A 72089-nucleotide genomic window follows, 5' to 3' on the forward strand; every position below is an offset into this window, starting at 1 on the left:
TTGGCTGAATGGAGCTCGGTTTGAAGCTGATTGACTGAGAGATTAGACAGCAGTGAAGAAGAAAGGTGTTGATGCCTTGGATTTCAGTGAGAATATGGGTGCAACGAGATGGATAATTGAAAGGTAAAAGGGAGAAGTTGGTTGTTGTTGGTGTTAACTTAATGATCTATACAAGAGAATTGAGCCGTAATGTTGGAGGTGCAACCAGCTATGGCCGAGATAATGAAGGCTGGGGGGTCTATGGGGTTAGAATGGAACTGGTGCTGGTGGCTAGAGATTCATAGAAGTGCAAGGAAGGAGGTGGAGTTGTAGCTGTTACCGGACTCAATACTGGCCTGGATTTGGAGACTGAAGTTGGTGTCACATTGGGTCTTGGTACCTGTTTCTATGGTCCAGATTAGATTTCTTCGCAGCACATATATAAATATCAGACTAAAATGCAAAGAGAGATAGGCCGTAATCAGGGAAGCAATTAGGTTTAGCTCCATTTCATTTGATTGATTTTCTATATGTTGAGTTTATTCTCTATGGATTTGAGCAAAACCATGTCTAGCTAAATCTATTATTAGGGTGAAGGATGAACTTGTAGGTTTTATTTACTCATGTTCTAAAACAAAGGTTTCGACCAACTTTGAGCTTAATGTTATTTGTTTGAGTTTTTCTACAATGATTTATCTTCTATTCAATTTATCATATTCTATACTATGTATAGTCTATTGTTAGGTTGATAGAAATACTCACTGAACCATGTTATCCATTGTTTTATGAATATCCGAAGACTATGTATGCCATGTATAGTTAGTACTAGGGATTTCTACTTTAAGTTGAGAACAAACAATCTTTTATGATAACTCTTGTCTACAAGTCCTTAACGAAATATCTTCCGTGTGCTAGTAGCTAGGTTTGCCACTATGCACGAGTAAACTCGAGACCTTGTGATAGAATATAAGTAAAACTAGCTTGCAACGGATTCCGAAGCCTAACATTTCCACATCCCTGATTTACAATCTTTATAAATTTGTTATGTTCGACTTGTTAGATTATTTTCTTGGTACAACAATCTCTGAATATTGAGTTGGTTGGTTAGTTTTTGATATTGATTAATAGTAGTTTTCACACTCCTTGAGGGAACGAACCGTGCTTGCTATTGTGTGCTATTTTTGATACCGTGCACTTGCGGTAAAACAAAGTCGGGTTTCCGACGCATCAAGTTTTTGGCACCGCTTCTGGGGAGTGGTTGTAAAGTACTCTTTGATTGATATCATTGATTTTCTAGTCGTAGTTAGTTTTTAATTTCTGTACTTAGTTTATTTTTATTATTTTTTCTTTTAGATTTCTTTTATTTCCTTTTTACGTAGCTTGTTTGATATTTTTTAGGTACCTTAGCTTGAAGAGCGCAACTGGAATCTCTCCAAAATTGGCAGAAAAGTAAGTATTTCGCCGAGCTTTTGCAAGGTGAGCTCGAACTAAATTCTGCATTTTGTTAGATTTTGCAAGATCTACTTAGTGGTTGGGTAGAGAATTGTTTAAATCGTCTTGTTAGAGTTAACTCTTTATACATGACGGGAACATATGGTGAGGGTATGAACCCTCCAATTAAAAGTTTGAGAGACTATATGTACCCAACTAGAGTCTCTCAACTTTCTTGTATTGTTTTACCTACCACCACAACAACCTATGAGATTAGAGCAAGCACCATTCGAGCACTTCCTAAATTCTATAGTGAGGAGAATGAAAATCCTTACTACCACATTAGAGATTTTGAAGAATTTTGTGGAACAATGAAATTCAAAGACTTAGCTGATGAGTATCTTAAACTTAGGTTGTTCCCTTTTTCCTTAAAGGATAAAGCAAAATCTTGGCTAAATGTGTTAGCTCGTTCATCAATTAGTACATGGAATGGCATGATTAATATATTCTTGCATAAATTCTTTCCTAGGCATAAAACTACTGCCATTCGTCAAAAACTGTATAGTTTTTCGCAACAAGAAGGAGAATCTCTTTATGATTATTTAGAGAGGTTTCATGATATCTTGTTACAATGTCCACACCATGGGTTTGATACTCCTAAGCTCACGTTGATCCTCTACGAGGGATTAGATTACAAAACATTGACTATGGTAGAATCACTTTGTGGTGGTAATTTTCCCGATAAAAGTGCTGAAGAAGGTTATAAATTTTTGCATGAAGTAGCTGAAAAAACCAAGAGTGGGAGGCTAGAGAAACCATAAGATCAGTAACTAGTAGCAATGGGGTTCACAGAGTTGACAATGACTTCGAGGCCAAGTTCGCTAGCTTGACACGGAGACTTGAGTCGTTAGAAAGAAAGGCTAAAATTAAGCCTGTTCAGTTTATTACACATCCATCTTCTATTCCTAGTGATTTTTCTAACCAAAGTATTCCTAGTTTGGAAGAAATCATGAGCTTGTTTATGCAGGTTACTCAAAGATCTATGGCGAACTTAGAGCATCAACTAGACCAGCTTGCTAGCCAACTGAATGAGCGAGAGAAGGATCAGATCTCAAGTCAAATCCAGCCTAACTCCAAGGGTCCTTTTGAGGTAAGCACATCTGGTGCTAAGCCGGCTCATCATGTCCAGGCCTACTCTACTCTAAGAAGTGGACTGATCATTGATAACCATGTTAGTGATCCTGAGGATAACAAGCAAGTTAGGAACCCGCCTACCATTACACAGGTAACTCCTTCAATACCAAAGGAAACGAATGAAACCGAGAAAGGTAAATCTGAGAATCCTTATGTTCCCCGCGCTCCTTTTCCTCAAGCATTATTATCACGTAAGAAAGGAGTTAGATCTAATGACATCTTAGAAGTGTTTAAACAGGTTAAAGTTAACATTCCTCTCTTAGATGCCATTAAACAAATTCCTTCTTATGCCAAGTTTCTAAGAGATATGTGCACCGTGAAACGAAAATTGAATGTACATAAGAAAGCTTTCCTTACTGAACAGGTAAGCTCGATTATTACACAAAAAACTCCACCCAAATTCAAAGATCCAGGTTGTCCTACGATTGCTTGCACTGTAGGAAAACGTAGAATTGAACATGCATTGTTATATTTAGGGCCATTGTGAATCTCTTGCCATATTCTGTGTATGTGCAATTAGAACTTGGTAATTTGAAACCCACTAATGTTACCCTGCAATTGGTTGATAGGTCCAGAAAAATTCCTAGAGGAGTGGTAGAGGATGTTCTTATACAGGTTGAAAGTTTTATTTATCCCGTTGACTTTATTGTTTTGGATACTCAGCCTATCTCTAATCCTAGTGGGCAGATTCCTGTCATCTTAGGTAGACCTTTCTTGGCTACCTCAAATGCGGTTATCAATTGTCGGAATGGAATCATGGAGCTTAATTTTGGGAATATGAAAATGGAGATAAATGTGTTTCACCTTTCGAATTCATCTTCAGTTTCTGAAACTTGTGAACATGTATGCATGATTGATAGTGTGAAGGATTCTACTTACTGTTACAATGAGAATCTCGAAAATAAATCTGAAAAGTTTGCAGATTGTAAGGAGTGCACTAAATCTGAATTATCAGATATTTGCTTATCTTATTCTGCCGATTCTGACAATCATCTTTTTCATGAAATTGTTGCGTTGAATATCTCTTTCCATGATCTATCTCCTAGTTTTCAGAGTACTTATATGAGTGTTGAGGATACGGATTCTGTTCAGGTCATTCACATAAACAAGTTGGAATTGAAATATGTTTGTTTAGCTCCTTCCATCAACTCTAATGTCCTCATGCTGATGCCTCTTTTTCCTAGTGAACATAATGTGTCTAGCAATATCAGTTCGGTAGATTTAGAACTGGATTTAGGGTATACGACATATGTTGAATTGTCTGAACAATGTGTACTTATTATCCGTGAGTCTGATTTACTTCGTATTACCACACATGACTGGGCAGGTCCGGATTATGTTCCGAGTAGGATTGAATTCAGTTTGCTTAGCTTTCTGGGTACTAATCATTTTTGCCGCAGGTTCATATTTTCAGCTTTTTTGATTTGTTGGGTTGATCCCCAACTTTTCAGACTTTATATATATGCTTGCAGGTTGCTGTTGTGTAACATCTTCGGTTTGTTTGAGATTACTTGCTGCGCGCAAGCAGGGAAACAGATATCTTTTGCTTCATGGGAGTCAACCCATCAGATTTGTTCCCTTTACTCTATCTTTTATTTTTATTTTCCTATTGCATGTCAGGAATTTTCCACCTTGGATTTTACTTTGAATGACTCAATTTACATTGAGGACAATGTAAAGTTCGAGTGTGGGGGTGGTTTTGCATAATTTTTGTAGGTATTTACTTTCTTTAGAAAAAAATGCATGACATGACCAGCTGTTGAGCGGGTCTTTAAATTTTTCTTTTGCACGACATGACCAGCTGTTGAGCGGGTCATTCTGATCACCTATCTCTCTATTTAGCAGACATGTCTACCCACTGTTTAGTGGTTGATCTAGCTGTTTAGCGGACTTCTCTAAACCACTGTTTAGTGGTTCGTCTCGCTGTTTAGCAGACGTCTCTCCATATCCAGATGTGTAGCGGATATAATATTTTCTTGTTTTGCTCGGGACTAGCAAAATGTAAGTTTGGGGGAATTTGATAAGCACGAAAGTGTGACACTTTTATACCTGCATTTACACTAGCTAGGTCTCGTTAGCTTGCTAATAATATTGTTTTAAGCCTTTTGCAGGAATTATAAGACATTCTTTTCACCCAGAAGATAAATGGCTTAGAGACCAAATTGACGTTTGCAACTTTCCATGCCAAAGGAGTCATAGCTTAGGCAAGCCAGCAACTCATGGGCCGCACCATCTTACCATCTCAAGGCCTGGGAGTAGTCATATAATTTCACAAAGATTTATCTTTGTAAAGCCCAGCATGTGGGTTACACAAGGGAGTAGAGATGGTCAAACGTGGCTTCATTACAGCCACACTTTGTGAGTAGAATGTAAAGGGACTGTATTTCCCTTCTCTATCAAAACCAGATCCATTTTCTCGTTCATTTTTGTGGAATGTTCAAGCAGATAGTTTCTTCCCCCATTTCAAGATGCAAGGTCAGTTCTCACAGAGAAATGTTTGAAATTGAAGACCAACGACGACAACAGGAAATTAGGGTTTGTTGGTGACGGAAATTGATACAGCTCTTGAAGATTTAAGGTGGTTGAAGGAGACATGGCACTGCTGATTAGAAAGATGGAAATCAAATTTATGTTTCCGAAATCAGAAGCATCAGCCTGTGGAGTTTCAAAGAAGGGGATTTGAGGAAGGAATACAGGAATGGGATCTGTGTTATAGGCGGTGGTAGTTGTAGCTACAGAAATTTGGGGATTTTCGTAGTACAAAGGCATGGGTGGTGATTCAATTGACTTGATTTAGCGCCTGCAGAATGAGTTCGATTGTGAACTGGTGATGCTCAAGGTGTCTCTGATGTATGGGGTTCTCGATTTGCTAGTGGTGAATGGATGACGGGATGAGCTCGAGATAGTCCTTCTGTTAGCTGAAGTTGATTTCATATTAAGGTTTGATACATGAACAGATTTGGGAATTTTGAAGTTAAATTAAATGGGCGTTGTTCTTGGTTTTGATCTGGGTTCAGTCATTGGTCGTAGTTGAATTTGTTGGAGTCGAAGAATAGTGAATACAAGGTACAGATTTGGGGGGGTTCGTGATTTCGTATGAACTGAATTTGAAGATGACACTCAAAGCATTCTTAAATTGTGTTGTACAACGACAACAACAGATGGAAGTGGGTTGTTTTTGTGGCCGGAGTTGGGAAGTGATTCAGTTAAAGAAGGTGCTGGTAGATGGGAGATTTTACGAGGTAGCAGCGGAACAGAGATATCAACAGTGTCAACATATTTGGAGCTTGGCATTTCGTTGGCTATTGGCTGAATGGAGCTCGGTTTGAAGCTGATTGACTGAGAGATTAGACAGCAGTGAAGAAGAAAGGTGTTGATGCCTTGGATTTCAGTGAGAATATGGGTGCAACGAGATGGATAATTGAAAGGTAAAAGGGAGAAGTTGGTTGTTGTTGGTGTTAACTTAATGATCTATACAAGAGAATTGAGCCGTAATGTTGGAGGTGCAACCAGCTATGGCCGAGATAATGAAGGCTGGGGGGTCTATGGGGTTAGAATGGAACTGGTGCTGGTGGCTAAAGATTCAGAGAAGTGCAAGGAAGGAGGTGGAGTTGTAGCTGTTACCGGACTCAATACTGGCCTGGATTTGGAGACTGAAGTTGGTGTCACATTGGGTCTTGGTACCTGTTTCTATGGTCCAGATTAGATTTCTTCGCAGCACATATATAAATATCAGACTAAAATGCAAAGAGAGATAGGCCGTAATCAGGGAAGCAATTAGGTTTAGCTCCATTTCATTTGATTGATTTTCTATATGTTGAGTTTATTCTCTATATCATTTGTTATGGATTTGAGCAAAACCATGTCTAGCTAAATCTATTGTTAGGGTGAAGGATGAACTTGTAGGTTTTATATACTCATGTTCTAAAACAAGGGTTTCGACCAACTTTGAGCTTAATGTTATTTGTTTGAGTTTCTCTACAATGATTTATCTTCTATTCAATTTCAAATATTCTATGCCATGTATATTCTATTGTTAGGTTGATAGAAATACTCACTGAACCATGTTATCCATTGTTTTATGAATATCCGAAGACTATGTATGCCATGCATACTTAGTACTAGGGATTTCTACTTTAGATTGAGAACAAACAATCTTTTATGATAACTCTTGTCTACAAGTCCTTAACGAAATATCTTCCGTGTGTTAGTAGCTAGGTTTGCCACTATGCACGAGTAAACTCGAGACCTTGTGATAGAATATAAGTAAAACTAGCTTGCAACGGATTCCGAAGCCTAACATTTCCACATCCCTGATTTACAATCTTTATAAGTTTGCTATGTTCGACTTGTTAGCTTATTTTCTTGGTACAACAATCTCTGAATATTGAATTGGTTGGTTAGTTGATATTGATTAATAGCAGTTTTCACACTCCTTGAGGGAACGAACCGTGCTTGCTCTTGTGTGCTATTTTTGACACCGTGCACTTGCGGTAAAACAAAGTCGGGTTTCCGACGCATCACTAGTATGGTGGCTTCTTCCCCGTTTTGTTATTATATATACTATTTTATTTTTGGGAAATCACTCGTGTGCATATTATACTTGTTTGAATAACTTTCTGATCTTGATGGTAATAATCAGAATCATGGTTTGTCTGGGCACTCTGTGTGGACGATGTTATTATTAATGATTAGAGTTGCTCTTGTGTCGTCTTCTCCAATGAGTTTGGCGAGGTTAGAGTGACACCTGCTTCATGATGCGTAATTAGTTGAATGATTTGTTTCTTCTTGTTTCTTTTAACTTATATTCTTTTATAACAGTGAAGCATGTTAGTGATTACTTGAGAGTTACATGTTTTCGTTGAGCCCCCTTTTTGGGATGATATGATCACTCATTCCCACTTCAGTTTCAGTATTCAGAAGAAAAGGTGCGCGTGAAGATATCAGTACTCAAAGCCTAGAGTTTATTAAATGTTAGTGATATCGTGTATCTCGTATTATGTGTCTTTGTTAATTTATTTTAATCAACACATTATTATATTTATATCACTCAAGAGATTTTCATTTATATAATATCAGAGTGTTTGGGTTTGTATCGGGATTGGTTTATGTAATTATGATTCTAAAAATGGGTAATCTAGATCTGATTCTTCTATTAGGTTGTAATCCTATTAGCTAAGCAGGTTTAGTATTTGGGGCGTCACAAGTTCTCACATATATAGTCTTCAAGTCGGGGTTTGATAGCTTAGAAACAGAGCAATCAATATTCATCGTTAGATGAAAACCTGATTTAAGATTCAAGTTAAGTTTGCTTAAAATCGAAGCAATATCTCTCCACCGTTAGATGGTCTTAGCTTGTTACACACAAATGAATATACCTTCATTTGGATATGGGTAACCGTACCTAAACGTGTATATTGAGTTCACTCAACAATAGTTAACCGAAGTTAGCCATATGAACACTTTTGTATTAACCATATTCATCTAACACTTCTAGATCAAATATGATGATCAATCAAACATGAAAGATAATCAAATGAATCTAATTGTGTTACTCATATAGTTGTTCAATTGTTTATATATCATAGAAGTATACGAGAAACAATTGAAGCAAAATCGGATTTGATTCATGATTGTACAAAGTACTTATACAAGAATCAATTCAAGAACATTAAGCTGCGGTTTGCAAAGATTGCATTCCTTAATTTATAAATGTATTTGTTCATGAGTATGAAATCATATTTAACCGATTTTAGAACTTTAACCACTTAGTTTGCAAACGGGTACGCAAACTTAAGTTCCGGACTTTGGTCTTGTCTAGAAGTTTGCAAACCCGTATGCATACTACCGTCCCGGACTGTAACTCAGGTAGAACCGTTCGCATACTGGTATGCATACTGTGCTATATCCAGACAAAGGTTAATTGTTCTAAACTCCCATTTCAATCGTTGAAACATCCTTAGAAGACGACAATAGCTGTCTCACACAAACTATTAGCTTATAAGTAATTTTTCAAGTGATCAAATGATCAATACGAAACATTCTGAGTCGGCATCAAATGGTTGTCTCACACAAATCATGTAAGATGTTTCAAGGCAATTTTCATATGATCATATTTTGACTTATTATTTAGTTTCCAAGAAATGAATTGTTTCAAACTAAACTCGTCAAGAATAATGATGAACGTAGCTAAAGCAAAAAGCTTCCAACACATATTTCGAGAAATAGATAACCGAGTTAAACTCAGCTCGAAATATCAAATGTGTATAATATAAAAATCTATATACAATAGGAGATATAATAGAATAAACTTCTTATTGATAGATAAGTTTTAGTCTCTACATACCTTTTGTTGATGAAGTTCTTCCAAGCTCTCCTTAGTAGATCTTCGTCTTCAATCGATGAACGCCGTGAAGTCTAAATCTCAACTGCACATTCTATCCTAATCCCAGACATAGCTATAAGTAGACTAGAAATCAAGACTTATAGTTTTGATCACCTAAACTTGAACAAGCTTGAGATAGCAACGCTTGCGAGTTCGACTGAGCAGTGCTCTAACACTTAGTAACTGATTCTTCTCTTTTTTGAGGATCTGTAACTCCCAGGTTATATCGGGTCTTCTTAGTAACTGATTCCTCCTTTTTTTTGAGCATCTATAACTCCCAAGTTATACCAGGTCTTCTTACTAACTGATTTTTCTTTTTCTGAGGATCTGCAGCTTCCAGGTTTGAATATGTACCTGGTCTTACCCATAACTTATTCTCCATCTTTTTAGGGATCTTTAATCTCCGGGTTTTGTTGTGGAAGGATAATTGCTGACTACGTTATAATCATTCTTCCATTTTTTTTAGTGAAAACTACTACCACACCCATTTCTCAGATTTCTAACATTCTCAAACCCACGAGCGTGAAACTTCAGGCGCGCACCCATTTTTTAAGGGAAAATTTCTCACACACCCATTTTTCTTTTAAAGGCGAAATATACCATTTCCAATCTTCCTTCGGGAAGAGAAAGAGAGGCGAGATATTTAGAGAGCCGAAGAGGAGATCAAAATCGATCGATATCAGTTTCTTTTTAGATACACTTTTTCATTTTTTGAGATTACAGTTGGATTTGAAGTTGCAGGCATAATCAAAACTTGGAGAGATACGTTCAAAGGGTATGTAAGAATCTCCGAGAACCCCAATATTTTTTACTAATTTAATTTTTGAATAAATCATCAATAGATCTAGCTTTTGATTTGTTTTTGTATTCCTGAACATGGGTTTTCTAGTTCTCAGCCATTCCTTGAAGATTACAGTGAAACGATGCCGATATTCATGAAAAAACACTTGTTAGATCTAGGTTTGAATGCCATGAATCATGAATATTTAAATTCTCATTCTTCATGTGAAGATTACAGTGAAAAGAAACGATCTTTTGCGAATTATGTGTGTTTAGTCCCGTTGTTTAGATTTCGTAGTTTATGGCAAATAGCGAGAATTATAAGATAAACAAGAAGAACAGGGAAAAATTGATGAAAGATAAGGCGAAATTAGTGATGGGGTATGTATATTTAGATTTCGTAGTTTATGACAAATATCGGGAATTATAAGATAAACAAGAAGAACAGGGCAAAATTGATGAAAGAGAAGGCGAAATTAGTGATGGGGTATGTTGGTGGGCCCGGAGATGTGTATAAAATTAAAGCGTAATGAAACGCGGGCCTACAGTAATACCGCAAGTGCACGGTCGTCGGTTGTAGCTCGTGCAAGTACGGGTCGATCCACAGAGACTGGGTGTGTTTTGTAGTGTTTAGCTATTTGGGCTCTAAATACTTTTGTTGGTTAACTTATGAAGCCTTTTTGGGTTTTGGGCTTAGGGGGTTTGTTTTGGTCTTCTGGTGAGCTCAAGTTGTGCTCTGGGCTTTTGGGCTCAATGGGATTGAGCTAACAGTGGACTGTGGGCTTTTGATTAGACATGGGCTTTGGTTTGTAAAGGACCAATGGTTAAAAACCCAGGCTTTGGACTTATGGGCTTCTGGCTTAGTAGCAAAAGAGGAGTGTAAACAGTGGCTCTAGGCCAAATTGGAAGCAAACCAGAGAACAAAAGAATGGCAAAAACAGCAAAGATTAAACAGACTAAAAACTAAACAGCAAAAGAAAGACAGTGAGAAAAATGGTGGAAAACAGTGTGTGAAAATGTGAAGAAAAACAGTGATACTAGAGCTAAACAATGGCTGTGAGCCAAAGGCAAGAGTGTGAAGACAATACAGTTATAAGATAAAACAATGATGAGAACCTAGGCATACACTAGAGTGGGAAGAGAACCAGTTTGCTCACAGTCACTAGTGAGCACTAGTTTCTCCCCACTACTCAATCAACACAATGCTTCAAAGGTTTTAACTTATCATTCCATTACTCAACAGTGAACAACAACTAACAGTGAACTAAAGAGGGATAAAATACTAACATTAACAATGAACCTAGAGAATTAACAGTCACACTAACACAATACTAACAATGACACTTAAACATGATACTAAAAATTAAACTAAATATGTATAATGTATCAAACAGGGAACAAAAATTAACAAGGAACAAACATTAACAAAACAAGAATCATTGCTAAACAGGAAACAAAAATTGAGGTAAAAAAATTAAAATTTAAAACACAACAGGGAATTAAAATTTAACATTAACAGGGAACTAAAATTTAACACTAAAATTAAAACACAAATTGCAATAAAAAGTGACAGAATTTAACAGAACTTGAAATTAAAATTGAAACCCTAAATTGAAATTTAATTGAAATTTAAGAACTGAAATTAAACTAAGGTATCCCATATTAGGGGGTATCTCGGCTAACCCAAGCACACCCTGAACTTGCTCTACACACTCTCTATTTATAGCATACAAATACCCAATTTTTTCAAACCCTAAAATTAGAAATTAGGGTTTTTCAATTCCCAAAATTTTTCACCTAAACTTTGAATTGACGTCGACCCATGTCTCTTTTCTTCTCTCTCGGTCCTTCTCTGCCTCCAATTGCGTCAATTGCTCCCTAATTCGAGGTTTTTATCAACCCTCACCTAGGTCAGTTGGTGAGAGGAGTTAAAGCAACTCGGCTAGGGGGATGGTGTGGTGTCGGGTGATGATGGTGAAGAAGTGATGGCGCTGCAGAGGTGAGGTGGTAGAGATGGTGGCAGGGAGAGGTGGTGGCGATGGCAGGGTATGGGGGTGGAGCAGTTGCAGAGAAATGAGGAGATGGGGAGAAGTCGATGGAAATGGGATTAGGGTTCGTTTGGTTGAGGGTATAGGTTTCTGATGCTAGGGTGTGAAGCAGGTTCAGCGGAGTTTGATGAACAACGAGTGGAAGGCGTTGGATGATCCCATATAGATTGAATCGAACGGCTACGATGGAGAGGTACGTGGAGACCGTTGGATTGTGAGATACAACAAAATTGACGACACCAGATGGAGTTAGGTGTTGTAGTGTTAAGCGGAAGTATCGAGGTTTGATGCGCAGGCAAAGAAGCGACCGTAGGATCTAAATGTGATCTAATCTGAAGGCTTGGAATTTAGGCACTATGGTGTTTTACAGGAGCTTCAGATTTTGATGCGCTATGAAGGAGCGACCATCGGATGATGAGATGGATCCGATCTAACGGCTGAGAATGGAGGCGGGTTGGATATAGAAAATGGGTTTGGGTAAGGGTTTTGGGCCTTGGGTATGCCAAGCCCATATCTTCTTTAAGAACAATTCTTCCTTCTTGAGCCCATTCCTAGCTTTTTGGACGTGCGCTCCATTCTTTGCGGCTTCCTTGCGTAATTTCTTCCGGCTTTTCACTACTCTTCTCTTTTTCCGCTCCGCAAGTTATCCAGACTTTATTTATTACCTAAAAATGCAAAATTAAGTAAGAAAAATATTTATTCTTGAAAACAATGAAAATACAGAATATGGGATAAAATGTAGAATTATGCACAAAAGATGAGTTAAATGCCAACAAAAAGGGATAAATATATACAATATTTGGCACTCATCAAATACCCCCAAACCTGAATTTTACTTGTCCTCAAGTAAAACAAAACTAAGGAAATCCTACCTATACCACTGTCGCTGGTCTCTCGAATGCATTTAGCGTATGCACTAAGCCTTTTAAACCACTAAGTGTCCCTAGTGGACGAGTTGAAGTCTCGTGAAGGTTTGCTTAGAACGTACCTACAAAGTTCTAGGTCAAAATATAAGCTCAGATTCCATCAAATGTGACATGTGCAAAACAGTTTAAGCTCACAGCAAAATGGAGATGTCAATCTAGCTATCGAAGGCACAATCCTAGCACTGATAACAAAAAAAGACATGTGATAAGAGTGTAAAGTGTATCTACACATGTGTAAAGAAAGATCTGAAGTTATGACTACTAATCACCAAGAGATAGTTTCTCAGGCTAAGAACCAAGGTCGAAATCTAGCTAGCTGTCCGGACTTTACGAGAATTGTGAATGAGTTGGAGGTATTTCACAATTACTCGCGTTGTACATCAATGGCATACACCCTCCTTGCTTATTACAATGAAACAACAAAATGACTATTTACATGACTCTTATTTACATTGACTACTCTCTTTTATTTTTGGAACAAGAGATGATGGAATTGATAAATACTTGATTTTTTTGTATTTTTCTGATATTTTTTTTTTTTTTCTGAATATTACATCGTTTTTTTTTTTTTTTTTTTTTGAACAAGGAAACACTTTTGATACAATACAAAAGGAAACAAAAGATTACATGACACTTTGCAAGAGGTAGCCCTTTTTGATGCACCCAGTTAAATTCGATGGTTGTCTTTCTTAATGTAACCTCCACCTTCTATCCCAACCAACCAAAGAACAAGCTAGTCAAGTTTCGTTCAGTATTCTAAAGTGATTGGCAATCGTAACTTCCTATCAACACCTTGAAGATCGAGGCCATACATGTATTGGTAGATCGTGCGCGTGCAAATTTCTTATCACTATGTGAATTGTGCTAGAATCAGGGTGCCTAAATATCTAGACTAAGACTCCTAATAAAAATACATATTTGCACAAGAGTCAACATTTCAAGGTAAATGAGCTCCATTTTTATGTTTTTTTTCAATTTTTTTAATTTTTTTGAATTTTGATTTTTCAATTTTTTTTTGGAATTTTTCAATTTTTTCAAAAAGAAGAAGGAGTTCGTTTTCAATTATGGCAAATTATCAAAGTATCTATTCTATACCCCCAAACCTAAACTAAACATTGTCCTCAATGTTTCAAAATATGGAAAGAATTAAGATGCAACATATGGAAAGGGACATGCTGAGTAGAGTAAAAGGAGAGAGAATACCCGATTTCGGCGAAAGCAGAATTAAAACTCCGTTATTCAAGGCAAAAATCCAACATATTTCAGCCGAGGTCATATTGGATTAGCAAAATATATACAAAAGGAACAAAAGTGTTTTTTAAGAAATTTTATCTACTGGATTATATACAAAAATTCACCATACACCAACAATCTAAAGAGTTGAGGATCAACCCAAAAGAAAAAGTGTAGAGACATAGAAAGTTTCAAAACACTAAAATTGGACTTAAATGGGAGTGAGAGTGAAAAACCGAATGAATCATCCCTAAACCTAAATTGTTCAACAGGTTTACTTTTAAGCACAAAATCTTTTAATTTTAGGGGTTCAGGATTCAAAAGGTCTAACTCATAATGGACTGTTTTAGGGACGGGCAAACATGCAATTTCCAATTGTGGTTCCTTAAAAGTGTTATATTTTGAAACAAAATAGTCCAAGAGGACTTGGGAGGCACACAGTTCCAATCCTAGATTAGGAATTTTCAGAAAAGTTGGTTTAAAATTTTTGTTACAAACCAAATCTAGGTTGGGTGGAAGGCCATCAGATTGTGACTTAGGTAGAAGAATAGGCATATCATTATCAATCAAATCAAAATCTCCTAACTCATCTACACATGTCACATCATGCTCACAATCATCAATCACATTGGCAAGATCACAATCAGAATTATCAACATCATCAACAGATTGATTCTCGTGTATCGGCACATCAGGGGAAACATCACATGGAATACTAGAAGAAATATCATGCATTAAGGTCGGGGCAGAGAAGCCTAATGTATTTGAACCCAAAGGTTCCATAACATTTTCAGTATAGACATGTTCTTCTAACATAACATCATAATCATCATCATCATCATGATAGGGATTTTGCAATCTAGGATAATTTTCAATCCTAAGGTCGGAGCTATTACAAGAATAAAACTCTAATTCATGGGGGTGACTCATATCATGTGGTGTTGTTTCTGTTTCCCTAACGGATTCCCATTGATGGGTTTTCTCTGCAATCTCGGCTAGAAAATTCCATGCATCATCCACAGATTTATCAATAAACTCACCATTACACATAGACTCAACCATGGTTCGAGATTTAAAGTCTAGTCCCTCATAGAGGATGACGACAAGTCTCCACTTCTCAATTCCATGGTGCGGACATTCACTCAACAAATCATTAAAACGTTCAAAATAGTGAAAAACAGCTTCCTCATCCAATTGGACAAAACAATTGATACTTTGACGAATAGCGATGGTCCTATGATGTGGAAAGAATTTTTTGAAAAATAGATCTGTGAGTTGGTCCCAAGTGTTGATTGATTGTGGTCTCAAACCGTAAAACCATGTTTTGGCCCTTTCCTTTAAAGAAAATGTAAACAAACGCAATTTCAGAGAGTCTTCGGACATATGATCAGGTTGCATAGTCCGACAAATTTGTTCAAACTCTCTTACATGAGTATAGGGGTTCTCAGAATCGAACCCTCGAAATATAGGAAGTATTTGTATCATGCTTGCATTTATTTTAAAAGGGTTATTGGTTTGAGGTAATACAATACATGATAATGGAATTTTTATTGACGGATACATGTATTCATGGAGAGCACGAGGTTGGCCCATTTTGAAAAGACACAAAGCCCACTATTTGGTTTTAATGGGTTTTCAAAAGTTTGGTTTTTAATGGGTTTGGATTTTTGGGAAAATTTTGGTTTTTTGATGGGATATATTTGAAAAAGAAAATTTGGTTTAAAAATGGGAGCAAAGTAGAAATTTGGTTTTAAAATTGGGAGCAAAAGAATTTTTTTTTGGTTTTTTTTTTTTTGTTTTTGTTTTTGTTTTTTTTTTTTTGAATGGGAGAAAAGTAATATATATTTTTTTTTAAGAACAATAAAATGAAGAAAATAAAATTTGGTTTTTTGAAATGGGAGCACGCCCACTGTTGGTCCTCTAATGGAATGGGAGGAAGGCTGCGGCCCACGAAACACTAAGTTTTAACTTTGAAAGTTTAATTTGGCCCAGTTGGTTAAGGCCCGACGTTTGTTTTAAAACTTTGGTTTCGAGGTCTACTCTTGAGTGGAAGCAAGCCCACAATCGGTTACAAGCTCAGCTGGGTTTAAACCCAGAGTCCAAAATACAAGTCCAATGAAAGAATTTAAACAAGCCCACAAATTAAACAAACAAGCCCACAAATAAATTATTACAAACCCAACAGAAAATAAGAGAAGCCCAAAAATTGGCTTTAATATTACAAGCCCACAATTAAAAAAAAATTGGAAGCCCACAATTCGGGTTCTCTTAAATGGGTTACCTTTTAAGCACAGCCCAGCTGCTCTGATATTGTTGCAAAAACCCAGTTGGGTTTTGGTTCTTTTCCTTGGTGGCGTCCCAGCAGAGGAAAAACAGGTTCAGAACAGCAGGTCCAACAACAAATGAAGTGAAGCAGATGCAGATGCAAATGCTATGCAGTGAAATGCAAAAATAGCTAATAAAACAACAAGAAAAACACAACACCAATCCCCGGCAGCGGCGCCAAAAACTTGGTGGGCCCGGAGATGTGTATAAAATTAAAGCGTAATGAAACGCGGGCCTACAGTAATACCGCAAGTGCACGGTCGTCGGTTGTAGCTCGTGCAAGTACGGGTCGATCCACAGAGACTGGGTGTGTTTTGTAGTGTTTAGCTATTTGGGCTCTAAATACTTTTGTTGGTTAACTTATGAAGCCTTTTTGGGTTTTGGGCTTAGGGGGTTTGTTTTGGTCTTCTGGTGAGCTCAAGTTGTGCTCTGGGCTTTTGGGCTCAATGGGATTGAGCTAACAGTGGACTGTGGGCTTTTGATTAGACCTGGGCTTTGGTTTGTAAAGGGCCAATGGTTAAAAACCCAGGCTTTGGACTTATGGGCTTCTGGCTTAGTAGCAAAAGAGGAGTGTAAACAGTGGCTCTAGGCCAAATTGGAAGCAAACCAGAGAACAAAAGAATGGCAAAAACAGCAAAGATTAAACAGACTAAAAACTAAACAGCAAAAGAAAGACAGTGAGAAAAATGGTGGAAAACAGTGTGTGAAAATGTGAAGAAAAACAGTGATACTAGAGCTAAACAATGGTTGTGAGCCAAATGCAAGAGTGTGAAGACAATACAGTTATAAGATAAAACAATGATGAGAACCTAGGCATACACTAGAGTGGGAAGAGAACTAGTTTGCTCACAGTCACTAGTGAGCACTAGTTTCTCCCCACTACTCAATCAACACAATGCTTCAAAGGTTTTAACTTATCATTCCATTACTCAACAGTGAACAACAACTAACAGTGAACTAAAGAGGGATAAAATACTAACATTAACAATGAACCTAGAGAATTAACAGTCACACTAACACAATACTAACAGTGACACTTAAACATGATACTAAAAATTAAACTAAATATGTATAATGTATCAAACAGGAAACAAAAATTTATCAAAACAGGGAACAAAAATTAACAAGGAACAAACATTAACAAAACAAGAATCATTGCTAAACAGGAAACAAAAATTGAGGTAAAAAAATTAAAATTTAAAACACAACAGGGAATTAAAATTTAACATTAACAGGGAATTAAAATTTAACACTAAAATTAAAACACAAATTGCAATAAAAAGTGACAGAATTTAACAGAACTTGAAATTAAAATTGAAACCCTAAATTGAAATTTAATTGAAATTTAAGAACTGAAATTAAAACTAAGGTATCCCATATTAGGGGTATCTCGGCTAACCCAAGCACACCCTGAACTTGCTCTATACACTCTCTATTTATAGCATACAAATACCCAATTTTTTCAAACCCTAAAATTAGAAATTAGGGTTTTTCAATTCCCAAAATTTTTCACCTAAACTTTGAATTGACGTCGACCCATGTCTCTTTTCTTCTCTCTCGGTCCTTCTCTGCCTCCAATTGCGTCAATTGCTCCCTAATTCGAGGTGTTTTATCAACCCTCACCTAGGTCAGTTGGTGAGAGGAGTTAAAGCAACTCGGCTAGGGGGATGGTGTGGTGTCGGGTGATGATGGTGAAGAAGTGATGGCGCTGCAGAGGTGAGGTGGTAGAGATGGTGGCAGGGAGAGGTGGTGGCGATGGCAGGGTATGGGGGTGGAGCAGTTGCAGAGAAATGAGGAGATGGGGGAGAAGTCGATGGAAATGGGATTAGGGTTCGTTTGGTTGAGGGTATAGGTTTCTGATGCTAGGGTGTGAAGCAGGTTCAGCGGAGTTTGATGAACAACGAGTGGAAGGCGTTGGATGATCCCATATAGATTGAATCGAACGGCTACGATGGAGAGGTACGTGGAGACCGTTGGATTGTGAGATACAACAAAATTGACGACACCAGATGGAGTTAGGTGTTGTAGTGTTAAGCGGAAGTATCGAGGTTTGATGCGCAGGCAAAGAAGCGACCGTAGGATCTAAATGTGATCTAATCTGAAGGCTTGGAATTTAGGCACTATGGTGTTTTACAGGAGCTTCAGATTTTGATGCGCTATGAAGGAGCGACCATCGGATGATGAGATGGATCCGATCTAACGGCTGAGAATGGAGGCGGGTATGGATATAGAAAATGGGTTTGGGTAAGGGTTTTGGGTCTTGGGTATGCCAAGCCCATATCTTCTTTAAGAACAATTCTTCCTTCTTGAGCCCATTCCTAGCTTTTTGGACGTGCGCTCCATTCTTTGCGGCTTCCTTGCGTAATTTCTTCCGGCTTTTCACTACTCTTCAACTCTTTTTCCGCTCCGCAAGTTATCCAGACTTTATTTATTACCTAAAAATGCAAAATTAAGTAAGAAAAATATTTATTCTTGAAAACAATGAAAATACAGAATATGGGATAAAATGTAGAATTACTGCACAAAAGATGAGTTAAATGCCAACAAAAAGGGATAAATATATACAATATTTGGCACTCATCATATGTATATTTAGGTTTCGTAGTTTATGTACCTCAATTTCATCGCCATAGTATACAGTATTTGGACATCTGTTAGTTGTTGTTGCAGACATACTTGTCCAACAACTTAAGTTTTTGTATCCATTTTTTAGCAATAGCAATGAAGTATGTTAATTAGTATCATTGACATGAGATTACATGCTTAAGCTGAACAAAATCGCAACTTAATTCATCGAGCCAGTATGAAATTACACTAAAGATAGGAAAAGAGAGACGACTAAGGTTTTCTGAATCATATGTGACAATCTGTTAACAAAAGTTCTCTTCGATTTTGTTTTTCGAGATTAAAGTTTGCATTCACAAAGGAGGTGTGAGAGTTCTCAATCTTCTGGATTTGAATGTTAATGTTTGATTTTCTTAATTTTTAATACCATTGATTGAACATGGGTCATGTTGTTTTCAGAGAGACTACAACTAACTACAAGGTTCGAGATTTGCAAGTTATCGATGTGACACCTCCCAAGTAGAATAATAAGACAAATAATCCCCTTGCTAACACGAATAGATGGGTTTATGTTCCACTAATGATTGGAATAGTGGTAATCTTATTAAGGAATAGTGTTGGGCATGATGTTGTGGGAGTTTTGGTAGAATTCTAGAGCTCAAACAACAGTCTACAAATGGTACTGCTGCTGTTTATGTGGTGGATTGTTCTACATGGTTTAATATGGATTCAGTGATAGCAGAATTGGTGGAGTTAGAAGACTAATTGGACCAAAGAAGATAATGATGCTGCTGTTGACGAGAGGGACTGAATTGCACTGTATTGATGGGTTTGAGGTGATTTTTAGGGGTTGTTAAGGATAGGGTTCGTGTGTCCACTTTTATGGATATTATGGGTCGAAATATGAAGCTAAAAGGGATGTACAAGAGTGGTGCCTGCAATGATTAATTGCCATGGTTCTGGTGTATGTTGGGAAGCCGGAGATAACATGGAACGAGGGTGCGATGTGGTTCATATAAATGTCATTTGACGATTTCTCCTCTTACTTTTCTTGTAATGGTATTCTGTTAATATTGATTGCAGTTGACGGGGCAATGAGCTTATGAATCTAATTAGGGTACTTTAGCTAGTTGATGTTGATATCGGTATTTGTGTTTGTAGTTCATGGTGGTTTGCAATTGGTATGTGCATAATGGGCGTTTACAGGTGGAGTACTGGATGCATAACCTGTCATGCAGCTATAAAATGGATGTATAACCTGTTATGCATCTAGAAAAGTTGTTGCATAACTTGTTATGCAGTCCAGAAAATGGTTGCATAACACGTTATGAATCAACTTTTTTGTTACTGTTGAAACCAACAAAAACAAAAACTGCATAACTTGTCATGCACCTACAATAATATCCGCATAACCTGATGTGCATCCAAAAATATGGCTGCATAATTCATTATGCATCGAAAAATATGGTTGCATAATTCATTATGCATCGAAAAATATGGTTGCATAATGCATTATGCATCAATTTTTTATATATCCGCTAAAATCAACCAAAACAGTGGTTACATAACTTGTCATAGATGCATAACTTGTTATGCAGTCGAGAAAATGGATGCATAACCTGATTTGCATCCAAAATATTGCTGCATAATGCATTATGCTTCGAGAAAATTGTTGCACAATCTTTTATGCATCGAGAAAATAGATGCATAACCTTATATGCATCTGTAAATATAGATGCATAGTTCATTGTGCATTAGTTTTTTTGTATACGCACTAAAATCAACCAAAACAATGACTACATAACTTGTTATAGATGCATAATGTGTTATGCAGTTGAGAAAATGATTGCATAATTCGTTATGCGTATGCAAGATGTGTTATTCATCTTTTTTGGTGGCTGCATCATGGTTATCTATCAAGTTTTCCAAAATTTTGCCTAAAATGATGATCACCTCCGATTTTTTCGTGAAAAACGAAAATTTGATATTGTTGTTTGTACTCGTTGCGTAGCTCTCTTTAAAAGATTTCCAATGATATAAAATTTGTAAAATTCCAAGGCGCGGATTTTTAGATATGTTATATCCAAGTTGCATTGCTAATTATACCCCTGATGCATAACGCGTCATGCAGATGCATAATCCGTCATGCAGACATTTTTAATAATTTCATATAATTATGGGTGTCATGGAAATAATTATGGGTATCACGATACCTAAAATTAATTATGGGCCTGACAATGAAAAAATTATTTTTTTTGGACCTGCGCCTAAGTTTTCCTTTTTTTTACCCAAGGGCCCAATACTGGTCAGAATTATTGGGCTGGGGCACTTGGGCCCATATACAAACTATATAGTACAAACAGGGTGTTCAGTATTCTGTTCGCATGGAATCCGGGTAGCTCTCAGTAAAGCTGTTGAGATAAAGCTTACACATGGAATCTAGGTAGCTCAAATCTTAGTTTTGAAGATCTGAAGGAAGGATTTTGATGATTCCTGTACTGCAGGTGCAAAATGGAAGGATATCTTTTCTAGTTACTAAAACTACAAGGGCTATTTCATCCCCATAGTTTGTAATATGGGAGCTCACTCCCTTACAGTTTAGGCAATCAACGATCGTTTTTTTATGTTCTAGACCAAACCACCAGTGTGGCTGTCCAGAGTATTGTTCAGCGAGTCATAGTTTTCGATGAAGTTCAGTTGGCTGAAGGGAAAAAAAGCAAAGAAAAAGGAATCAAGATTAATGACAAAAAGCCGCTTAGTTGAGCAGCAAAGGCTAGTTTTTTGCAAGAAAACTGACATTGCAGAATCGGAGATCCAGAACTGTAGGATTCCGTATGAATTATCATGTAATTGATCATTTGAAGCTAATTTGTAAAACAATATGGAAGTTTACGGGAAAAACACCGAATCGTTAAACGCTGTGCAACAAGTGATTTCTTCATATTCAAGCAGATAACATAAATGAAGACAATGGAAAATGAGAAATCAAAATTTGTTGAAGTGTTGGAGTTCATTCAACTGCTTGTTGAAGATCTTTTAACAATTCTCTAAGTCATATTCTTCGTCTATCCAGCATTTACTCATCAATGATTTTACACCTAATAAGATCTCACACACCTCTGGATGGGATTTATCTGAAGTCAGAAAGACATGAACACCATTTTTCAGCTCTACCCAGCTGCAACCAGGCTCTTTTTTCACATGGTCATTCTTCATTGTCTTTCTAATCTTCTCGGTTTCATCCCAACCAAATTCTGCAGCATGCATATTCGACAGTACCACGAAACTGCTTGAATTCTGCGGATTCAATTCAAGAATCTTATCTGATGCAAACTGTGCAAGCTCAATATCTCCGTACAATTTACAAGAATTAAGAAAGGTGCACCAAACACTAATACTTGGTCTCAAAGGCATCTCCTTTATGAATTCCAAGGCTTCCAGTAAGTGCCCACTCCGGCATAAAAGATCAACCATGCAAGAATAATGCTCTGGTCCAGCTGATACCAAGTTATCTTCTGTCATTAACCTAAAAAATTTCCAACCTTTTTCAACCATACCTCCATGGCTACAAGATGATAAAACTGCTAAGTAAGTGATTCCATCCGGATTTATTTTCAATTCAAGCATCTTTTCAAACATCGTTAAAACTTCTTCGACTTGCCCATTTCTTCCATATGCAGAAATCATGGTAGTCCAGAGAAGTGTATCTTTTGTTGGCATTGCATCAAATACAAGTTTTGCTGAATCAACACAACCACATTTTGCATACATGTTCACGAGAGAACTCCTAATGATCAAATCTGGTTGAAACCCAGTTTTAAGAATGCAACCATGCACTTGATTTCCTTGTGGAATTGAAACTAGAGAAGCACAAGCATCAACAGATATCGAATATGAGAATTTATCAGGTTTTAGACCCTGAGAAACCATAGAAGCAAACAATTTCAAAGCTTCTTCTCCTAGTTCACACTGCAAATAACTAGACATCATTTCATTCCAAGCAATCATCTCTTTCACCATCATCGAATCAAACAAGTTGCGACTACTTGCAAGACATTTGCATCTTGAATACATATTAAGCAAACTATTTTGCAAAACAACATTACCATCCAAAACACCTGATACTAAAACATGGGCATGAACTTGCTTACCCAACTTAACATCTGCCAGACCAGAACAAGCACTTAGAGCACCAGAAAACGAATACCCATTAGGAATTACATCAAACTCAATCATTTTCTGAAACAATTTCAATGATTCATTAAAACGTTTGTTTTGCACATAACCCACAATCATTGAAGTCCAAGTAACAACATCTCTTTCAGACATTTCATCAAACACATCTCTAGCATCTCTTAAGTTCCCACATTTCAGATTAAAATTCATCAATGCTGTCATCAAGATGGTGAATTTATGAAACCCATTCTTAATAATAACAGCATGAATCTGTTTCCCAGTGTTGCAAGATTCAAAGGTTGCATTTTTAAGAGCATTGCAAAGAGAATACTCATCAAATGCTGCTCTTTCATGAAAGTATGAAGCCGGAACAATCTCGCTCAGCGATCTCACCAATATCTTTGAGCGAATGGGTATTGTAATTGAAGGCTTTCTTCGCAGAAATTGAAGCAGTTGGAGATGGTTTTTTGCCCTTGACATTCATTCCCCAGAAAAAAGAAGGTATAGCCACAGAACCGGATAAAGTTTAAACCTTCATTATTGGTTCCTGTATCTTACTGGTTCGTCAAACCCGAATAAAGTTTATACCTTTTATTGCCAACAGCCCTGTCATTTATTCTTCTTCTCCGCGTTATTGCCAAGCCAGGGATATTTTACAGAGGAAACGAAAGATTTTTAGAGAGAGGGGCAAACAGAAGCAAGAAATTTGGGTCTCGCTCTAATGGCAGAAGATGCAAAAACCTTGAGAAAAATATCAGTAGCTTTTAAAGATCTAGCAGATACTGTTGATTCAAAAACCCTAGATGTTGAAGTTGCACCATTTTCTCATGCTTGTTCACTTGTTTCCCCTCTCTTTGGTTGCTTAGGAATCGCTTTCAAGTTTGCTGAAATGGATTATGTTGCCAAAGTATGTCTCCATTTATTACTAGTAGTGTCAATTTTGGTTAGTCCAGTTATTATATTGGCTGCTCAGGAAAATTAATCTATTTTTCTATGAAAATTGCTGCAGGTTGTTGATTTATCGGAAGCATCAAAATCAATACAAACATTGGAGTCAATGTTGGAATTAGACATTGAACATAAAACTCTAAAGGTAGCTGGTAGTCATTCCAGAAATCTGTTAAGAGTCAAGCGTGGGATCGATATGGTTAGGGTTTTATTTGAGCAGATTTTAGTTACTGAGTAAGTTCTTCTCTTTTATCTATCTGAATTTTAAAATACTGTGAGTTCATTAAATTAGTTTACTGACATTGCTTAGACAATGGAACATTGCGTTAAAATTAGAACCTGTTAATACCTATGTGAACAAAAATGTCAACCACCTCAGACCTGTCTTCCAACCCGATTTTGTTAAAAACAGTCCAATGCGGTGACTGAGTCTGAAAATGAACTCTGGTTGAGTGTGAAATGAAGGCTACTCTTTTTTGGCATGCCAACAAGGCCCAGGACCTGACGGGTTTCAGGCCACTTTTTTGAAGTAAACTAGAACATTGTTCTAAGAATATCATTGATATGCTTCGAAAAATCTCTGGTACTGGATTGCTTTTGAAAGAAATGAATACAGCCTTTATCTCCCTAATCCATACAACCCAAACATCCTGAAACTCCCGAGTGATTTTGGACGTTTTAACACCGCTTGCAAGGTTATTTCTAACTCTTAGCAAACAGAATGAAACCTCTTCTGGATAATATCATCTTGCCTTTCCAGTCCGCCTTTATCCCAAAACTGCAAATATCAGATAACATCGCTCATGAATTGATTCTAGTCATTGTGCTTAGTGTGTCGAGTGTGCATTCTTATTGGTTGCTCTATAATCCTGGTTTATGTATTGGTGCTTACTAATATATGCAGTTAACTTTAAGTGGATCAAGACCTTCAATTCAGGTTTGAAGTTTAAACATAAGGTCTAGGGACATCATATGCAAGTTGAATATCTTATGGTTACGTGTCAAGTAAAAAATTAATTGGGTTCGAAAGGGAAATTTCTCAAGCTTATCACTTTCTATTCGATTAATGAAAATGGAGCTTAGATGTTGTTTCAACTTTATGTTTTTGAGGTCTCTCTAATTTAAACATTTTAAAGAATTTGCTGGAAGGGTCTATTACTTCCTCATATGCTTGTGTTTAAAAGTGAATTATTTGATGGTACTGTATGTATATCAGAATCATTTTGGACTATCAATTGGATAGAAGGACATAGTATCTTGAAGAATCTCAGTCGCTGTTGAGGTTCAGTGGCTGTACAAATGAAACTGTGGTCCTCTCACCAAAAACTCTTGAATCTACTGAATAGCCATTACGCTTTATGTTATTCAATTTCCTCAACACTTCTTAAGCCTTGATTCTAGTTAGTCTAGTTAGTCTATTCTGTAATTCTGTTATCTGTCCCTGCCAAACAAGAAAAGGCTTCCAATATTCGCATTGGTCCATCTAACTGACTTCTACAGATTGTAGTTTCTGAATGCTGGGTATAACTGCTATAGATATAGTGTCATGTTAATATTCGTTAGACGCCAGAAGATTGATGTTCATAGGTAAAGTGATGTTTTTTGATGGAAATTGCCTAAAACTTGCACTAATTATTATGACTCTACGTTGCAGGGGTAATTCCTTGAAGGATCCAGCATCTAAGGCATATGCCCAGGTATTTGCTCCTCACCATGGATGGGCTATCAGAAAAGCAGTTGCTGCGGGGATGTATGCCCTTCCTTCAAAAGCACAGCTACTGAAAAAGCTAAATGAAGATGGTAAGTTTGTTTGTTTTATTTTTGGGAATTCAATTTCATAGGAAAGATATCATGTGATCAACTACTTGTGACTATATATGTTAGTTTGAGGGCTGAGGGCACAAGTAGTTAACAAACTGCACTCCATTGCACTGCAACCACGATACCGGTAATTTCCTCTTTGATTTACCCCCTGAGAGGAACAAATAGGTCAATTTCAACCATTGTTAGCCATTATATAGATTGATGTGTTACACTGCAACCTGCAACCACGGTTTCTATTCCCTGCTTACTTACTATATATGTTAAAGAGTTGACAACTACCTGGGTGAAGAATCTTTCGAGGCTAACTGCAGGGGATAAGTTCCTGCAAAACATGAAAATAAGGTCGTTATTAGTTTTTGAGATCAAACATCCATTTTCCATGTATTGTTATGTTAGGATTCAGTTCGAAAACCGGGTTTGAATTTGAGAGCTTTTTAGTAAAAAAACTTTAAAATGGCATTTTACTGGAAGCGCTGTAACCTTCTTTTTCTTCTTCCTCTTCATCTGGATTTGGTCAGTTTTCAGGATTTTCTCTGAAAAATCAAAAATCATACTGAGAACGATATTACCGTGTTTTAATATATTTAATATTTTCCTGAAGTGCAACTTGAGTACGGAACTGTCTTTTCCCTAGTTCATGTTACTAGTATAAATGGGATAGCATCTTAGTGGCCCTAGAGTCTTGTTTTTTCTTGTTTGTCCTGATTTGAGCAGTTTTTAGGATTTTCTCCAGAAATTTTTTTCCTTTCCTAATTTATATTTTTTTATCTCCCTTGTGTGATCTTAAGACCATCTAATAATATCAAAAATCAACCCACGCTTATTGGACTGTCAACTATGCTGTCCTGTGAGTGCTAAAGTGGGGACCCTGATAAAGAGGCCTCAGGGTGTGTGGGCAGGTGTTACTGTTGTTCATGTGACAATTATATCATGCCCCATCACTTATACACTAGATACGATTCTAATAGAATCCTTCTACACCCCATGAGAAAAGTCCCGAGATTTCTCCCTTGGCCTTTTGGGAAGTGGCTTTAAGTTGGATGTCAAAGCCATGTTCTAATGGGAGCCGGCTTTCACAGCCAACGGACAGATCATATACCTTCAGGAGAAACCTCGAAATTTCTTTGGGTGGGTTAATCACTTTTTATTAAAGATATTCTTCGGATAAATATTGCTGTAGTTTTTTCAAAGTAGCTTGACTTTCATAACTACACGGGCTTTCAATTTTAACTCCAAAGATAAGCTGATGCATTGTTAATTTTCTGAAATGCTTATTGCAGAAGTCTCGGCAAGGATTGAAATGCAAAATTACGTTGCAGCATCGGCTCCTGTCATTCAGTATGTTGACAAGCTATTCCTTTCAAGAGAACTGGGCATAGACTGGTGAAAACTCAGAAGAGGACATCCGACTACTCCTCGTGTTCATCATGTATTCAGCCGTGTACATTATTTATTTACTTTTTACAAGAAATTACCACTGTCTAGAAACTATTATCGCATTTGTAACTTTTCCACAAATAGTGTCAAAGGGGGATTACAGGTATTTCTGATTGTACCTTAAATCCCCAGTTATCCTAACCCAAACATTAAGTTAATAGTATAAGTTACTGGATGTGGTATTGTAAGTGTCTACTTCTTACTGTTTCGTCTGTAATGCACTGTCTATTTTGGCGTTTGTCTCCTTTATTTGTTTAGACTCATGTGAAGTTCCATCAATGACTAACTCTTGGGTTATTTTTAGCTTTAGAATTATGGGGTATCCAAAATTTTCAAGGGTGGTGGTTGAAATGGAAGTGGACAGCACAGTTAGAAGCAGTACTTGACCCAAATCTCTTGAAAGAAACCTTGTGGTACGATGTTGACCCAAATCTCTTTAAATCTTCTTGTTTCCCCTAGTAAGAAATTACTTTTCCATGTAGGAAGCACTAATACAACTCATATTAGTCGCAAAGCAGCAAGCACTAGAACTCATTTAGTCGCAAAGCTGGAAAAGGATATCTACCCTCCAGGCTCTTGGTTAAGTGTCTAAGAATACCATGAATTGAATCTTTCTTAAAGAAAGAAATATTAAAGCAAAACTTTGCCAAGGAGTTTCACTTGTGTGCTTGCAAAATGTGCACCTAATTCAACTTAAAATCCGTAAGAATATAAGACAAACTAGGGGGTATCCCTTTACCGGGAAGGTACAAGAATTCGTATTAAACCAAACTGGAAAAATACCTCATCTCATAGCGTATGAAATTCAGTACCCTCCCTAATAAACTAAGCTACACGTAACTGCGGGATTATCCTGCATGAAAGAAAAACTTGATGGCCCCATCGGGGAAAAACTGTGGGCTGTTTTAATGAGAGACCGCGGGATTACACCGTTGAAAAGCATTTTAAAACAACTGCATAACAAATATATATCGGTCGAAGGGGTAGTTTTAAAAACATATCCTTGTCCAATGATATAGGTCAGCATTTAGAGGGACAAAATTTTACAATAAGAAAGTCATCTAATCAGAGACCGAGGGAGTATCTGTTAGCAGTGTTGAAAAATTGGCCACATGAGTCCATGACCTAGTACTAGTACCGTTATTGGATAGGATTCAGGACTAAACCAGTCATTGCTTTATGTCACGGTTGTTGGTTTCACAATAGTTGTTTGGTACAATGAATAATAAGTTAGTACCATCTGAAAGCAAAATGAGAATCTCTTGACACTGTTTTGTACAAGTTGTTTACTAGTCGTTTCTGGTCAAGAATAAGTTGGTCCGCGTTGAATTTCATTTTCAAGTTTTTCTTGACAAAATAATTCTATCTTATTACTCACTTCCACTCCCAGTCACTTACTCCTATGTCACACCCGACAATTCTACGCGTCGAATTCGACTATAAAAACAAGGCACATAGAGGTCTCAAATGAAGAAACACTACTACTCTCTCAAGTCTCAATCTAGCTCAATACTTGCTGCTTGCACTCAATATTATCTCTATTCTTTGCAGTGCCATGGCTAAAGTAGCAAGACGTTTGCGCAATGTTTCCGCGGCATTCATAGAACTAGCAGATACTATAAGCAAGAACCAAGATGTTGAAACCGAAGATTTCGCCCGTGCCAGTGCTCTTGTTGCTCCTTTCTTGGGTTACTTGGGTTTCGCTTTCAAGTTTGCGGAAATGGATTATGTTCCTAAGGTCTCCATTTCATATTCTCGTTCTCTGCTGTCATAAACTTTTGTACTACTTTTTTTTGGTTCATAACTTAATATGTTTTTTCTATTTGGATTACGCGTCCAGGTTGGTGATCTAGCTGAAGCTTCAAAGTCTTTTATGACGTTAGAAGCAATGCTGGATCGAGACGTTGAACAAAACACTGTTAGATTAGCTGGTAGTCATTCAAGAAACCTTCTACGAATCAAACGTGCAATCGATACAATCCGATCTTTCTTCAAGCTGATTTTAACTACGGAATATGGGTATGTCTAATGAGCTATACGCACTCCCTTAAAAGAAATGACAGACACAATATCAGACATAAATTTTTACTAAGAATATTCTCGTCGACTCTCTGTTGTTATTGCAGGGACATGTCCTTGAAAGATCTAGGAATTAAGGCTTATGATGAAACTCTTGCTCCTTATCACGGATGGGCCTTGCGGAAAGCCGTACATACCGGGATGTTTACCCTTCCTACAAAGGCACAGTTCTTAAAGAAGGTGAATCAAGACGGTAAGTTCGACTCCAGATAATCAAGATGGTTGTTTTCTTATATAATTCATACGTAAGCCAGATCATACTGTGTGTGTGTCTAAAGAAAACAGTCCATGATGCGATTACATCTTTTTGTTTTGTTATTCTTGCAGAGGCCTCGGCAAGAACTGATTTGCAAAGTTATGTTGATGCATCAGCTACTGTCATTCAGTACGTTGACAAGCTTTTCCTTTCAAGGGAGTTGGGTACAGAATGGTGAAACCTTTGGAGCATGGTCAATTATATTGAGCATATACGTCTTACAAAGTTATGATAAATATACAAAGTTATAACAAAGGAGAGAAGTGATGTAGAGGGTGGGATGGCAATCTCTTTAAGACAAATACACGTTTAGGTTTTGATGCATTCCCCTCCTCCAAGTTTAGTCTAGGATTTATACGATTCTTGTATATTTGACAATAAATATGAACCTTTAGTTGCTTTCAAATGCTTTTATAATAATAGCCCCTTATGAAATGTGAATCACCACTGGTTGGTGGGGAATATATGGGTTGAGACAAACCAAGCTTTAGTTCATGTGTGGGATGTAGGCGTGTGTTGATTTAAATTAATCATGTCACAATCAGTGATTAGTAATTGCTTCCAAAAATACAACAAACTGTTAAGAAATCCAATGAATTAGTAAAATTATTATTAATGGCATTTCTTTGTGTGTAGGAATTGAAATATGAATGGCATAATTTCAATTTAAAATTATTAACTAATATCAGAAGACAAGGCAATAATCAGAAGCCGAGCAAAAAACTGGGCTCCAACTCCCTTCTGAATAATTATGCCTACCCTATGAAACAAAAAATTGTTTACCTTGGAAGTCGAATCATGTCTAATAAGGAAATTTTTCAGTCTCTCTAAGAAAACCACAAACTCTTCACCAAGCTCACCCAAGGTCGTGAAAGCCGAGGTACCAAAGCAATAACCATATCTAGAGCAGATGTCGAGATATTTGTTGCGTTTACGGTGAACAACACGAGAGATAGCCACACCAGGCAAAAGGTCTGCACACCATTACCAGTGAAAGGAGAAACATCGGTAACAACAAAACAAGTGTCTCGGCCATTGTCCCAGTTAAGAACCAAAATATCTGTTGGTCTAGCTTCACCACCATTATTAGCAAGGAACCCAAGAGAAGCCTCTTTTTTAGCTTGTACTCCAATTCAAAAGAAAATATCTGACAATGTATCACACACAAGATCATGACGAAATTTCAATCCAACTTCATGTGCACGGTGTATAGCATGATCACCAAAAACATCCATATTATTCCCACAACAAGAACAAAGATTATCTTTGGCAAATAAAGGAAGAACCAGCCTATAACCGAGAACTGCACTAAATTGAAGAGGCCCAATTTTTTGTCCCATACCCTCTATATGTGGCCATCAGGCAGTCTTGAGTATGCTTTATCTTATTGTTCTGCCACAGGGCAAGATCTCGTTGTGTCATACAATAGTTGGTAGGCATTTCCTTCATCACATGGTCAAAATACATAGCTGTCAATTTACTCATTAGATGCGAGGGTTAGCTGTTTTGACACAGAGGGAAAAAGAACCAAACCGCAAGCATGGGTGAACGCGTCTAAAGCAATCATACAAAGTGAGCTCATACATGTGATGCCCATGTGCACAAAATATCACTTTGTAGTTATTGAGTTTGCAAGCAAGAAGCGAGGTAACAATGCTGCATAGTATCTTCCATCGTGTATAAATCCAAACCACCACTCTTAATAGGTACTGAAGCCACACGCATCTGTAAATTCCCAAAACCAAGACCATCACAATTAACCAATTGTTGAATAAAGTTAAACAAGTGATGATCAAAAATTGTTTGAGCCTCATTAACAAAAGCCGGGTCAGTTGTTTTCAATGTGAAATAAAGTTTATAGACACCTAAACAACTCCGAAGCAGCTGCATCTCAATCTGAGGATCTTTCAAACTTTGAATAGCATCCATCAGCTGTAAAGTTTTGTTAACACGAGCATTAACTAACTGGTTGTAGAAAAGGGGATCGAGACTTACAGGGCCACCTAAGAGCTTAAATCCCAAGGGAGGTCTATCGATATCAGAAGGAAAAACCGACGCCATAGTGCTCCTTATATCAATAGTAGGCTAGAACACCTCGGTTTTACGAATATTAAGATCAAGGACAACCAATCATCCTCCCTCTCTAATAATATGTAAGGCTTTGAAAACCATAAGAGTATCTCCAATCAAGGTCTCATCGTCCAGATACCAGGCTTGCAAATCCAAATCACAAATACAGGAGATCTTCAGCAAAACTGGGTGTAAGGTCAGCGCGAAAAGCAAAGGCCCCATAGATCACCTTGCTGAACGCTCTGGCAGATACTATAAGCCAGAACCAAGATGTTGAAACCGAAGATTTTGCTCGTGCCAGCGCTCTTGTTGCTCATTTCTTAGGTTACTTGGGTTTCACATTCAAGTTTGCGGAAATGGATTATGTTCCTAAGGTCTCCATCTAATATTCTTGTTCCCTGCTATCCAAATTTTTTGCACTACTTTTTTTTTGGTTCATATCTTAACGCCATGTTTTCTGTTTGGATTACATGCAGGTTGCTGATCTAGCTGAAGCTTCAAAGTCTTTTATGACATTAGAAGCAATGCTGGATCGAGACGTTGAGCAAAACACTGTCAGATTAGCTGGTAGTCATTCAAGAAACCTTCTGAGAATCAAACGTGCAATCGATACAATCCGATCTTTCTTCAAGATGATTTTAACTACGGAATATGGGTATGTCCTACGAGCTATACGCACTCATTTAAAGAAATAGCGACACAATATCAGACTCCAAATATAAATTTTTACTAAGAATATGCTCGTCGACTCTCTGTTGTTATTGCAGGGACATGTCCTTGAAAGATCTAGGAATTAAGGCTTATGATGAGACTCTTGCTCCTTATCACGGATGGGCTTTACGGAAAGCCGTGCACACCGGGATGTTTACCCTTCCTACAAAGGCACAATTCTTAAAGAAGGTGAATCAAGATGGTAAGTTCAACTCCAAATGATCAACATGTAAGTTTAAAGGGGATGATATGTTAATGATGCAAACATATCTTTTTGTTTTGTTATTCTTGTAGAGGCCTCGACAAGATTTGATTTGCAAAGTTATGTTGATGCATCAGCTATTGTCATTCAGTACGTTGACAAGCTTTTTCTTTCAAGAGAGTTGGGTACGGAATGGTGAAATCTTTGGAGAGCACATTTTGGTCACATCTCATGTTCAATTCTGTTGAGAATTTGGTCCTACAAAGTTATGATAAATATCATACAAAGTTCTAATAAAGGAGAGAAGTGTTTTGGATGGTGGGATGACAATCAGTTTGAGACAAATATAGGTTTTGATGCGTCCCACCCCTCCAAATTTAATCTAGAATTTGTACAATTTTTGTGTAATTGCCAATAAAAATGAACCTTTTAGCTTTAGTTGCTTTCCAATGCTTTTAAAATAATATCTCCTTAACTTGGGATGCTTGGAATTATATCCCCTTAACATGAAATGTGAGTCCGTATGAACCTTTTAGCTTTAGTTGTTTTCCAATGCTTTTACTCGTGGTAAAAATAACTGTTATCTCTTAGATAATCAGTTTAATAATTGTTGCAATTTGATTAAGGTGGAATCTACACATCTTTGGCATGAGATTTTTGGTCACATCAATTATCGTCTTCTAACTAAGATCATTGACAAAGAACTTGTTAGAGGTGTTCCCAAAATCAATGTTAAGATTGAAGGTGTCCGTGGTGCCTGTCAAAAGGGTAAACAAACAGAATTTCAACATAAATCATCTCGAGATATTCTCACTAAAGCTCCACTTGATTTAATTCATATGGATCTCTTCGGTCCCGTTTAACAACCTACTGTTGCTGGAAGAAGTATGCTTCAGTTATGGTAGATGATTACACCAGGTTCACTTGGGTAGCTTTCTTAGCTCATAAGAATGAAACCCTTGGTGAATTCAAGATTATTGTTAATAGAATCCAGGAAGAACAGGGTCGCAAGCTAAAGAAAATTAGAAGCGACCGTGGAACTGAATTCAAAGATACTAAGGTGTTTGAATTTTATGATAAACTGGGGATTATTCAACAATACTCACCACCCATTACTCCACAAAGCCAATGGAGTTGCAGAAAGAAAGAATAGGAACATTCAGGAAATGGCAAGTGTAATGCTCCATAACAAAAACTTACCGTTAAAGTTTTGGGAAGAAGCTATTTTTACAGCATGCTATTTGATCAACCGTATATATCTACGGTCGAAAGACCTAATACTCCTTATGAGTCGTGCTATGGTAAGAAGCCCAACTTACATTATCTCGGAGTGTTTGGAAGTAAGTGCTATATATATTCTAAAAGATCGAGAACAGAAAGGGAAACTTGATTCCAAAAGCGATGAACGTATTTTTCTTGGCTATGCATTTGACAATCGTGGTTTCGGGTATACAATATCTGAAAAAGCGGGGTCTAACAATCTCACCCAATATTTCATTTAGGAAATCTATATGGAAAAACTCCAATATAATTCCAAGAGAATCAACTAGACAGTCAGATTCAATCAATAAAAATATATCCAAGAGTTGTATCTCAATTTCACAAGTCAATCTGCTATCGAACACATAGAAATCTGTGAGCCAGATTAATATGAGAAATAACTTGGATGGTACCAAAGACCAATATCCAAGTGTCAGTCAATTTATATCAACGACCAAAAGTTGGATTATCTAATTGATTGAACTTCGCACAACTTGTGATATTTCAATTATATAAACAAATATAATGAGGAAAAGAAATAACACATACACTAGAAATTCTCATAGCTATATAGACTTCAATTATGCGGAAAAGGTATGTGAAGACTTGAACTCATATATCTCTCAAAAGTCTATCTACTCTATCTCCTATTTGAGACAAAAGTCATATAGCTATATAGACTTCAATTATACACATTTGATATTTGGAGCTGAGTTTAACTCGCTTACATATATCTCATAATATATGTTGGTAAGCTTTCGCTTTAACCAAGTTCAAATTATATTCTTGACGAAAGTCAAAAGATGATCATGTGAAAATCACCTAGTAATATCTTATATGATTTGTGTGAGACAGTTATTTAATGTAGACTAGGAATGTTTCGTATTGATCATTCGATCACTTGAAAATTGCTTTGAAGCTAATAGTTTGTATGAGACAGCTATTGTCGTCTTCTAAGAATGTTTCAATGATTGAAATGGGAGTTTGGAACAATTAACGATGATTGGATATAGCAAAGTATGCGTACTTGTATGCTAACTGTTGCAAGTTATTCCAATTTCGGGAACCATAGTATACATACCCGTATGCGTACTGGTTGGTTTAATGAAAGTCCGGGAACTTAGATGCATACCCGTATGCGTACTGGCGTAAAGTTCATGTCCGGAAATTCAACTGAGCTTGGAGGTATGCGTACCCGTTCACATACTGGCGAACCCAAACTAAGTCCGGCCACTTAGGTATGCGTACCCATTTGCATACTTGAGTAGGTTATGTTCTAAAATCGGTTTGTTCATGAACTAATACATTTATATATTAAGGAATGCAATCTTTTGCAAACCGTGGCTATAATGTTCATGAATTGATTCAAGTGAATCAAAATCGATTTTGCTTCAATTGTGTCTTGTATACTTCTATGAGAATACAAACAATTTAACAACTCTAGAACTAGTTTCATTTGAGTCATTTGAACTAGTTATGGTTAAGATGAATAAGGTTGATATGAAAGTGTTCATATGGCTAACTTCGGTTAACTATTGTTGAGCCAACAAGGTGTACACTGTTAGGTACGGTTACTCATATCTAAATGAAGTCACTTTTCATTTGTGTGTAACAAGCTAAGTTCGATCTAACAGTTGAAAGATATTAGCTTGAGTCTAATCATGTTTTCATCTAACGGTGAATATTGAATGTTTTGTTACCAAGGTAACATTGATTGCAAACCCTGATTTGAAGACTATATAAGGGAGAACTCTAGCAACTGGGAAACCTAATCCCTACACCTCCTGTGTGATACTATTTGCGACTAGAGTCGATTCTCCTTTAACCTTAGGTTTTTTCCAAAACCCTGTATGTTAACGACTTGAAGACTTCATTAGGATTGTGAAGCCAGACCCAACTATCTTCTCTGTAGTTGCAATGTTCTGATCTTGCTTTATTCTATCGTATTGAGTACTATCTTCTCTAAGATTTACTCGAGATTTAATCTCCGATAGGCAAGATAAAAAGTAGTCACAAACATCTTCGTCTCATCGTTTGTGATTCCACAATATTTTGTTTCGCTACCATACGATTAAGATTATTGTGAGGTGATTGATACTACTAAGTTGTTCTTCGGGAATATAAGACCGACGTATCAATTGTTTCCTTTTCACCTTGATTTATCAAAAGACGGAATAAAACACATAGGTATTTCTGCGGGATACAGATTTATCTATTCAGTAGAGTTTTCTGTGTGAGACAGATTGGTTTATCAAGTCTTCGACTTTGGGTCGTAGCAACTCTTAGTTGTGGGTGAGATCAGCTAAGGGAATCAAGTGCGTAGAGTCCTGCTAGGCTTCGGAGGCGTAAGGAACGCGACTGCACCTTTATCAGTGTGAGATTGGTTAGGGCTCAACTACATTTCTGTCCGAAGTTAACTTGGAGTACGCTAGTGTCTGTAGCCGCTTAATACAGTGTGGTGTTCAAATCTGGACTAGGTCCCGAGGTTTTTCTACATTTGCGGTTTTCTCGTTAACAAGTTCAAATAAGAACTCTCCCCCATATAATGTTATTCCCGAAAGAACAACAAGAGCGACCTTACTTTTGCAAGAAAAGAAGGATTTATTTGGACATTAATAATTTACATGATACATGAATTTGTATCCAGAAAACTTAATTAAATTAACCACAAGAGAACCCATGATTAATTTAATCGGAAATGCTCAACATAAGAGACCTTACGAAGCCGCACAATATTTTCACATAGAAGTGGATCAGGGAAAGATCAATACTGTGGAATATTCAAAGATTCATTCTATTTTGATCAATATTTGCATAATGATATCATAGACTTAATCTTTGTAATCAAAAGTTCATCTTATCTTCCATCAATATTTGCATAATGACACAATAGGCTTAACTTTTGACATATATGGGAAAATCATAGTTCACGGACGCAAACACACATATCCGATAACAATTTTTGAAATATATGAATACTGCAAAATCATCTTCCAAATAAACTTTATAATTTAAATAAATAAATCTAAAAACATTGCAAGATGAAAATCGTTGGCAATAGCTATGTGTACTCACAATAATTGATATTCCAAACCCTAGTTATCCTTCTTAAAACACAAGAATAAATTTTCATAAGAAGTTTCCCAGACATTAAGACCTTTGAAAAATTATTTATCGTCCCAGAACTCATTGTCGTCAACATCCATTGGAACATAAGGTTCATGAAGAAAGGAGTCAATTATAACAAACCTTCTTGACTGATGTTGAACCAGGGCCTTCTGAATTTCAAGAGTCCTAAAAACAATATCCTTTATTTGTTGTATCTCCTTTCTTGTTTCTTCAACTCTTCAAGAACACCAGAAAACTTCTGAAGATTTGAAGGAACAACCCTTGATATTCTCACATTCCTTCGTTTTCTTTTCAAAGTTGAAGGTATAGGAGATTTATCTTTTTCCTCATGATTGATGGCTTAACAATCATATTAACATCTTTTCCATCAGAAGACATAATGCTTGGAGTCTCCATATAAGTATGTGATTATGGGAGGAATTCACAAATCAGGCTCAACAAGCAATCTTGTGATAAAAAGAGTTTTCAGAGAAGGAAAAAGGAATTTAGGGTTACGGAACCTTTATACAAAAGAAGATTCACGTGCGCACAATTCTCAACCCTAAAGAAGGCCGAATTGTCGATTTTAACCTTTTTTTTTATTGATCAAACAGGGAAAGTCCTTTCAATATCAATTAGATATGAAAAGATGAAAAAATTCCAAATAGGAGAAAAAAGAAACCAAAAAGAAAAACAAAACAAACAATTTTTTTTTCTTTCCTAAAGCCTAAAGTGCGCAAACTCTTGTCTCTTTTGAACCAAGCACCTGAGACAAGATATACCAACAACACAATTAAGTTGTGCTGGGGTGAACAATAATATGTCAACCATAACCTTCTTGAATGGAATTCTTAGAACCCTATTTCACAGACTGTCTATACCGTATTTTTTTCTCTAGTGGTCTAATCTTTTCTTTGGAAATTAACTTCTTCGGAGAAAAGATGAGTTTACATACCTCAGACGACTTCTGAACAAGTTTGAGCTTGTTAGCTAATCGATTTGCTCTCCTTTGAAATTTGTTGACATATCTTACTTTATGTTTGTACTTGTAACACATAGAGAGTTCATGACTTGTAAAAGTACAATAAGAACATGTCAATGTAAAGGAAGGTTCAGACACCATAGTTGAGCATGCTGCTAAACAAAAATAGGTACCTGAAACATATTAAATAGAATTTTCAGTAGTCAGGGAAAAATCTATTTTATCCTCCATAGTGGTTGACGAAGTTTCTCCAGGAAGAATATCAAGGTTGATATACGTATTTCTACAATTATCAAAATCAATATTTTTGCTAAGGAGTGCAACACTTGGCTTTTCATCTTCATGTGAATCATAGTGATCAGACATCTCATCAAGAGTTGCAACAAGACCTTTGTTCCCAGTGTATTTTCTACGATTTTGATACTCATTAGCAAAATGACCAAAACCTTTACACTTGAAGCACTGTGGCATATCCTCATCATCAGTGTTGACAATGTCTCTGTTTTTAGGAGGGGCGCGGCCGTGAGGTTTGACTGATGACCTGGGTCTATCTCTGATGAACCATTTACTTCTCTTCAACAAAAGATCTCTAAACTGTCTAGTGATCAGTGAAACTGAGTTGTCAAGATCTTCATCTGATGAATCAGTCTCAATAGGATCAACTTCAGAGTTGCTAACACTTTTACTTTTATCAAGTAATTTAGTATTCTTTTGTGCTTTGAAAGCAATATCCTTCCCAGATTTGGATGTATTCCCATGATCAAAGATCTTTAACTTCCCAACCAGCGTATTTCTGGATAAAGTGTTAGTGTTATTTCCTTCAACGATGACATGTTTCTTAGAATCGTATTTGGATGGCAACGATCTGAGAATTTTCATCACAATGTTCTTTTCAGGAATAGTCTTACCCAACGCAAAAGAAGCATTAACAATTTCAGGCACTTTGTGATTAAACTCATCAAATATTGCTTTGAAAATGTAGACTCTAAATGTTTCGTATTGATCATTCGATCACTTGAAAATTTCTTTGAAGCTAATAGTTTGTATGAGACAGCTATTGTCGTCTTCTAAGAATGTTTCAATGATTGAAATGGGAGTTTAGAAGAATTAACGATGATTGGATATAGCACAGTTCTTAAAGAAGGTGAATCAAGATGGTAAGTTCAACTCCAGATAATCAACATGGTAGTTTTCTTAGTTATTATACGTAAGTTTAAAGGGGATATGTTAATGATGCTAACATATCTTTTTGTTTTGTTATTCTTGCAGAGGCCTCGACAAGAATTGATTTGCAAAGTTATGTTGATGCATCAGCTATTGTCATTCAGTACGTTGACAAGCTTTTTCTTTCAAGGGAGTTGGGTACAAAATGGTGAAACCTTTGGAGAGCACATTTTGGTCACATCTCATGTTCAATTCTATTGAGCATTTGGTCTTACAAAGTTATGATCAATATATTATATTACAAAGTTAATAAAGGAGAGAAGTGTTTTAGAGGGTGGGATGACAATCTCTTTGAGACAAATATAGGTTTTGATGCATCCCACCCCTCCAAGTTTAATCTAGGATTTGTACAATTTTTGTATAATTGACAATAAATATGAACCTTTTAGCTTTAGTTTCTTTCCAATGCTTTTACAATAATAGCTCCTTATGAAATGTGAGTCCTTTAAATATGAACCTTTGGTTGGTGGGGAACATATTCCACATGAATACATTGGTTGAGACAAACCAGGCTTTGGATCATGTATGGGTTGTCCCTCGTATAATCTTGAAACTTCCTGTCCCATGGACATAGAAGCAACGGAAGCAGGATTGAAAGTTTAGTTGGGCTAGAATAACATTATGGGCTAAACATTAAATCTCCAAGGGGCCACGTAAAAAAAAGAAATCTATTTTGAGGCATACTGATTTTTTCTGAGGCATACTAAATGATAATATCATCTAGGATATCTTTATAAGGGGTGTCTATGCAATACCAAAATTACTAGGTTGCCCTTTAATTAGATTAATTTACTTAAATACCCTTCAATTTAATTAAAAACTTAGACTAAAACTAAATAGATTACCCATATACCCTTTAACTAAATTAAAAACCTAAATTAAAACTAATCGAAAAAAGAAAAAAATCAGTCAATACATTTTCATTCTTTCTTCTTCTATCTTGAGCGGTCGAACCTCCCTCCCCTCCATTAACCGTGAAAAACGAATTTCATTCACCGATTAATCGTTCGATGAAAAATCTTTGATCGTCGATTAAAATCAAAACTATAAATCATGAATAGAACGAAATGTTGCGCTAGAGATCTACTTCCAGACGCGCATGTTGGAGTCCAATTCAACCAAGCAAGTAAGTGAGTAAAGGAAGCCCTAATCGATGTGAGCGCCGGTGAAGTGAGAAATCCGAACCCTGATTACTCTCAGATGTATATTAGAAGGTATTTATAACAAATCCATCTTATTTTTGATTGATTGGAGTATGTTTGATTGATTGAATAGGATTCAGAAGATGAATTAAGGTTACAGATGTAGGTTCGGCCCAAAATTATCGGACGAACCTAGGCTTTTTCTTCGTCTGTAATTTTACAGAAGATCAGTTCGGCTGATCTTGGAAATGATATTTTGAGCCGAACATTGCACTGTCTTAGGTTCGCCTAGTTCGACTCTGGTGGGTTTCGGCCGAACACATGAGTTGAATAGCTTCAGAAACTTCATGATGTTCGACCAATTTTAATACTGCTAGATTTTGAGCCGAACTCTGAGACTTGTATGGGTTTCGAATTTCATTGATGTTCTGCTGATTTTGAAAGTGAAAATTTTGAGTCGAACATTACTCTGTCTTAGGTTCGTCTGATTCTACTCTGGTGGGTTTTCGGCCGAACACATAAGTTAAATAGGTTTAGAAACTTCATGATGTTCGACCAATTTTAATATTGATAGTTTTGAGCCGAACATTGCTTTGTATGTTTAAATTATCAGACGAACCATGTATTTTAAAGCCGAACTTTGTATAATATTTAGGTGAACCTTATTTTATTAGTTGAACCTTGTATGTTGTACTTTTTTTCTTCTCTGCGTTAGGGGACAAACCAGAAGTGGTGGTGGTAGAGTTGTAACTGATAAGAATAAGAAGAAAAAAAGGTCTATGGAAGTTACTCATTCTAATGCTAAAATTCCCCAACCTCAAGCAAGCAACAAAAATGGGTGCACATAAAAGGGTCACTACAGCTTCCGATACAGAGGATGGAGAGACAGAGATACAACCAAAAGGAGAAGTTCAGGGAAGTAAAGATAACAAGGTAAAGCGGAGGATGATTACAAGGTAACACAAATAGAGATGAAGATGAGCAACGAAGACCACGAAGGGCTGGAAAACAAGTCGTTGAAGATGAAGAAGATGAAGAAAATGAAGATGATGAAAAAGAAGAACCACCACAACCACAACCAAAACAACAAGTAAAAGAGAGGAAACTTGTTGAACCACGAAAGACAAAGCTTCATATTCCTGATGATGATTACGTAATACCTACCAAGAGAAACGCCCCAATGTTTAGTCTTCCTCAAGATGGAGGAAATCTTTTGATGGGTTACAAGGAGTCGTGGATAAAGAGAATCGATGAGACTCCGTATCATAAGCGTGCAATCAGAAATTTGAAACACCAAAGGGCTGCAGCTTGGAATTTGAAGAATGAGGTCGATGAGGTTCAAGTTATTGTTCATAATTATGGTTTATGGAAAGCAATTCAACATGAAAAAAAGTGTTGTGATTCAGTGACCGCGTCTGCCTTTACTGAGAGATTTGCTCCTGAAACTTACACATTACATTTTCCATTCGGCGAGATGACAATCACACCTGATGACGCTGAAAGGATTACAGGTCTTAGAGCATGTAAGAAAAGTGTAGATGCTGAATATTCTGAATTGGATTAGGAACAAATTTATAAATTGGCAGAAGAAGTTCTTGGTTGGGATCGCGATACTACCGAGTTGGAGTTTTGTCGCGCCGCTAAAGAGGTGGAAGAAGTGCGTCGTGGACGGATAACAAACTAAAGATGTTGATGTCGTTCAAGTTGAAGAATCTGAAAAAAAAAGTTCGAGAACACTATGCAGAAAGTTAAGGATGGGTTGGTGATGGACGCGACCAAAATAAACCAGACAGTTGCTGTTTATTTGTTGCACACTCTCAGCCGAGTTATATTTCCTGAGCATATTGGCAACAAAGTTAGTGCTCAATATCTCCAATTCTTAAAAGATCTTCCAAATTTTCATGAGTACGCTTGGGGATCCGCTTGTGTTGCATTCCTTCTCGATTCAATTGCTACAGCCTCTAGGCTAAACTCTAGAAACATTAGAGGAAACTTCAGTCTCTTTCAGGTGCTTCTCAATAACTTTGATTCCATTTTTAAGTTGCTTGATCACGTACTTTGCTCTCTAGTTTTAGCCGTTCAGTGTTAGGTTCGGACTAAAATACCAATTTATTCTTGAGCCGAACCTGAAAACTTGGAAGTAATTAGTATGAAAATATCAGGTTCGGCCGAAATTGGTAATTCATTTTTGAGCCGAACCTTTGTCTATATTGCTAAGGTTTATGTTGTCAACTGAATTTTTTCCTATGTTCTTAATGTAGGTGTGGGTATATGATCACTTCCCGAAGTTAAAATTAAGCACACCAATTGATGTGGTGGATGATTCATTTCCAACTTCGGCCAAATATGAGTTTAATGACTATAAGAAGAGGGATAAGCCCGAAAAGATAACCTCTTTAAGAGAAAAGTTAGACGCTTTGGATGGATACGATGTTGAATCTGAACCATATAACACCGAAGAAGAAGATGATGAATTTGTTCATGACGAAGATATGCCATTGGGGGTGTACTACGGACCGTTGTGGTATCCAGGCGGGTGTAATTTTTGATCCTCTTCGAGTACTCTGCCAATTTGGATTTATCCAAACAGTACCATATGATGATAACCAAAAGTTCAAGTTGTTGTCGAAGGAAAGTAAAGGCACAAAGAGCACCACCGTTTCATGGAAACCAAAATATGATCCCGATCCATCGCTTCGTCATTGGAAAGAAATTGATAACAACATGCTGAGTTGGGAGCGGTTAGACAGTTTGCGTCAAAATCCTTGTGAAGTTGTAGAATAGTACACGGATTGGTATAATTAAGTTTCCCATCCCTTCATTATTAATAATAGAGAAAGTCAAGATCTCGTCGAAGCTGAAATTGCAGAGGCACAAGCAAAGGAAGTTGAGGCAAAGAAAGCATCTGCCAACAAAATCCGTAGTGTATCCGAGGCAATGACGATAATGATAAGTGATGTCTTTATTTACTCTTTTAAAAGTATTATAAAATATGAAAGTATATTCTTAACTAATTGTTGTTTTGAAATATAATTAGTTGTCATCGACAACTAAGTTGTTGAAGAAAATGAAGAAGAACGTTAGTTGCAAACAGACGACATCAGTGGCTGAGCAACAAGTTTTCTACAACGAATTGGAAGAGGTCATTCGCGTAGGTCAATCCATCAATGTAAAGAAAAAATCGATGAAGAGAACTCGTTAAGAACCCGGATGCCCAAGTGGAGGTGGTAATGCATCCGATACCAATGATGAACATGAAGGCATAAGTGGAAGAAATGAAGGACATGGAGCAAGCAAAATAGGTCGTGAAAGTGATCGTGGAGGTGGTGGTGCATGAATATGTTTTGTTATTGCACTTTGATGTTTTGGATTTTAGTTTAACTTTTAAGATTATAACTTAGATTTCCGGTTTAAATGTTAGCTATCACTCTGATGTTTGGGAGGTTAAATTATTATGATATCTAGAGACTATAATTTAGATTATCATCCACTTTTGTGTTTTTTATATTAACAGTGTTAGGTTCGGCTGAAATTAGAAATCCATTTTGAGCCGAAATTAAGTTATAGTAAAGTTCGTCTCGTTCGACTTCTCTTCAGTTTTGGCCAAACTTATTACTTCTAGTTCAATGAAGTTTTGTAGTTTAATGAAGTTCGGACCAAAAGTAGGTTTCTTTTTTGAGCCAAACTCTTTGTATAGTGAAGTTCGTCTCATTCGACTTCTCTATATTTTCGGTCAGACCTTGTTAGAGCACTGCTCGGCGAACTCGCAAGCGTTACTATCCCAAGCTTGTTTGTCAAATTTAGTTGATCAAAACTATAAGTCTTGATTTCTAGTCTACTTATAGCTATGTCTCAGATTAGGATAGAATGTGTAGTTGATCTTTAGACTTCAAGGCGTTCATTGATTGAAGACGAAGATCTAATGGGGAGAGCTTGGAGGAACTTCATCAACAAAAGGTATGTGGAGACTAAAACTTATCTATCACTCAGAAGTCTATTCTATTCTATCTCCTAATGAGACTAAGTTGTATGGCTATATAGACTTTTATATTATACACATTTGATATATCGAGCTGAGTTTAACTCGGTTATCTATTTCTCGAAATATGTGTTGGAAGCTTTTTGCTTTTGATACGTTCATCATATTTTTGACAAGTTTAGTTGGAAAAAAATTATTTGTTGGAAACTAAATAATAAGTCAAAAGATGATCCTGTGAAAATCGCTTTGAAACATATTACATGATTTGTTAAGACAATCATTTAATGTCGACTCGGAAAGTTTCGTATTAATCATTCAATCACTTGAAAATTACTTATAAGCTAATAGTTTGTGTGAGACAGCTATTGTCGTCTTCTAAGGATGTTTGAATGATTGAAATCAGAGTTTTGAACAAATTAACCTTTATCTGGGTACAACACAGTGTGCATACCAGTATGCAAACTGTTGTGGTATGATTCAGGTCCGGAAACCTTGTTTGCATACCCGATTTTAACTGTTAAAGCTCGTGAACCAAGTATGCATACCAGTATGCGGACGGTTCTATTTGAGTTAAGGTCCGGGACGACAATATGCATACCGGTTTGCAAACTGCTGGACAAGACCAAAGTCGGAAGCTATAGTTTGCTTACCTGTTTGCAAACTTAGTGGTTAAAGTTATAAAATTAGTTAAGTATGTTTTCATACTCATGAATAAATACATTTATGAATTAAGGAATTCAATATTTGCAAACCGTGGCTAAAATGTTCATGAATTGATTCTTGTATAAGTACTTTCTATACTTACGAATCAAACCGTTTTTGTTTCAATTGGTTCATATACATTTATATTCAATGATGAACAATTTGAACAACTCTATTAGAAACATAATTTTATTTAGTTGATTATCTATCATGATTGATTGATCTTCATAGTTGATCTAGAAGTGTTGGATGAATAAGGCTAAGACAAAACTGTTCATATGGCTAACTTCGGTTAACTATTATTGAGCCAAATCAATATACACATTTAGGTGCGGTTGCCCATATCTAAATGGAAGTATATTTCATTTGTGTGTAACAAGCTAAGGTCATCTAACGGCAAAAAGATATTGCTTTGGCTTTAAGCAGACTTAGCTTGAATCTTAAATCAGGTTTTCATCTAACGGTGAATATCGAATACTTTGTTACTATGCTATCTTAGCTTTGATTGAAAGGGAAACCCTGATTTGAAAGAATATATAAGGGAGAACTCTAGCAACTGGAAAACATAATCCCGACACTTTCATGTGCCCTAGTTGCGACTAGAGTCGGTTCTCCTTTAACCTAGATTTTTCTAAACCATTATAGGTTAACGACTTGAAGAATTCATTTGGGATTCGTGAATCCAGGCCCAACTATTTTTTCTGTAGTTACGTGATCTGATCTTACTTGTTCTATCGTATTGAGTACTATCTTCTCTAAGATTAACTCGAGATTTATCTCCGATAGGTAAGATATAAAAAGTAATTACAAAGATCTTCGTCTCATTCTTTGTGATTCCACAATAACTTCTCCTACTACCATATAGTTAAGTTATTGTGAGGTGATTGATATTTCTAGGTTGTTCTTCGGGAATATAAGACCGTATTATCAATTGGTTCATGTTCACCTTGATTTATCAAAAGACGGAACAAAAAAATTCATAGGTACTTCTGTGAAGACAGATTTATCTATCATAATAGACCTATCTGTGGGAGACAGATTTGTTTATAAGTCTTCGAATTTGGGTCGTAGCAACTCTAGTTGTGGGTGATATCACCTAAGGGAATCAAGTGCGTAGATTCCTGCTGGGATTCATAGGAGTAAGGAACGCGACTGCACCTTAATCGGTGTGAGACTTGGTTAGGGCTCAACTATATTATATTTCGAAGTTAACTTATAGTAGGCTAGTGTCTGTAGCGGCTTAATACGGTGCGGTGTTTAAATATGGACTAGGTCCCGGGGTTTTCTGTATTTGCGGTTTCCTCGTTAAAAAAACTTCTAGTGTCTGTGTTATTTCTTTTCCACATTATATTTGTTTATATAATTGAAATATCACAGGTTAAGCGTAGTTCTATCAATTGGTAAATCCGAACTTTGGTTTTTGATACAAATTGATTGACACTTGGGCGTTGGTATTTGGTACCGTCCATATTATTTTTCATATCAATCGAGATCACAGATTTCTATCTATTCGATTGCAGATTGTATTGAGAAATTGAGATATAACTCTTTGATATACTTCTTGGTTGAGCTCGCTCTATAAGCTGGTGCTCTCGGAATTATATTGGAGTCCATACAGATTTCCGAACGAAATATTGGGTGTCGTTGTTGTACCCTTGCTTTTTAAATTGGTATCAGAGCAGGCAAACACGTTAAAGACCTCATAAGTCTGTGTTTGTAGCAATCCGACTCTATGGACAGTAAAGCCTCCATAAATGCTTCGCCAGGTTTAGATCTACTCAACTCCAAGTGTGTTCTAGAAACCATTGATGAGGTTGAGTGTCTTGATCTAGAGAAATCATCAAAAATCTTTGTCGAGAAAAATAACGATTGATAAGGAAAATTGATGGTCTTCATTGCGAAATTTATATTAAAAACTATGATCTTCGAGAATGTTCTAAAGAGGTAGTTAATCTCCAGAAGAAGTTGGATGAACAAATTCGGATAAATATTGATCTTGTTGCAGAAATTGCAAAATGTAAGGATGTGAAGTCTGTCAAAGTTTCTTCAATGGATTTGAGAAGCTCCTTTAGTCCTTCCCTGAAAGGTTGTCGGAAGTCGGGAGATAAGCGAGGTTTAGGATTTGTGAAACCTGATACGACTCAGAATTTGTCAGATGATTTTAAAGATGTTGGTACATGTATGTTTTGTGGTTCTCGTGATCATTTTCAACATACATGTATGCCTTTTAAGAGAAGTTTAAAGGTTTCTAGTAATCTTCACAAGAAAGCTAAATAACTGTTTACTACTCTAAAAAGGTGTACAAATCTAACAAGAAAATCCAAATGGGATACTAGTGTTAGCATGGGAGATTTTTCTCTAAAATCAACATCACCTTTTCAATGGTTCCTTGATAGTGGATGTAGCCGTCATATGTCTGGATATATTTCTTGGTTTGTGAATTCGAACGATTTTGAAGGAGGGACGGTAACATTCGGAGATGAGAGTTTTTGCTACATAAGCAAGAAGGGGACGATCAAACTACTAGATGTTCCTGAAATCCATGATGTCGTATACGTTAAAGGTATGAATGTTAATATTCTTTTTGTTAGTCAAATTTGTGACAAAGTCCATAAAGTTGTCTTCAATGCGAATGGATGTGACTTTGTAGACAAGACTGGAAAAGTAATTTTTCAAGGAACTCGTGGTAAAAATAACTGTTATCTCTTAGATACTCAGTTTAATAATTGTTGCAATTTGACTAAGGTGGAATCTACACATCTTTGGCATGAAATTTTTGGTCACATCAATTATCGTCTTCTAACTAAGATCATTGACAAAGAACTTGTTAGAGGTGTTCCCAAAATCAATGTTAAGATTGAAGGTGTCCGTGGTGCCTGTCAAAAGGGTAAATAAACAGAATTTCAACTTAAATCATCTCGAGATATTCTCAATAAATCTCCACTTGATTTAATTCATATGGATCTCTTCGGTGCCGTTTAACAACCTATTGTTGCTGGGAAGAAGTATGCTTTAGTTATGGTAGATGATTACACCAGGTTCACTTGGGTAGCTTTCTTAGCTCATAAGAATGAAACCTTTGGTGAATTCAAGATTATTGTTAATCGAATCCAGAACGAACAGGGTCGCAAGCTAAATAAAATTAGAAGCGACCGTGGGACTGAATTCAAAGATACTAAGGTGTTTCAATTTTTATGATAAACTGGGATTATTCAACAATACTCACCACCATTACTCCACAAATCCAATGGAGTTGCGGAAAGAAATAATAGGAACATTCAAGAAATGGCAAGTATAATGCTCCATAACAAAAACTTATTGTTAAAGCTTTGGGGAGAAGTTATTTTTACAGCATGCTATTTGATCAACCGTGTCTATCTCCTTATTAGTTGTGGTATTGTAAGAATCCCAACTTATATTATCTCAGAGTGTTTGGAAGTAAGTGATATATTCCAAAAGATCGAGAACATAAAGGGAAATTTGGTTCCAAAAGCGATGAAGGTATTTTTCTTGGCTATGCATCTGACTGCCGTGGTTTTCGGGTATATAATCTTTGAAAAAGCGTGGATCTAACAACCTCACCCAATATTTCGTTTAGGCAATCTGTATGGACAAACTCCAATAAAATTCCAAGATAATTAACTAGACAGTCAGACTCAATCAATGGAGATATATCCAAGAGTTGTATCTCAGTTTCTCAAGTCAATCTGCTATCGAACAAATAGAAATATGTGAGCCAGATTAATATGAGAAATAACTTGGATGGTACCAAAGACCAATATACAAGTGTCAATCAATTTATATCAACAACCAAAGGTTGAATTATCTAATTGATTGAACTTCACACAACCTCTGATATTTCAATTATATAAACAAATATAATGCGGAAAATAAATAACACAGACACCAAAAGTTTTGTTAACGAGGAAACCGCAAATGCAGAAAAACCCTGGGACCTAGTCCAGATTGAACACCACACTGTATTAAGCCGCTACAGACACTAGCCTACTACAAACTAACTTCGGCCTGGACTGTAGTTGAACCCCAATCAATCTCACACTGATTCAAGGTACAATTGTGTTCTTTATATCTCTGATCCCAGCAGGATACCACGCACTTGATTCCCTTAGCTGATCTCACCCACAACTAAGAGTTGCTACGACCTAAAGTCGAAGACTTGATAAACAAATCTGTCTCACACAGAAAAGTCTATAGGAATAGATAAATCTGTCTCCCACATAAATACCTACGAGTTTTGTTCCTTCTTTTGATAAATCAAGGTGAACAGGAACCAATTGATATACTGGACTTATATTTCCGAAGAACAACCTAGAAATATCAGTCACCTCATAATAATCTTAATCGACTAGCGAAAAGATATTGTGGGATAATAAACGATGAGGCGAAGGTGTTTGTGACTACTTTTCTATCTTGCTTATCGGAGGTATAAATCTCAAGCCAATCCTACGATTGCACTCAATCACGATAGAGATCGTAAGATCAGATCACACAACTACAGAGAAAATAGTTGGGTCTGGCTTCACAATCCCAATAAAGTCTTCAAGTCGTTAACCTACAGGGTTTTGTGAAAAACCTAAGGTTAAAGGAGAATCGACTCTAGTTTATGCAACTGGTATCACACAGGAGGTGTGGGGATTAGGTTTCCCAGTTGCTAGAGTTCTCCTTTATATAGTCTCAAAATAAGGGTTTGGAATTTAAATTACCTTGGTAACAAAGCATTCAATATTCACCGTCAGATTAAAACCTGATTAGATTCAAGCTAATATCTTTCAACCGTTAGATCGAACTTAGCTTGTTATGCACAAATGAAATGTTACTTCATTTAGGTTTGAGTAACCGTACCTAAACGTGTACACTTAGTCGGTTCAACAATAGTTAACCAATAGTTAGCCATATGAGCACTTTCATATCAACCTTATTCATCTTCATCATAACTAGTTCAAATGACTCAAATGAACTAGTTAGAGAGTTGTTCAATTGCTTAGATCTCATAGTAGTATACAAAACACAATCAAAGCAAAATCAGTTTTGATTCAGTCGAATCGATTCATGAACATTATAGCCACGGTTTGCAAAGATTGCATTCCTTATTATATAAATGTTTTAGTTCATGAACAAACCGATTTTAGAAAGTAACCTACCTAAGTATGCAAACGGGTACGCGTACTTAAGTAACCGGATTGAGTTTGTTGTTACTTTCAAACTCCATCAGAAATTCACGGACGTGAACATTCCACCAGTATGCGTACGGGTACGCATAATTACCCGGATTTCCAACAACCGCCAGTATGCGTACGGGTACGCATACTTTGGGTTCCCGGTTTTGGACTTTTACACAAATATGATAACACACTATGTTTATATCCAAAGATGGTTACATGTTTCTAAACTCTCATTTCAATCGTTGAAACTTTCTTAGAGGATGTTATATAGTTGTTATTCACAAACTATTTTTCATCAAAGCGATTTTCAAGTTATTGAAATAATCAACATGACTTTCGTCACGAGTAAAAATAAACTTGGTCAAAGCGAAAGCTTACCAACACATATTTCGAGAAATAGATAAGCGAGATAAACTCGGCTGGAAATAACAAATGTGATAATCGAAGTCTATATAACAATACGACTTTTTTCTCAAGATAGAAGATAGAATAGATAGACTTTTGAGTGATAGATAAGTTCAAGTCTCCACATACCTTTTTTTCGATGAAGTTCCACAAGTACCTTGAGTAGTTCTTCGTCTTGGCATGATGAACGCCGTGGAGTCTATAGCTCAACTACACTTACTATCCTAGTCTGAGACTTAGCTATAAATAGACTAGAAATTAAGACTTATAGTTTTGGCAACTAAACTTGACAAATAAGCTTGAGATAGTAACACTTGCGAGTTCGACCGAGCAATGCTCTAACAGAAACCGCAAATGCAGAAAATCCCCGGGACCTAGTCCAGATTTGAACACCACACTGTATTATGCCGCCACAGACACTAGCCTACTCCAAGTTAACTTTGGACATGAATGTAGTTAATCCCTAACCAATCTCACAGTGATCAAGGTACAGTCGCATTCCTTATGCCTCTGAATCCTAACAGGACTCTGCGCACTTGATTCCCTTAGATGATCTCACCCACAACTAAGAGTTGCTACGACCCAAAGTCGAAGACTTGATAAACCAATCTGTCTCACACAGAAAAGTCTATTGAATAGATAAATCGGTATCCCACAGAAATACCTATGAGTTTTGTTCCGTCTTTTGATAAATCAAGGTGAACAGGAAACAATTGATACTCCGGTCTTATATTCCCGAAGAACAACCTAGTAATATAAATCACCTCACAATATTCTTAATCGTATGGTAGCGAAACAAGATATTGTGGAATCAAAAACGATGAGACGAAAATGTTTGTGACTACTTTTTATCTTGCCCATCGAAGATTAAATCTCGAGCAAATCTTAGAGAAGATAATACTCAATACGATAGAATAAAGCAAGATCAGAACACGCAACTACAGAAAAAATAGTTGGGTCTGGCTTCACAATCCCAATGAAGTCTTCAAGTCGTTAACCTACAGGGTTTTGAAAAAACCTAAGGTTAAAGGAGAATCGACTCTAGTCGCAACTAGTATCACGAGGTGTGGGGATTAGGTTTCCCGGTTTCTAGAGTTCTCCCTTATATAGTCTTCAAATCAGGGTTTGCAATCAATGTTACCTTGGTAACAAAGCATTCAATATTCACCGTTAGATGAAAACCTGATTAGACTCAAGCTAATATCTTTCAACCGTTGGATCGAACTTAGCTTATTACACACAAATGAAAAGTGACTTCATTTAGATATGAGTAACTGTACCTAAAAGTGTACACCTTGTTGGCTCAACAATAGTTAACCGAATTTAGCCATATGAACACTTTCATATCAATCTTATTCATCTTAACCATAACTAGTTCAAATGACTCAAATGAAACTATACAAGACACAAATGAAGCAAAATCGATTTCGATTCACTCGAATCAATTCATAAACATTATAGCCACGGTTTGCAAAAGATGGCATTCCTTAATATATAAATGTATTAGTTCATGAACAAACCGATTTTAGAACATAACCTACTCAAGTATGCAAACGGGTACACATACCTAAGTGGCCGGACTTTAGTTTGGCTTCGCCAGTATTCGAGTACTGGTATGCATACCTCCAAACTCAGTTGAATACTTGGACATGAATTTTACGCCAGTACGCATACGGGTATGCATACTAAGTTCCCGGACTTTCTTTAAACCAACCAGTACGCATACGGGTATGCATACCATGGTTCCCGAACTTGGAATAACTTGCAACAGTTAGCATACAAGTACGCATACTGTGCTATATCCGATCATCGTTAATTGTTCTAAACTCCCAATTCAATCATTGAAACATTCTTATAAGACGACAAAGTTGTCTCATGCAAACTATTAGCTTCAAAGCAATTTTCAGGTGATCGAATGATCAATACGAAACATTCAGAGTCTACATCAAATGACTGTCTCACATGATCATCTTTCAACTTTCGTCAAGAATATAGGATGAACTTGGTTTAAGCGAAAGATTACCAACACATATTATGAGAAATATGTAAGCGAGTTAAACTCATCTCGAAATATCAAATGTGTATAATTGAAGTCTATATAGCTATACGAATTTTGTCTCAAATAGAAGATAGAGTAGATAGACGTTTGAGTGATATATGAGTTCAAGTCTTCACATACCTTTTTGTTGATGAAGTTACACAATCTCCCCTTAGTAGTTCTTCATCTTCAATCGATGAACGCTGTGAAGTCTAATACTCAACTACACTTACTATCCTAATCCGAGACTTAGCTATAAATAGACTAGAAACCAAGACTTATAGTTTTGGCAACTAAATCTGAAAACAAGCTTGAGATAGCAACGCTTGCGAGTTCGACCGAGCAGTGCTCTAACAATCTCCCCCTTTGTAAATTTTAGTGACAAAATTATAAATACATATGGATTACAAAATAGATAAAATTTGTAGCTTCCCATACAAATGCTTGATTTCCTTGGTTCTTCAATCGAAATCTTCATCACTTCCAAGTACTCCAATGATTCTGAACGTGTTCAACTCAACATCATAGTTGTTGAAGATCCGTATCTATAACAATTTATAAAAACAAGATATTTTCGTATTGTTATACAATGTCATAGTATTATTACACAACATTAAAGTCCAATTGTATCACAACTTTGACAACAATACTATGGTGATATGTATCACTCCCCCTTAGTAAATACTTCATCTCATATGAAAACCACTCCCCCTTACATAATGATCCGTAAACCATATGTATTTGTAGTATGAACTACACACTAATTCTCATAGAGATTCTTCATGACTAAAAGAAAACATATCAACTTTGTGTCAATGATTTCACATAGTCGAAACTTAGTGTATTCATCGAGGAGTTTATAAAGATACAATAAAACTCCTACAATATTCCACAGCCGCGCACTCCCCACAAAGATTTGGCAATTAAGCACAAGTTCAAATAAGAACTCTCCCCCATATAGTGTCATTCCCTAAAGAACAACAAGAGCGACCTTACTTTTGGAAGAAAAGAAGGATTTATTTGGACATTAGAAATTTACATGATACATGAATTTGTATCAAAAAAACTTAATTAAATTAACCACAAGAGAACCCATGATTAATTTAATCGGAAATGCTCAACATAAGAGAACTTACGGAGCCGCACAGTACTTTCACATTGAAGTGGATCAGGGAAAGATCAATACTGCGGAATATTCAAAGATTCATTCTATTTTGATCAATATTTGCATAGTGATATCATGGACTTAATCTTTTTAATCAAAATTTCATCCTATCTTACATCATATTTGCATAATGACATAATAGGCTTAACTTTTGACATATATGGGACAATCATAGTTTACGGACGCAAACACACATATCCCATAACAATTTTTGCAATATATGAAACCAATAAAAATTAATACTGCAAAATCATCTTCCAAGTAAACTTTATAATTTAAATAAATAAATCTAAAAACATTGCAAGATGAAAATCGTTGGCAATAGCTATGTGTACTCACAATAATTGATATTCCAAATCCTAGTTATCCTTCTTAAAACACAAGAATAAATTCTCATAAGAAGTTTCCTAGACATTAAGACCTTTGAAAAATTCTTTATCGTTCCCGAACTCCTTGTCGTCAACAGCCATTGGAACATAAGGTTCATGAAGAAAAGAGTCAATTCCAACAAACCTTCTTGACTGGTGCCGAACCAGGCCTTCTGAATTTCAAGAGTCCTAAAAACAATAGCCTTTATTTGTTGTATCTCCTTTCTTGTTTCCTTCAACTCTTCAAGAACACCAGAAAACTTTTGAAGATTTGAAGGAACATCCCTTGGTTTTCTCACATTCCTCCGTTTTCTTTTCAAAGTTGAAGGTATAGGAGATTTATCTTTTTCCTCATGATTGATGGCTTAACAATCATATTAACATCTTTTCCATCAGAAGATATAATGCTTGGAGTCTCCATATAAGTATGTCATTGTGGGAGGAATTCAGAAATCAGGCTCAACAAGCAATCTTGTGATAAAAAGAGTATTCAGAGAAGGAAAAAGTAATATAGGGTTACAGAACCTTTATATAAAAGAAGACTCACGTACGCACAATTCACAACCCTAAAAAGGCATAATTGTCGATTTTAACCTTTTTTTATTGATCAAACAGGGAAAGTCCTTTCAATATCAATTAGATATGAAAAGATGAAAAAATTCCAAACAGGAGAAAAACGAAACCAAAGAGAAAAACAAAACAAACAACTTTTTTTTCTTCTTTTCCTAAAGCCCGAAGTGTGCAAACTCTTGTCTCTTTTGAACCAGGCACCTGAGACAAGATACACCAACAACACAATTAAGTTGTGCTGGGGTGAACAATAATATGTCCACCATAACCTTCTTGAATGGAATTCTTAGAACCCTGTTTCACAGACTGTTTTAGACCATATTCTTTTCTTTAGGTGTGGGGATTAGGTTTCCCAGTTACTAGAGTTCTCCTTTATATAGTCTTCAAAATCAGGATTTGCAATCAATGCTACCTTGGTAACAAAGCATTCAATATTCACCGTTGGTGGGGTTTTGAAAGAACCTACAAACTGACCTGCAAGTGCACAGGATCAATTGTAGTTAGTGATGGGAAGAAAAGGTTTGTCCACAGGGACTTGGAGGGAGCTATTGAAGTTTTCTAAGCTAAAGTCTACCTAAACAGGGAATTGGGGAAAACTAGGATATTGAATCCACCTAAATCCTCAGCTATATCATGTCCAGTGCAAGTCTTGCTCTTGGCCTTAGTAAACAAGGTGAAGGTTCAGGCCTGCCTTGTGTTCTGGGCTTTCATCTAGGATAAGCTATTCACCTAGTTCACTCATGCACCCCTAGCATTGATGGTCTTCTTACAGCACCATCAATCACAGATGGACTTGATCACTAATTGACTAACTATCCTATATCTAAAGAAAATTGCTCACCTAGTTAATCCTGTTCACCCCTAGCATTGGTGGTCTTCTTACAGCACCACCAATCACAGGTTACTATCATCACTGAGTAATCAATTCTCCATGGTTCTAATTCAAGCTCATCAAGAACAAAACTAATCATTTACTTCACTGTGGCATAGAGGCTTCATCTACTTCCTAGTGATGAACTAAAACATGGTAGTGATGAATTAAAACATGGTAAACAGAAAGAGTAATTTGAAATTGAAATAGAAATTGAAACTGAAATTAAAATTAAACAGAACTTGAAAGTTCTGGACACTGGCTAGTCCAGCATAGTTTTTACATCACACCCACAAGGCTATTTATAGTCCTCAACACAATTAGGGTTCTACCAAAAACAATTCCCAAATTAAAAACAGTAGACTAGGGTTTGATTTCTTTACCTAATTTGATGTAGCAACATCAAATTGAACTCGACCCATTACTCTATTTGTCCTTCTCTACCTCTCCATGCCTTCAATTTCACTCTAGCTCGACCTAATTTACCTATTTCACACTTTAGGGTTTCGGTTGAAAATGTGTGGAATAAGTAAAGTAGATGGACTAGGGAGATGGGAACAATGATGGGTTATCATTGTTTGACGCTGTGGTACTTATGGTGGTGATGGTGGAGAAGATGGGATAGCAGGTGGAGGAGATGGTGGCGGACATGGTGTCTCTGCAGAGGGAGGGGATGGAGGAGAGGGGCTCGATGGTTTGGGAGAGAAGGGGGGTGTTTGGTTAGGTGGTAGGGTTCGGTTGCTAGGGTGTTAGGAGGCTTCATCAAATTGGATGAACAGCGAGGATGAGCCGTGGGATGTGGAGCTGGTAGGTAGATCGGACGGTGATACGGAGGCAAGCGATGAGCGACCGTTGGATGAGGAGATACAACGAAACGAACGGTACTTGATGGAGTTAGGTACTGTAGTGTAGGACGGAGATATCAAACTTCGATGAACAGCAAGGGAGCAACCGTTGGATTCAACTACCATCTAATCTGAAGGCTTGGAATTTCAGCGCTGTGGTGCTTGGCAGAGACTTCAGATTTTGATGCTCTATGAAGGAGCGACCATCGGATGCTTCTGAGAGCTGATCTGACGGCTGAGAACGGAGGCGTTTTTGTGTGTAGAAAATGAGGTTGTGCGCACCATTCTTCGCGGCTTCCTTGCGTGATTTCTCCTGGCTTTTCACTACTTTTCTGCTCTTTTTGCTCCGCAACTCATCCAATCTTTATTTATTACCTAAAAATGCAAAATTAAGTAAGAAAAATATTTATTCTTGAAAACAATGAAAATACAGAATATGGGATAAAATGTAGAATTAATGCACAAAAGATGAGTTAAATGCCAAGAAAAATATATAGAAATATGCACTTTTTAGCACTCATCAAATACCCCCAAACCTGAATTTTACTTGTCCTCAAGTAAAACAAAACTAAGGAAATCCTAACTATACCACTGTCGCTGGTCTCTCGAATGCATTTAGCGTATGCACTAAGCCTTTTAAACCACTAAGTGTCCCTAGTGGACGAGTTGAAGTCTCGTGAAGGTTTGCTTAGAACGTACCTACAAAGTTCTAGGTCAAAATATAAGCTCAGATTCCATCAAACGTGACATGTGCAGAACAGTTTAAGCTCACAGCAAAATGGAGATGTCAATCTAGCTATCGAAGGCACAATCCTAGCACTGATAACAAAAAAAAGACATGTGATAAGAGTGTAAAGTGTATCTACACATGTGTAAAGAAAGATCTGAAGTTATGACTACTAATCACCAAGAGATAGTTTCTCAGGCTAAGAACTGAGGTCGAAATCTAGCTAGCTGTCCGGACTTTACGAGAATTGTGAATGAGTTGGAGGTATTTCACAATTACTCGCGTTGTACATCAATGGCATACACCCTCCTTGCTTATTACACAAAACAACAAAATAACTCTTTACATGACTCTTATTTACATTGACTATTCTCTTTTTATTTTTGGAACAAGAGATGATGGAATTGATAAATACTTGATTTTTTTGTATTTTTCTGATATTTTTTTCTCTTTTTTTTTTTTTTTTAACTGAAAAGGAAACACTTTTGATACAAATACAAAAGGAAACAAAAGATTACATGACACTTTGCAAGAGGTAGCCCTTTTTGATGCACCCAGTTAAATTCGATGGTTGTCTTTCTTAATGTAACCTCCACCTTCTATCCCAACCAACCAAAGAACAAGCTAGTCAAGTTTCGTTCAGTATTCTAAAGTGATTGGCAATCGTAACTTCCTATCAAACACCTTGAAGATCGAGGCCATACATGTATTGGTAGATCGTGCGCGTGCAAATTTCTTATCACTATGTGAATTGTGCTAGAATCAGGGTGCCTAAATATCTAGACTAAGACTCCTAATAAAAATACATATTTGCACAAGAGTCAACATTTCAAGGTAAATGAGCTCCATTTTTTATGATTTTTCATTTATTTTTTTTTAAATTTTGATTTTTCAATTTTTTTTGGAATTTTTCAATTTTTTCAAAAAGACGAAGGAGTTCGTTTTCAATTATGGCAAATTATCGTGGTATCTACTCTATACCCCCAAACCTAAACTAAACATTGTCCTCAATGTTTCAAAATACGGAAAGAATTAAAATGCAACATATGGAAAGGGACATGCTGAGTAGAGTAAAAGGAGAGAGAATACCCGATTTCGGCGAAAGCAGAATTAAAACTCCGTTATTCAAGGCAAAAAATCCAACATATTTCAGCCGAGATCATATTGGATTAGCAAAATATATACAAAAGGAACAAAAGGGTTTTTAAGAAATTTTAACTACTGGATTATATACAAAAAATTCACCATACACTAACAATCTAAAGAGTTGAGGATCAACCCAAAAGACAAAGTGTAGACATTTCAACAGCTTCACACATATATAACAGGAAAGAAACGCAAGTGAAACTGTGAAACAAAATGAGCTACCCCCAAACCTGGATTTTACAGAAGATATAATTTTGAAAACAAAATCGCGCAGTTTCGGGGGTTCATCATGTACAAGGTCTAGCTCAAAGTGAACTGTGCTAGGGACGGGCAAACATGCTAATTCCAACTGTGGTTCCTCAAATGTATTATACTTAGAAGAAAAATAGTCCAAGAGGACTTGGGAAGCACACAGTTCCAAACCTAGATTAGGGACTCTCAGAAAAGTCGGTTTGACAATATGGGTACAAACCAAATCTAGGTTGGGTGGAAGGCCATCAGATTGTGACTTATGTAGGACGATAGACACATCATTATTAATCAAATCAAAATCTCCGAAATCATCTACACATGTCACATCATGCTCACAATCATCAATCAAATTAGCAAGTTCACACTCAGAATTATCAACATCATCAACAGATTCATTCTCATGCATCGGCAAATCAGGAGAAATATCACAATGTGACCTAGGTAGAGAATCAGACACATCAAATATATTTTCATGCATATTAGTGTCTACAGAAGATTCAACTATTCCTATGTCATGCTCATCTTCACAGAATAATTGTACGAATCCCATGTCAATATCAAAATCATATGAATTACAATGAGTATTAGAAAGAACAACATGCATGAAGGTCGAGGGCGAGAAGCCATATGTTATTGAACCAACAGGTTCCACAATATTTTCATGTTCTTCTAACATATCATCATAATCATCATAATCATCATCATGGTAGCATGCATATGGTCCTCATTAACAGTGGTGGTGTCATTAGTCGATTCATGTTCCTCTAAATTAGGTTCATATTCAACATCATTTACATGAATGGGACTAGACACTTCATTAGGGACAACATACATTTCCTCATGAATTTCCTCCTTTTGTAGGTGAAGCAAATCTGATCTAAATATGCCTGAATTCGTGATGTAGATCTATCGAAGTTTTGCTCACTGAGTCTGAAAGCTTCTGTGGTGGAGTCTAAATTCATGGGAGTACAAAATTCTTCATGTTCAAATTGTGGTGATTGGTACATGTGTGCATGGTCATTAGGGTTTATAAAAGATTGATCGCAACCCTCAAAGGATTGATTATGGTCCCAATGACTACCATTCTCACAATTTATGGGCATTTCATACCTTGGATTTTCTCTAGATTGCCTAAAATTATGCAAAATATGACAATTCTCAACAGGGTGGTCTAAACTACCACATGCAGGACATGCATAGATTTCAGGTTGCCTAAGAAAATTAGATGTGACAGATTCCTCATGTGATTGCATTTCTAAAGCTGCGATTCGAGCTTCTAATTGATCCACAAGAGATGATTGTGTGAGTGAGGCACTAGCAAAATGTTCATTTTCACGTTGTGGCGATTGATGCATGTGTGAATAGTCATTAGGGTTCATGTATTGAGGCTCGGGACTTTGAAAATGTCCATAATAATTCCTATGACTATTGACATCATGGTCTATGGGAGGTTCATAACGTGAAGTTTGTCCATACGCAAGTTCTCTAAGGGATTCGTTGTATTCCCCAATTGTAGAAAAAGATCTAGACATGATTGGGCTCAAAGGCTAAGTAAAGAGTTTACAAAGCTCAAAATTTGGTTTTTAAGGGATTGGACTTTTTGGAAAAATTTGGTTTTGTTGGGAAAAATTTGGTTTTGGCGGGAGACATTTGGTTTTAATGGGAAAAAGAAAAATTTTGGTTTTTAATGTGGGAGCAGAATAAAATTTGGTTTTTGAATTTGGGAGCAAGTAAATTTTTTTTTTTTTTTTTTTTTTTTTTTTTTTTTTTTAAAAAACTTAGCCTAGCATAAATTATCACAACCCATAAAAGAAAATAAGAACAACAATAATAATTACAAACCCATAAAAGAAAAAAAAGAAAAAAAGAAAAATTATTACAAGCCCAAATAAAAATAAAGAAAAACAAAAATTATTACAAGCCCACAAATTAAAAATGGAAGCCCACAGGTTGGGTTCTCTTAATGGGTTTAGGCTTACTTGCTTAAGCACAGCCCAGCTGCTCAGTTAGGTTGCAAAAGCCCAGTTGGGCTTTGGATCATCCTAAGCTTTGGCTTTTCTGAGGCCCAGTTGGGCTTTGGTTCACCTTCTGCAGCTTACAGCCCAGTTGGGCTTTGGTTCACTTTCTTCACCTTCTGCAGCTTACAGCCCAGTTGGGCTTTGGTTCAGCAAAGCTGCAAGTGCACAGGGTCAGTTGGCCTGGCACCAGGTGCAGCAGCTTTGGTTCAGCAACAGGTGCAACAGCTCACAGGATTCTTGGCCTGGCACCAGCAGGAGCACCACAGCAGCACAAGAGCATCAGCAGCAGCAGGTGGTTCAGTTCAGGGCTTGCAGGCAGGGCAGCAGCAACAAGGGTCAAGTTCTTACAACCCAGCAGCTTGGCAAGCTCAGCAGCAAGGTTAAGAAAGGTCTAGCAACATGCAACAGTTAGTTAGCTAGCTAGCAAAGGATAGCCAGCAACAAGACCTGCACCAGCAAACAAATGCAGAGAACAGCAAACAAAGGTAGAACACAACAAAATCAAAATTCAAAAAAAAAAAAAAAAAACAACAGCGCCGCTAACCGAGTCCCCGGCAGCGGCGCCAAAAACTTGGTGGCTCTCTAAAAGAGTCACAAACTATACCTGCAAGTGCACAGGGTCTAGTGTATAGAACAGGGCAAGCAGGGTCGAACCACAGAGACTTGGAGTGTGCAAATTAAAGAAGTGCTAAATTATTCTAAGCTATGAAAAAGACAGTGCAGTGAGAACAATGAGAAGGCAGTAAAGAGAAAAGCAAAGCCAAGAGGCAGTGAACAGGGCAGTGAAGATGATGAGTGAGCAAAGCAGGAAGAATCAAGGCAATGTAACAAAAACAGTGACAGTGACCAAAGGTCATAGGCAGTGGGTGAGCAGTGGTGAAAGCAAACAAAACAGATGAGCCTAAGGCAGTGAACTAAAGAATCAAAGAAACAAAGAAAAATTCAACCAAAACAGAACATGGGAAAGAAATTGTGGATGGGAATGAAGTGTATGGAGATGGATGAGAATTCCCTTCACCTAGCTAGTTTGCCTAGGTCAGGTTTTTGTCATATGGCTAGTTAACTAACCTTACAGCCTTAGCTAACCCCTAGTATTGGCTGTCTGTTTAAGGCACAACCAATCACAGACTAACTAGGCAGTGGATTACTAACTAATGTAGCTAATTAACCCCTTAGAACCACCACTGACCCCTAGCATTAGTGGTCTTCTTACAGCACCACTAATCACAAGTCAGTTGGGCTTTTAGGAATCTAACTAGCCTAAGCTATTTTGAGTTCAACAAAAACTATCCTAATGGCTAACCATCATGGTTCAGTTGTCTTCTCTGAGGTTTAAACAGGGAAAATACAGGATCATGTGTAGAAACAATACAAACATGCTAATTAACACAAACATAACATGACAGATAGATACAAAACATCACAGGAACAAACATCACACACAGAACACAACAGGATATTACACTAAACATGAACACAACATGAACAGCACAAAAATGATCATTAACAGAACTTGGTTCTGGACACACTGGCTAATCCAGGCATAGTTTTTACATCACACCCACAAGGCTATTTATAGTCCTCAACACAATTAGGGTTCTACCAAAAACAATTCCCAAATTAAAAACAGTAGACTAGGGTTTGATTTCTTTACCTAATTTGATGTAGCAACATCAAATTGAACTCGACCCATTACTCTATTTGTCCTTCTCTACCTCTCCATGCCTTCAATTTCACTCTAGCTCGACCTAATTTACCTATTTCACACTTTAGGGTTTCGGTTGAAAATGTGTGGAATAAGTAAAGTAGATGGACTAGGGAGATGGTAACAATGATGGGTTATCATTGTTTGACGCTGTGGTACTTATGGTGGTGATGGTGGAGCAGATGGGATAGCAGGTGGAGGAGATGGTGGCGGACATGGTGTCTCTGCAGAGGGAGGGGATGGAGGAGAGGGGCTCGATGGTTTGGGAGAGAAGGGGGGTGTTTGGTTAGGTGGTAGGGTTCGGTTGCTAGGGTGTTAGGCGGCTTCATCAAATTGGATGAACAGCGAGGATGAGCCGTGGGATGTGGAGCTGGTAGGTAGATCGGACGGTGATGCGGAGGCAAGCGATGAGCGACCGTTGGATGAGGAGATACAACGAAACGAACGGTACTTGATGGAGTTAGGTACTGTAGTGTAGGACGGAGATATCAAACTTCGATGAACAGCAAGGGAGCAACCGTTGGATTCAACTACCATCTAATCTGAAGGCTTGGAATTTCAGCGCTGTGGTGCTTGGCAGAGACTTCAGATTTTGATGCTCTATGAAGGAGCGACCATCGGATGCTTCTGAGAGATGATCTGACGGCTGAGAACGGAGGCGTTTTTGTTTGTAGAAAATGAGGTTGTGCGCACCATTCTTCGCGGCTTCCTTGCGTGATTTCTCCTGGATTTTCACTACTTTTCTGCTCTTTTTGCTCCGCAACTCATCCAATCTTTATTTATTACCTAAAAATGCAAAATTAAGTAAGAAAAATATTTATTCTTGAAAACAATGAAAATACAGAATATGGGATAAAATGTAGAATTAATGCACAAAAGATGAGTTAAATGCCAAGAAAAATATATACAAATATGCACTTTTTAGCACTCATCAACCGTCAGATGAAAACCTGATTAGACTCAAGCTAATATATTTCAACCGTTAGATCAAACTTGCATGCAAATGAAAAGTGACTTCATTTAGATATTAGTAGTCGTACCAAAACGTGTGCACCTTGTTGGCTCAACCATAGTTAACCGAAGTTAGCCATATTAACACTTTCATATCAACCTTATTCATCTTAACCACAACTAGTTCAAATGAAACTAGTTATAGAGTTGTTCAATTTTTTATATTCTCATAGAAGTATACAAGACACAATTGAAGCAAAATCGATTCTGATTCACTCGAATCAAGTTATGAACATTATACCCACGGTTTGCAAAAGATTGCATTCCTTATCATATAAATGTATTAGTTCATGAACAAACCAATTCTAGAACTTAACCCACTCATCTATGCAAACGAGTACGCATACTTAAGTAGACAGACTTGGACTGTGTCCGAAAGTATGAGAACGGGTACGTATACTATCACACATCCAAAACAACAGTTGAATTAGTACGCGTACGGGTACACATACGAAAATTCCCGGACTTCAACTGAGTTCGCCAGTATGCGTACGGGTACGCATACCAAGGCTCCAGGACTTTGTCTGACCTTCCCAGTACGCTGGAGGTATGCATACTATACCGGTCTTGGATAAACATATATGCAAGTACGCATACTATGTTTATACTCCAATTAAGGTTAAGTGTTCTAAACTCTATTTCAATCATTGAAACTTTCTTAGAGGATGACGATAGTTGTTTTCACTAACTATTAGCATCAAACCGATTTTCAAGTTATTGAAATAATCAATATATACGAAACATTCCCAGTCTACATCAAATGACTGTATCATACAAATCATGTAAGATGTTACCAGATGATTTTCATATGATCATCTTTTGATTTTCGTGAAGAATATAAGATGAACTTGGTTATAGCGAAAGCTTACCAACACATATTTCGAGAAACATGTAAGCGAGTTAAACTCAACTCGAAATATCAAATGTGTATAATCGAATACTATACAGTACTACGACTTTTGTCTTAAGAAGGGAGATAGAGTAGAAATAGACTTTCTGAGTGATAGATGAGTTTTAGTCTCCACATACCTTTTGTTGATGAAGTTCCACAAGCTCTCCTTATTAGTTCTTCGTCTTCAATCGATGAGTGCCGTGAAGTCTAAAGCTCAACTACACAATCTATCCTATTTCGAGACATTAGTATAAGTAGATTATAAATCAAGACTTGTAGTTTTGATTAGTAAACTTGACAAACAAGCTTGAAATAGCAACGTTTGCGAGTTCGACCGAGCAGTGCTCTAACAATTGGTTCATATACATTTATATTCAGCGATGAACAATTCAAAAAATTTATTTGAAACACAATTAGATTTATTTGATTATCTATCATGATTGATTGATCTTCATAGTTGATCTAGAAGTGTTGGATGAATAAGGCTAAGACAAAAGTGTTCATCTGGCTAACTTCGGTTAACTATTATTGAGCCAACTCAATATACACGTTTATGTATGGTTACCCATATCTAAATGAAGTATATTTCATTTGTGTGTAACAAGCTAAGACCATCTAACGTTGGAGAGATATTTCTTTGGGTTTAAGCAGACTTAGCTTTAATCTTAAATCAAGTTTTTCATCTAACGGTGAATATTGGATGCTTTGTTACTGATCTACCTTAGCGTTGATTGAAAGCAAACCCTGATTTGAAAGACTATATAAGGGAGAACTCTAGCAACTAGAAAACCTAATCCCCACACTTTCCTGTGTCCTAGTTTCCACTAGAGTCGATTCTCCTTTAACCTAGGTTTTTCCAAAACCATTATAGGTTAACGACTTGAAGACTTCATTTGGGATTCGTGAAGCCAGACCCAACTATTTTCACTGTTGTTGCGTGATCTGATCTTACTTGTTCTATCGTATTGAGTATTATCTTCTCTCAGATTAACTCGAAATTTATCTCCGATAGATAATGAAAAAGCAGGGGTCTAACAACACCACCCAATATTTCGATTAGAACTCTGTATGGACAAACTCCAATATACTTTTTACGAGAATCAACTAGACAGTTAGACTCAATCAATAAAAAGATATATCAAAGAGTTTATATCTCAATCTCTCGATTTGATCTTTACTCAAGCAAATGGAAATCTGCGAGTCTTTATCAAAGAGAGATAACTTAGACGGTACCAAAGACCAATGTCCAAGGATCAATCAATATCAATCAACAACCAAAGGTTGGATTTCCAATTGATGATCTTTAACGCACAACCTGTATTATTTCAATTATATAAAAATATAATGCGGAAAAGAAATAACACAGACACCAGAAATTTTGTTAACGAGGAAACCGCAAATGCAGAAAAACCCCGGGACTTAGTCCAGATTGAATACACACTGTATTAAGCCGCTACAGACACTAGCCTACTGGAATCTAACTCGGACTGGACTATAGTTGAACCCCAATCAGTCTCCCACCAATCCAAGGTACGGTTGTACTCCTTCGCCTCTGATCCCAGCAGGGTACTGCGCACTTGATTCCCTTAGATGATCTCACCCACAACCAAGAGTTGTTGCAACCCAAAATCGCAGACTTGATAATAAACAAATCTGTCTCACACAGAAAAGTCTATCAAAGGATAAATCTGTCTCCCACAGATAAACCCTAAGTTTTGTTCCGTCTTAAGATATGAAATCAAGGTGAACATGAACCAATTGATAATCCGGTCTTATATTCCCGAAGAACTACTTAGATTAATCAATCACCTCTTTAAAATCCTTCCTGACTACACATGCGGTTTGTCGAGGAATCACAAACAGTGAGACGAAGATGTTTGTGACTTATTTATCTTGCCTATCGGAGAACTCTCACGATCTCAAGCCAATCAAAGATTGTACTCGTACGATAGAAGATGCAAGATCAGATCACACAACTACGATAAAAGTAGTATCGGTCTGGCTTCACAATCCCAATGAAGTCTTTAAGTCGTTAACCTGGTTTTAGAGAAGAAAACCAAAGGTTAAAGGAGAATCGACTCTAGCGAGCGCACTAGTATCACACAGACGTGTGGGGATTAGTTTTGCACAATGCTAGATGTCTCCTTTATATAGCCTTCAAATCAGGGTTTTGCCTTAGTTACAAAGCAATCCATATTCACCGTTAGATGAAAACCTGATTTAGATTCAAGCTAATATTTCTCAACCGTTAGATCGAAAACTTAGCTTGTCACACACACTTGGGTAGACGTTTACTGGGTTTGTGAAAACCATGCCCAAACGTGTACGTGTATGTTGGTTCAACATAGTAACCCAAAAGGTTAACCATATGAGCATTTCATATTAACCTTTTTTTCTTCACCATAACTAGTTCAATTGACTCAAATGAACTAGTTAAGAGTTGTTCAATTGCTATGAGATCTTATGTAACACAAGACACAATTGAAACAAAGATGATTCGATTCGATTGAATCGGCTCATGAACTTTATAGCCACGGTTTGCATAAAGCATTCCTTAGTAATTTAAGTTTCATGTTCAGAGCACATCTTTAGATCATAACCTCTTAAGCTCACAAACAAGTTCGCGGACTTAAGACAACCGGAGTTTTCCAAACTCAGCAGAAAATCTCGGCAAAGAGACTTCGCCAGTTCGCGGACTGAGTTCGCGGACTTCACGCAAACGAGTTTTTGGAAAATCCCAGCAGAAATTCTCGGTACAAGAACTTCCGTCAGTTCGCGGACTGGGTTCGCGGACTTGGCAAAGCCAATTCCTCCTCTCAATCAAAGTTCGAAAACTTCGGATTAAGGAATACATGGTTATGTAATCTAAACTCTCATTCCAATCATTGAGACATTCTCAGAGGACGTTATATAGCCGTTATTCACAGACCGTTTCACGTCAGAGCAATTCTCAAAGTAATTGAAACTTTTCATGACTTTCGTCACTAGGTGAAGATAAACTTGATCAAAGCGAAACGCTTTACCAACACACGATTTCGAGAAGATAGAGAATACTCAGCTCGAAATGTCAAATGTGTATGATCCAGTCTATATAGCATACGACTTTTGTCTCATAAGAAGTAGGAGATAGAAGAGATAGACTTTTGAGTGATAGATAAGTTCAAGTCTCCACATACCTTTTTGTTGATGAAGTTCCACGGTTCCTTGAGTAGATCTTCGTCGTTGTATGATGAATCGCCATGAAGTCCTTGAGCTCAACTACACTTTTCTATCCTAGTCCGAGACTTAGCTATGTAGCTAGAAATCAAGACTCATAGTTTTGATCACTAACATTGACAAACATGCTTGAGATAGCAACGCATGCGAGGTCGACCGAGCTATGCTCTAACAATCTCCCCCTTTGTCAATTTTAGTGACAAAACTATTAATACATATGGAATACAAAAAAGATAAACTTTAGTGGCTCCTATTCCATAGTCTAATCTTCAACGTTCCTGAAATCTTCGTCCTTCCAAGTACTCCAATGATCCCAAAGGTTGTAAGTTTAGCATCACCGTTGTTGAAGATCCGTAGCTATAACAATGAGAGAAATCGAGATTCTCGATCATTATTATACAGTGTCATAGTTATTATGTAACATCAAAGTCCAATTGCATCACGACTTTAACAATAATACTATGGTGATATGTATCACTCCCCCTTAGTCAATACTCCATCTCGATCATGGAAACCACTCCCCCTTACACAATGATCCAAAACCATGTATTTGTAGTGTGAACTACATATTTCTCCCCCTTTTTGTCAATAAAATTGGCAAAGGTACAAGAACGGGATCATAATGAAATTTCCACAAGAGACATTTCATAGACTAAAAGAAAAATACATACCAACTTAATTTAGATGCAATCATAAATCCCAAGATAAATGCATTCATCAAGGAGTTTTAAGATACAAGATAACCCCTATAAAATTCCACAGCCGCACACCCCGCAAGATATTACCATTAAGCACAATTTCAAAAGAACTCTCCCCCATTTGATGTCATTCCCGAAAGAACAACAAGAGCGACCTTAATTTCGAAAGAAATGAAGGATTTTTAATTGGACACCAAAAACCATGGAAATGATTTTCTATATCCAAAACTCAACCAAATTAATCACAAGTAAACCCATGATTAATTTAATCGGAATACGCAACTAAATCAAACCACAAAAGTGATCAATTTAATTGATTGTTCTCAACATAAGAAAACTCACGGAGCTACGACTAAGATAACCACACGAAGACGACTAACTTAATCGTTCACATACTCAACATAAGGAAAAACCTTACGGAATATACGACTACATCAACCAATAGAATATGATTAGTATATCCGTTCATATACTCAACACAAGAACTTGTGGAATATATGAAAACTCAACTAGACTAATTACAAGAGAACTTATAATTAATCTAATTGGAATACAAACAACCAAACTAATCACAAAAGTAATCAATTTAATTGTCAAAGGATTTGCTCGACAAAAGAAGACTTTCGGAGCAAATAACTAAATAACCAACCAAGATGATTAATTTAGTTCATAATGCTCAGCATATAGCATCTTATGGAACAACCAACAAAGCCAATAAGAAAAATCGACTTAGTTGTATCGTGTTCAACATAAGACACACAATGGAGCCTTCAAGGTAAAACATAACAAAATGGATCAATAAAGATCAATACCGCGGATAACATACAAGGATCTATTCTATTTTCCATCACTATTTGCATAACGACATAATAGACTTTATTCTTGTCAAACAAAAGATTTCATCATATTTTCCATCAAATAAATGACTGCATAGGCATAACTTTTGTAATTGTCAAAAGTCCATTCGTCCTTTCATCAATACGAATATCAATTTATAAACGACTTTACTTTTAACACAATATGGAACCTTCAAGTTCACGGACGCAAACAATACATATCCCATAAACAATTGCAATATCACAAACTCATAAAGATTAATACTGCAATAATAATCTTTGCCCTTAGAAGGTAGAATCAATCTTTTTCGCACGGATTTATACCAAGAGTGGTTACCAAAAGCGTATAAAAATATTTCTTTAACAAAGAAGAATATACAAAGTCATTGACGACTATGCACCATAGTTCACATGAGATGATTGTGAACACTCAAGAATATATAGCAATGTGAAATACTACCCATTATAGAACTTCCTTCTTTGTGATTCACCAACATCACTCTTGTAACTAAAAATATCTTAGAATAGGATTTCTCCAAGAATCCCAGTGCCCAAGTCCAAAAGAATAGAACAAGTGCAACGAAACGGAACAAACACTAAAAAACAAGAGACAGGACAAATACCAATATTAACTCATCCAAATTTAACAATTCTCATCTCCATTTTGAAGGGAATTCAATAAGGAAGAGAATGCAAAAAGAATGAGGTAACTCCGAGTTCGGACGAAGAAGTTACGGTCAAAATAAGTTTACCGAATATCGACGTCAAGTATGCATACGGGTTTGCGAACTTAAACCCCTGGATTTTGATTTTGAATGTTGTTATGCATACTTGGTATGTGTACCATGTAGTCCAAACATCCCGAACTATTGTTTTCAAACCTAAACATTTAAGAACTTTAAACACAGATCAAGTTAGGTAGAAATGAACGATAAGCTAGATTATTATAAGTATTCTAAGCAAATAAAAGTACAAATCTTTCTCAAGTTTATAGACATGCCTTTTTAGATGAATCCAATCGAATTCTACCTCCTTACCGAACATAATCTGTGTGCCCCAATTCTTGTGCTTCCCTTACCGTATACAAAGCAAGGCATTCCTTGGTGAGGATGCACTTCCAACACAATCAAGTTGCATTGGGGTGAACAAAGTCTTGCTCACCACAAGTGACCTTTGGATTATCATGAAAGAGATCCCTTTTAGAACCTTTCACATCCAATTTCATTTTTCCAAAAAACTTGTTAAGTTCCAACATCATGGATACTGCCTTTTCCATAGTCATGGAGTTTTCTGGAAGATCATTCCTTTTCACACTCAAAACATCATTGTCTTTCTTCGGTATCCACTTCTGAGTGCGTTTAGGAACAGTCGGAACCTTCTTCCCATCACTCTCTTCTAGAATTCTTGGAAGAGAATTGGATTGACTATTCTTTTGCAAGTTAGTCTTTCTCCAGTTGGGAGCATCATATCTTGTCTTCGTCTTTACGAAGTTATCCTTTTGATAACCATTACGATTATGAAAAGGATTCGTACGACGTTTATAGGCAAATCTAGCTCCATCATACCACTGATTACTTTGCCTAAAGGTTGGACAATTACAACCTGTAACGTTAAGAGGATCAGTCTTAATGTATGATCTTGGTTTCACAACTTCTTGTGATGCCCAAACAAGAACATCATGAAGTTTCTCATTCCTTATACGGAAACGACATCTCCTTTCCAGGTGACCTTTATTTCCGCAATAGTGGCAAACATAAGGAATGTTCTTACCTCGATCCGTGTGTGCTAACTTTGGAGGTTGATAAACTTTTCTCTTTTGAACCTTAACTTCCGGAGAAGGTATTTCACTTTTGCCATTAGTGGAAACTTTTTGTTGATAAGAATCACTAGCCTTGACAAATTTTACGTCTTTGCTAGTACTTGGAGCATCTATTCCCTTATATCCCAATCCTCGTGTATCACGATGATTTTTACTTGCTCCTAGCATAGTGGTTAATTTTCTTGAACTAGTATTGAACCTTTTCAAGTCATCTTCCAACATCTTGATTTTATCAAGAGCAGCAGCTAAATCAGCCTCAATGCGTTTTTCTCGAGTTAGATAAGCGCTTTCTCTGTCGTCAAAACTTGTTTGCTGGAAGTTAAACCTTGCTTCAGATTCTGCAAATTTCTCTTCCAACAAAAAGTACTTTTGATAAAGATTATCACATTCAAGTGACTTCATATGTAGGTTTTCCTCAGAATCCTTGAGGATCGATTCTGTAGAACGATTCGAAAAATAAACACCTGCGTAACATCTTCTCAATTTCTTGTTTTCTCGACAGAAAGGAGTCAGAAGAGGTGTGACATGAGAAGTTGTAATCTTCTTCATATTCCACGAACTCAAAAACTTAACATACTCTGAGACTTCCTCATCAACATCTCTATCAATATCTGAATCACCTTCATCAGAAAGTTCATCCAACTGTTCTTCTAGGAGAGTTTCCCAATCAACAGTTTTTACATCAAGAGAATGTTTAGATATTGACTTAGATGTGACAGTTCTCTCATGTGAATCCAAGCTTTTAGAATCATCTAGTAATTTCTGAACTGGTACGTTATTAGAGATAGACTCGTCCATAATCAGATCGCTACAAACACATACTTATAAGGTCTTTAACGTGTTTTCCTGCTTTGATACCAATTGAAAAAGCGGGGGTCTAACAACACCACCCAATATTTCGATTAGCAATCTGTATGGACAAACTCCAATATAGTTTTTATGAGAATCAACTAGACAGTTAGACTCAATCAATAAAAACATGTATCAAAGAGTTTATATCTCAATCTCTCGGTTTGATCTTTACTCAAGCAAATGGAAATCTGCGAGTCTTTATCAAAGAGAGATAACTTGGACGGTACCAAAGACCAATGTCCAAGGATCAATCAATATCAATCAACAACCAAAGGTTGGATTCCAATTGATGATCTTTAACGCACAACCTGTATTATTTCAATTATATAAAAATATAATGCGGAAAAGAAATAACACCGACACCAGAAATTTTGTTAACGAGGAAACCACTAATGTAGAAAAACTCCGGGACCTAGTCCATATTGAATACACACTGTATTAAGCCGCTACAGACACTAGCCTACTCCAAGCTAACTTCGGACTGGACTATATTTGAACCCCAATCA

General features: G+C 36.8%; 4 protein-coding genes across 4 annotated transcripts; 3 read left to right on the forward strand and 1 right to left on the reverse strand.

Annotated features, from left to right (window-relative positions):
- Positions 1-21902: 21902 nt before the first annotated feature.
- LOC113291804 (pentatricopeptide repeat-containing protein At2g13600-like) lies at positions 21903-23522 on the reverse strand. Its single transcript, XM_026541295.1, has one exon. It carries the CDS (start codon positions 23520-23522, stop codon positions 21903-21905), a length of 1620 nt encoding a protein of 539 aa, XP_026397080.1.
- A 128-nt stretch (positions 23523-23650) lies between these two features.
- Positions 23651-27500, forward strand: LOC113290125 (accelerated cell death 11-like). The gene is made up of 4 exons (XM_026539664.1): positions 23651-23949; positions 24052-24224; positions 25645-25790; positions 27095-27500. Exons 1-4 carry the CDS (start codon positions 23764-23766, stop codon positions 27199-27201), a joined length of 612 nt encoding a protein of 203 aa, XP_026395449.1. The 5' UTR covers positions 23651-23763; the 3' UTR covers positions 27202-27500.
- Positions 27501-28743: 1243 nt separating this feature from the next.
- On the forward strand, positions 28744-30168 carry LOC113286427 (accelerated cell death 11-like). Its single transcript, XM_026535052.1, has 4 exons — positions 28744-28989; positions 29092-29270; positions 29378-29523; positions 29658-30168. The coding sequence occupies exons 1-4, from the start codon at positions 28807-28809 to the stop codon at positions 29762-29764; spliced, it is 615 nt and encodes a 204-aa protein (XP_026390837.1). The 5' UTR covers positions 28744-28806; the 3' UTR covers positions 29765-30168.
- A 1007-nt stretch (positions 30169-31175) lies between these two features.
- On the forward strand, positions 31176-32768 carry LOC113291805 (accelerated cell death 11-like). The gene is made up of 5 exons (XM_026541296.1): positions 31176-31233; positions 31906-32030; positions 32133-32311; positions 32424-32569; positions 32662-32768. The coding sequence occupies exons 1-5, from the start codon at positions 31176-31178 to the stop codon at positions 32766-32768; spliced, it is 615 nt and encodes a 204-aa protein (XP_026397081.1).
- Positions 32769-72089: the final 39321 nt, after the last annotated feature.

This window comes from Papaver somniferum, chromosome 6, assembly GCF_003573695.1.
Source record: "Papaver somniferum cultivar HN1 chromosome 6, ASM357369v1, whole genome shotgun sequence".
In the NCBI taxonomy this organism is placed as follows: Eukaryota; Viridiplantae; Streptophyta; class Magnoliopsida; order Ranunculales; family Papaveraceae; genus Papaver; species Papaver somniferum.

Bases quoted from the DNA above. Each gene is read 5' to 3' on its own strand.
- LOC113291804 (XM_026541295.1), bottom strand. From the start codon at position 23,522: ATGTCAAGGGCAAAAAACCATCTCCAACTGCTTCAATTTCTGCGAAGA.
- LOC113290125 (XM_026539664.1), top strand. From the start codon at position 23,764: ATGGCAGAAGATGCAAAAACCTTGAGAAAAATATCAGTAGCTTTTAAA. The intron at 23,950-24,051 runs GTATGTCTCCAT...AAATTGCTGCAG, and splicing joins AAATGGATTATGTTGCCAAA to GTTGTTGATTTATCGGAAGC. The intron at 25,791-27,094 runs GTAAGTTTGTTT...TGCTTATTGCAG, and splicing joins GAAAAAGCTAAATGAAGATG to AAGTCTCGGCAAGGATTGAA.
- LOC113286427 (XM_026535052.1), top strand. From the start codon at position 28,807: ATGGCTAAAGTAGCAAGACGTTTGCGCAATGTTTCCGCGGCATTCATA. The intron at 28,990-29,091 runs GTCTCCATTTCA...TTACGCGTCCAG, and splicing joins AAATGGATTATGTTCCTAAG to GTTGGTGATCTAGCTGAAGC. The intron at 29,271-29,377 runs GTATGTCTAATG...TTGTTATTGCAG, and splicing joins ATTTTAACTACGGAATATGG to GGACATGTCCTTGAAAGATC.
- LOC113291805 (XM_026541296.1), top strand. From the start codon at position 31,176: ATGCCCATGTGCACAAAATATCACTTTGTAGTTATTGAGTTTGCAAGC. The intron at 32,031-32,132 runs GTCTCCATCTAA...GATTACATGCAG, and splicing joins AAATGGATTATGTTCCTAAG to GTTGCTGATCTAGCTGAAGC. The intron at 32,570-32,661 runs GTAAGTTCAACT...TTATTCTTGTAG, and splicing joins AAAGAAGGTGAATCAAGATG to AGGCCTCGACAAGATTTGAT.